The following is a 72089-nucleotide window of genomic DNA, read 5'->3' as shown; positions in this document are numbered from 1 at the left end:
ATTGGTGTGTCTTGGTGTGTACTGCACTGTCGTGTCTTTTCGTCCGTGCCGACACCTTCCGCCGCCAATTCGACATGTTGAATCGGGAGGTTGTCGGCCAAAGGCCGTCGGCCAAAGAAATCACTCTGATTGGCTGTTCAGCTTAGCGAATCAGTGCATGAGAAGCGAAACGGAAGTGAGGGACCCAAACAAACTATTAAGAAGGCAAATGTGAGATTTCATTTAACTCCAGCTCTCGACACAGGTTCGGGAAAGCACCATGAGCTTCTCGCTGTAGAGGGAAAATGGAACGCACACGCTATTTGTTGTTTGTTTATATCACGCAGTCTGTTCTTCTTCTCTCGGTGTATCACGCAGTCTGTCTTCCGGTTGTTGCCTCTTTTGAATGACGAATACACACTACTACCGCCTGCTGGTAAGGAGAGTTATTGCCGCTCACGCATTCTTGGCCGTCGGCTGAAGTCTTTGCGGTGTGTTCCAGTGCGACACATGGCCAAGACGCAGGAGACGTGAGGCGACGTTCCGTCGGGACGTGTTCTTTGGTGTCAGTTTGGTGTGTAAGGACCTTAAAGGTAGGGACACACCAAGCTGACACCAAAGAACTGACACAGACGGACCCCCGACTGTTGTGTCGCCTCACGTCTCTGCGTCTTGGCCATGTGTCGCACTGGAACTCACCGCAAAGACTTCAGCCGACGGCCAAGTAGCACGAACGAACTGCGCATGCGTGAGTGGCAACTCTCCTTACCAGCAGGCGGCGGTAGTGTGTATTCGTCATTCAAAAGAGGCAACAACCGGAAGACAGAGAAGAAGAACAGACTGCGTGATACAAACAAACAACAAATAGCGTGTGCGTTCCATTTTCCCTCTACAGTGAGAAGCTCATGGGGCTTTCCCGAACCTGTGTCGAGAGCTGGAGTTAAATGAAATCTCACATTTGCCTTCTTAATCATTTGTTTGGGTCCCTCACTTCCGCTTCGCTTCTCATGCACTGATTCGTTAGCTGAACAGCCAATCAGAGTGATTTATTTGACCGACAGCCTTTGGTCGATTGCCTACCGATTCAACATGTCGAATCGGTAGGTTTTCGGCCAAAAAGTTGTCGGCACGGCCGAAGAGACACAACGGTGCGGGACACACCGATCTGAGTAGGGCGACAGGACGCTAATCGTCGGCCTGACATCCATCGACGGCCAACATCGGCTTGGTGTGTCCGGGGCTTTAGACGCAGATCTGAGGATTGCTTACAATTTAGGATGAGTGGTCTTCTGCATGTTAAAACTGCAGTAAAAGCACATTCATGTTACAAATGTTAGAATAGACCTTTCTCTGGGCTTTCTCTTTCCACCAACAAGTGCAAACAGTGTTACACAACAGTTCTCTCTCTCAGGACAGTGATATTTTGCTCACCAATTTCCGTTTATACCATCAAATTGGCTGACTTGCTGACTTCCTCTCCTGCAGTGCTTTTATAAAGATGACAGTCTCTCCATGAACAATTGAACTAATCCCAGAAATGTTCAGCACCAATGCAAGCTGAAACAGTGAGCTCAACGCTGTCTGTGCACACTAGGTGCTGACTGTGTGCTTGTGTGGAGATGTTAGTGCAATCATATCATTTGTCATTTACATTTCCTCTGAAGCTAACAGCAGTAATGAATGAAAGCCATAGGCTAATGAGGAGTTACATTAAAAGTGACAAGGAATCTGAACGTGAAACCAGCTCCCTGGCCTTGTTTCCTGTATTGTGTCTTAATCTCCATATTCCCTTATGTGCTGGACTGCAAGCCATAAATGAAATATGAGTCCCGCTTGTTTTAATGACGCACCCAAAAATCCTGCCAAAATCACTTCCAAAAATACTGCATGTGCTTTTTTAAGGGAAGTAGGTAATCCATCACTCTTTCCTTTTTGTTGTTGACTTGGAGTGCAGACAGGAGTGCATGGTAACAGGTTCTGTCCTGGTTTTTCTGCAGCAGGGATACATATGGAGGAACAAGCAGAGTGGTTTACAATGGAGGAGCTCTGGAGTTCCAGGCTTGCCTCAGTGTTGTTAATGGATTACTTTAGGGTTAAGTATGAAACCGCATAAGGTTTTGGTGCGGAAAAACACAGTATCCAAAAGTGTCAAATCCTGAAAGATGGCACTGAATCTTTTGCGCATTCATTGATCAGATATTTTTGAGTTATTGACCTTTTATTCCAGTTTGTGTGCGGCTGCTTGTGTTTAAACAACATTTAAAGAGCCCTGGAAAAGTTAAAGATACTACCCTGTCGTGATGGTCAGTTGGGACCAGAAGGATCTAAGTCATCATACAGAACCATAAGTATTCTCTTTTTTACTCTATGCGTTCTTCTTCCTTGCTGAAACCTACATTACCCACAATGCTACACGATACTGACATTTCATACAGACATTTGTCTCTTATGCTAGTTGCAGATCTGTAGCTATAGGAAGCCTACAAAAGGTAGATTGTGGCCGTTTCTCAATGTCGAGTAAACCTGCTGCAGAGCCACTATTTCAAGTATACTACGTCATCGAGTGGCGCCGAAGGACTGTTTAAATGCATGTTAAATGCCCAGCATTCGGCGCCACTCGATGACGTAGTATACTTGAAATAGTGGCTCTGCAGCAGGTATACTCGACATCATGTTAAATTAATTAATTAAGTATGATGGAAATATACCAAAATAGTGGGTGGGTAATAGTGGTATTAAGGCCAATTCCACATTTCATAATTATTTAACCATCCCTTTTTGATGCATTTATCCCGAAGGTTTCACCTCTGCACTTTAACATAACTGTTAGAGCCAGTATTTTTTATTTATAAGAAAGGCCACCTAATTGTGACATCTGTAGTCAACACATTATAAAGGACTACAATTCCCACGGCGTCTGCGGTAAAGCCACAGTGATGGGCAACCTGTTTGAGAGACGCCGCAGAGGAACAGTTTTTTACCGTACACGTAGACCTACAACTCGTACAATTACCCATTATGAAGTTATATAAGCATTATTAAGAAAGAAAGAATACCTAAGTTGTTTATTATTTTATTTGAGTTATGCTTATTTCTTTTGAAAATTGTAAAGGCCTCTTTTCTTTGTTGAATGTGCAAAAGTTTGTTATTTTATTTTGAGCAAACACATCGCAACATCATCTAACCATCGGAGGCCAAGCAACTCTTCAAACTGTAAGAAAGAAAAGGAGTTATAAGTGTCTGTTTAAGGCGTCTATGGCTTGATAGAAAGACAAGGAAGGAAGCCACAACAATAACTGTTTAATAACTTAACATCACCTCACACCCATTTGAAAAAGACCAACCATCCAATAAAAACTACAGAACAGTTTGGTAATCTCTTGTGATTATTTATTTACACTAAAACTGATCCATTTACAGCACAGTTGAATGTGTAGTTGTTGTATAAGCACTTTATGGTGGGGTATTTTCTAATGATATTGACATAATCATTGAAAATAAATTGCATGAACATGATGTAGCACCTTTGCAATAATGCCATGTGTCAAACAGCGGTGATATTAGAGGTAATAGCGACTCAAACATGCGTGTTTTAAAAGTGTGGATAGTTTTGGTGGTTTTAACTCTTCCTAATCCAATTTCATATACTATGTACAGTACAGAGCTTCAGTCTGTATGGTGTCTGCCTCCACCCTGACGGGCAGATCTACTCCGGCTGCTTCACGTCTAGCTCGAAGCGTACCACTCCGCTGCTCCTGCGGTGCTCGGGTCTCTCCAGCGGAGGGGGTGGTTCTCCTCCAGCAGCACCCTGGGAATGATGATGACTGGGTCCGAGTACCTCGTCCTTAGCATCTCTAGGAGGCAGCACATGGTTTAGACACCAGAGAAGAAGGAGACAGAAAGAGACACGGGATGAAGCATTTCTCTCAGGCGGAATAACACAAGTCAGTGTGCTGAGCACCCTGTGACCGCTCATTCCAGAGGAGATCAGCTTCAGCATCACTCTGGGTTTACTTATCACTAACATTACATACAGAGTGACTTTCAAGTTATATAACTTGGAAAACTTGACTATAAAAGTGGAAAGTTCACATGGAAATGATGTTTGTTCTATTTCAAATGATGCATCTTTAGATCAATACAAGCCATTGGTTTTAATCTATATTTATGAACTACAGGATGCCATTAGAGCAATGAGGGTCTCGGGTGTTCTGTGAAATAGTAGCTACAAGAGATAGCACTATGCAAAGTAACAAACCACATTTCAATAGTATATAGATTATCGGTACAAGTCAGAGTGAAAATCTTTAACATGCACTTACAAGTTCCTTTGTTTCCAAAGCAGAGCCGCTTCCCTCATTCCATGCATACTTACCCCGCATCTAACATTCAAGCTAACACCTCAAATTATTAAAGACAACATTAGATTGCAGGTCCAACAGAAAACAGTGGCAGCATGCTTCAGATTAAAGAAATTAAAGTCATTATACTACAAAACATAGTATGAAACTTTGACCCAGTGACAACAAGCAGAATGCAAAGTGCTACATCTCAGTGCATGTAACTGCAGGAGACCTGCCTCATAAACAGGGCTGTACAAATGTTGTTTTTTTTTACATTTGAAGCTTCTAATAAGGTCTATGAAATAAGCTTCACATTTCTGTCTACATATTTCATAATATCAGCTGAACATTTTGAATTGTGCAAATGGTATTATGCTACAATATCAAGGAAGCCAAATCTTTTTCTGCAACTGTGCAGAAATATAAATGAATTGCACTAGAAAAAGAAGCTATAGTCATACATTTGAAAGTCAATTTTGGAGTTGAAATGTCCAAGCTGGTCACTACAGTACAGCCCTACTTATAAGTGAATGGAATATTGACCTCCTTCACTACAAAAACTGAAGAGTTGACTTTAATTAAATGTCTTATGACAACAGATTTCACATAACTGTATTAGGTTAGTTGAAAGCAAGAATATACCATTTGAATCAAATTATTAGGTTCAACTTATATTATTGCTTTCAACTAACCCAATACCGGTATGTGAAACTTGTTGAAATAATACATGTAATTAAAGTCAGCGGTTCAGTTGCCTGCAGTGTTCCTGAGTGCAACAGCCATGCATTTAGTTGAACTGTGAAGAGTGAATGCATTACAGCAGCTGACAGGTTTAAACATGGTTGGAGATGTCTGGACTAAACCTGGGGCCTCTTTAAGAATAGGCACCTTACATGTAGGATGTGACGGCAGACAGCCCCCCCGCCCCTATTCTGGGGTCCATATGGAAGAGAAATATACAGTGCTATTCAGACCAGAGATGAAAAAAAACTGTGCCACTGCAATAGAAAACAAAAGTCAATCACAACTCCATGAGCATGTATGAATGGGAATGAGTGCATTTGTGGCTCAGGGTCTATTTCCTTTGGCTGTTGTCTCGATTGATTACCTTGGGTCGGGGAGGGCACAGCCCCACAGGTGTTGCTTTAGGGTCTGCACCCAGCCAATGTCTCGGATTGGCTGGCAGAGTTGTACGTAGTGGTACTGTTTTAGCACAACCCTTCAAATGAATCAGAATGTCACTCATTAGCACACCACAAACAGCATAAGTATGAGAAAGAACAAAATGATCTCAGTAATGTAATAACACACATTTGTGGGGGGGTTTTGCATCATTGAAGATATGACATTTGATTCTGGAATACGGTTCTGAACATCCTTTGACATGCATGTTGCTCTATAAATAGGATGAGAATATATCAGAGACGTGATGCAGGAATAATATATTCGTTAGTTCTCACATGAGGCACCATGCAGGGCAGGGAAGGATGTCAGAGCTCATGCCAGAATGTGACGCAACTTTTGGATAAGCATAGAAAGAAGTTGTGAGAGCAAACATTTTCTTCCATGTGGATTTATTCAATGTTGTCTGTCACAAAGACAAAGACAGGAGGAAGACAGAAACCTGCAGCCACTAACCTTCACCATTAACACAAAAAAGAAGCGAGAAGACACTGCTTTTTCTGCTTTTTGCATTTATTTGTAATGTTTCATTAAATACGAGCAAGCAGATAGAAACACAAGCACGTCACAGTCCATTTTTTTTTTGCTCAAGACATAACTTTCTTCACCATACTTTCTATCCTTATTTTCCTAATAATCACAAAGCTAGCACAGGGTGTGTGTTGTGCTAACAACTCTTTACATGTACTGCCCCTACGAGCCCCCTCCCTTGTGTTACATGACAAACGTCCCCCAACCAAAGGCTGCAAAATGCTAATGAGTCCGGCCCTGCTGCCTGATGGGGCCCAGGCTCTGATGGAGGTGGTGGTCTCCAACACCACAGGAGATGAGATGGTGCATTCGTCCGCTCAGAATGAAGGGAAGGATGCTGAGAAGCAGAGCTAATGAGAACAGTGAGGTGTGATGGGGGTTATAGTGATAGGACTAACAGTGCTCTTCTAATCTAAGACTTAGTGAAAGCAAACAATGCTTTGTGTAGACTCCAACACCTAGCCTATATCGTCTGTATATAAACATATTTAAACACAAGAGAGGTTATAGTTAGTTTCAACTCATTTTAGTGATGGTACAAGTTACTTCCTGTTCCCATTGTCTTTAACGCATCCTAAAAAGGTCATTAGGAATAAACCAGAATTTATAAATGGAGGCTTTACAGTTTATTTTGGTATGTTCGACTAAATACGTCTTCGCACAAAGACAGCACCATAATGTTACCCGAAAAAGCAAAAGTAAATCCAGATTCAATATTCCCTTTAACCCTCCTATTGTCTTCGTTTCCCCCCCCTTACTTTGGTGTTCACGGTCAAATTTGACCGGTCCTGTTTTAACTGCTATTACATTAACACAAAAACCATTAATCATCACCACATTTAATTTAACACCTTTTCAAACTGTAAATATTGTATCAGACTACTGGTACACATGAAACACTGCAGTCAATATACAAATAATAGACACTGAACATGTATTGCGTGTGCCAGGTGTGATCCATGTGGGGGGAGGGGCACATAAGAGCGGGAAATGTGTCAAATTGATCTGTGTGTGTGTGTTTCTGTGCATGCGTGTGTGTGTGTGTGTGTGTGCCAGGTGTGATTCACATGGGGGGATTGGGCACATAAGGGGACACACACATCTAGAGTAAGTGTGTGTGTTGTATCTGATCCGGATGGTTACTAATTCCTTTTCTTTATGGCGGTCATTTTTGAGCGGGAACACCATGGTGTTACAAAGTTGACTAAATCATCCAAAATTCAATGAAAGGGGTGATCAGCAATTGTATATGTTCAAATGTCTACTGTGAAGGATATCATGAAGCCTTAATGCAATCGAATGTAAAACAAAAAAGTTATGATCGATGAAAGTAGTAAATCTGTCAGATTTGACCCGAAGACAACAGGAGGGTTAAATAAACTAAACCAGCATACACTCATTCTTTGGACAAAACAAGTGGATTCACATTGATTCAGAAACAAAGAGTGATGCACATTGGAGTCAAAAAATAAATCAGTTACACTTATCATCATCACTTCGCCCTTATTTTAACAAACTACTATAAAAGAAATGCGATAAAACGTCTTATACTTGTAAAAAGATTGTAACAAATGGCAGTGATTTGTTCATGATTTATTAAAAACGTCAATCTGTGCTTCATCCATACATCTCCCTCTTTAAAGGTTATGGAAATGAAGCATTCATATAATCTGTCTGCTGTCGTCCCATGAAGAAGCCAAAAGCAGGTGTGTTTGTTAGCATGCTACATGCTACTGCTCTGCAGAGGGATCAGTCTTGTTAATAAAGCTTTTGACTGACAGCTCTATGTGCTAGGCTGATCGGATACAACCTGAAACCCTTGAACTCATCCCTCTCTAAGCTGCTGAGACATGTTGTCACACTTTAACGAATGCTAAATGTCACGATGACTGCTGCACCACAGTATTTAGTTGAATAAGATCCAGGCAAATTACTGGTGTTTAATGCATAATCAGTATAGCATGACCCAGATGGTTGTTGGCAGCACAATGGTTATTACAAAATAGCCTTGAGTGAAATATAACTGTGTTGATGGACTGCACATGAAAGAGCAAAAGCTGAATAGGATAGCACAGCATTTTGAGATAAACTAAAAACAATGTAGTGTTCATACAACAGGTGGAAATGAGACATTGATCACATTGAACAGAGCGTTGTGATATTAGAGCTGTGCCATGAACAGAGAACAGAAGCAGAGAGACAGAGCAGGTACACACCGAGCCTGAATCACACACTCATGACTAACCAAGCGGGACATTTATCAAAGATCTTTCAGATGTGTTGTTCATTTAGCAGACTGAATCCAAAGTGACAATTATCTTTTCTCAAAGATCCTTGATAAACTCGACAGAGCATCTGCTGAGCCGATCAAAGGCAGCCCATGCAACTACAGCCATCCATTGCCTTGCCTAGGCAGCCAGTAGCCATGGCAACCTGGAGATGGAGGCGAGCAGAGTGGGGGTGGCATCAAATGGAGGAGGAAGAGGATGCTCCCGCCCACTCGTTACTATAGCGGTGTGACATAGCATGAGGTGGGAGGAGAGATGGCATGTCATGTGTGAACCCCGACATCTTATTATTCTTATAGAAATTAGCCAAGAGGTATAGTGAGAGAGGACAGAGGAGAAGGATGAGTGACAGATCGATCAAAGAAGAGAGGAAAGAAAGGGAGGGAAAGTGGAGAATAAATGAAATGTGTTGCAGCCTCTGTGTTTGTTTCCCCAACAAATAAGAGATCAAAGTAGAAGTATGCTAAAGGATTTTACTCTTTTGCCTCAGCCAGTTTGTTGTTCATCTCTTTACTTTTCTCCTTGTCCCCCGCGGCGGGCCGGCTCTCGGGCAGGCTCTCCGAGGTGGTCTTCTTGGAGCCCCTCAGTGCGGCGCTCTGCTTATCTTTGGCTTTCTTCCCTGGCTTGCCCAGGGCGCCTCCAGGCCTTTTGGGTTTAGTGCGGAGAGCACTGTACCTGTCAACCTGAGGATGGGCCAAATGAGATTCCTGAGCTGTAAGTTATGACTGGTCACTTCTGAGAATGTGGTGCAATGAGATGAGAGTGGTGAACATTTTAAATACATTTGTTATGGTTTTGTTCAACTAATCAATGATAACATGGACAATTTATACTGACGAGGTACCAGGACACACGGTTAGTTGAAGCGGGAGCCCTCCTTTGAGTTATCAAATCACATTGCGCCTGGTCAAAGAGCTGAAATATCACGCTGACAGAACTACTTTTCATGATAACAGGCTCCAAAACATACAAAAACAATAACAAGTCTTTAGGAATCCTACGGTCACACACAGGGGCCAAAACAACGCAGTGCTACATTTTAAAGAAAGAAAACAATTACACTAATAGCCAACATTACATTACATGTGACTTGTTAGACGCTTTTATCCAAAGCGACTTACATACTCAATACTGTGGACAATCCCCACAGGAGCAATTTGGGGTGAAGTGTCTCAGGGACACAACAACATGCTGACTGCAGTGGGGTTTGAACCTGTGACCCACTGATCCCAACACCAACGCATTAGGCCACTGCGCCACAGCATCATTGGAGCCACTAACCACTAACATCATTTAAAATCCTTTTTAAAGATAAAACCAAAGCTTTAAAAGCCTATACTTTTTATTTTATATATATATTGTTAACTTACATTAACATAACTGTGGGTAATCTGTTCGTAAAATATTCCCTAAACTTTCATTTGAGTTGTTGATGAGAAGTAATACTTGAGTTATGAAGGTTTATCTACGTTTTATCACCAACAGTTATTGATCAACTGTGAGACTTAACACTTTCCCTGTAAGGCATCTACACAAAGTACTTGTTTCCTCGTTGGGTCCTCGCTGACTTGTCTGAGTGTTTTAGGAGGACAGGGTTTGTGCATCACCAGCGCTGTCTTCAGCTCAACTATGTCAACACATTTGAGTATATGAAGTTTCATAAATAGAGGAGTTGCATGGTCTTATTTACCAATCCACAGAATGTTTATACTGTAGATTTAGTAAGCACTTGTTTGCCCATCTTTCAGAGAAGTGGTTAAGATAAGGGGTTCCATACAGAATACCTGTTGTTTTTGAGAGTTTAGTGTGCATGTGACTTAGATGATGCCTGAAGTTCAGTTGTTCTTCCATATAGTCCACTTAGCAGCATGTAAAGATGTCCTCTCCTGAATTACTTTGATTAAAGTTGTGTTTAAATTAAATCTGTGTCCTCACCTGTGTGATGGGGTCCATGTAGGGCTCGCTGTACAGGCTGCGTATCCTCCTCCGGTCCAGGGCCTTGTGGTCCTTGTTGTCCAGCCGCAGCGGGGCCTGGCCCTTGTAGGTGGCACTGTAGCTCGTCTCCAGGCTGGACTTCTCGTCGGGGGGGAGGTACTGGGACCGGGCCCGGATCATCTTTGTCGGCTTCACATCTCTGTAAGCCTTGTACTCAGACCTGTGTGCAGAAGGAAGTCAGGTGTCATTCAGAATTGTAAAGAAGGCTCAGATTAGACTGACTGCTTCAAGCATTTCTGTAAATGCTCCAGAAAACATGTTGAAGACCGTTCATTTAAATAGTTTCAGACCAACATTTCTCAAGTGTCTAATTATTTTAAAACCAATATTTACAATATATATAACATTATTATTATTTGCTGGCTCATCATATATTTTAAACATATTGCATGTTGTACTCGTTTTGTGACAGATATCCCTGGTACAATTATCCCTATGCAAATGAGTGATTATGTTGGGTCTCGTCACTGCCTCTGGTGTGTATGTTGCTCTATTTTTGTTGGTGACCATCTAAAGAAATGTTCTAATAATAGATTTTATTGCAGACAGAAAGACACCCATTTTGTAATCCCTGACTGTAGGGCAGATGTGAACTGGTGCATTCCCACTGTAGCAGTAGGTGTGGGGGGGGGGGGGGGGGGGGGGAGTGCACCACCGTCTGATGCGGTGATATTCTGTAAACCTCACACAGCACTTCTGAGGAAGGTCAGCAGAATGCCAACACAGAGCGCTGCCTGCAGTATGTCTTCTATAAATAGACTGAACATATAAAGCTCTGTATCAGTGTGGAGACAAGCAGGGACAACTGAAGCACAGAGGACACCAGCAGCTTAGTGCCAGGTGTATTAAAGCTATTTACATTTGCATCATTCTCTCTTCCTTACCTACATTTTTATTTATTACATTTTCTCTGCAGTGTACGGTATTCCTACATCTTCCATTCAGGCCAAATGTTTGAACAGCTGCAGAAACGTTGCTAAATGTTACTGCTTGTAGGGCTTGTTGAACTTTATAAAAAGGTAATCAGGTGATGCTTCTGAAAACAAAAATCTACACACCCTAATATTAAGGAGAGAAGATCTGATCTAACTGTAACACTTCTATGAACCTAAAATATCAAACACATATGCTCTCATGGTGGATTTGTTTTGACATGAAAGAAATGGAACATGTGTATTACCAATAACTTTGCTTAGTGTAATGGTAATTGGTTGAATTTGAATTAATGTTAAAGCATAGCAAATGTTCACAATCACTTTGGCTCGAGTGCCCTAAATCAAACATCGTCTCCTGCAGTGTGATGAGTGGTGCTGTTATACAGGGAAACAGAGCGCTCTGTGTCTCAGCTGGGTCAGGTGACACCTCTCAGGGCGCAACACACACACACATCAATTCCCCTAACGTTGCACAATCCAACGCCAAGCCGCCGTAGCCAAGGTTCAACGAGAAGTGTCCCTGCAGCAACATCAGCAGAGCACAGGCTGCTGTACGAGAGCCTCACAACAACAACAACAACAACAACAACAATGAAGGGATGGCATCAATAACAGCCTTGGAGAACATGTGTGTTCCTGTGTAATGCATGTTCAGGGACAGGTGTATCGATTTAACATCTGTTCATGTGTGAGAAGAGGGGCTAGCATCTGATGTATGCCTCACAGTGTGAACGCTGGGCTCTCACCTAATGTGGGAGTGAAATGATAAACAACAGGAGTCATGCACATTTATGCTTTAGGATTTAGGGTTGTCCTTTTTATTTGTTTGTTTGTTGGACAAGAGGTTTGTTGTGTGGTTCTGGTCCTTAGTCATACCTTTTCATTCACTGTTGAGCCACTGGTAATATAACTTTTAAAATACTAACTATCTATAGTATCCAAACTGATTGAGTCTGTAGCATGCTCACGTCTCTGAAAGGCGTATTCTGCCTTTCAGACAACCTGTTAGCTAGCATGCTAACATGATGCTGATTAGCACAGAACTACAGCGTTGATGCAAATGACATTACTTTGGCAGGTGTTTGGTCATGGACTGAAGTCCATTTAATGCTGTGCTGGGCCAAGAGGCACAATGTGAAGACAGGTTGCACAACAATGTCCAAGGCCAAGTCTACAGAACTTACATGACACAACGGGGGGGGGGGGGGGGGGGGTGTGTGAGAGAGAGAGAGTGAGAGTGAGAGTGAGAGAGAGAGAGAGAGGAGAGAGAGAGAGAGAGAGAGAGAGCGAGAGAGAGAGGCAGATTGTGAGGCACAGTGTGACACACCGGCCTGTACTGTAACATTGCTGTTATTCATGGACATACAGTACGACTGTAACAATAACGCCTGTGTCTCAGAGGCAGTGTGTACTTGGTACTTACAGCATTTAAAAGTGAGTCTTCTGAATGGATATCATGTCACAGCTACTGTAACACGCATGCAGTCACATTACTGTGCAACAGTGAAAGTTCACTTAAGCACACACACACAGAGAGGTAAAGAGCGTTCCTTTCCATTGGCCGGGATTTTGCGATCTCTCTGTATGCAAACATTTAAAAAAAAACGTTTGTCTCGCATTGTAAAACAATGTTGTAGATAGGTTCTCTTAGTTATTATAAAACCTCATCGGGGTGCCTGCAGGTTTCCTTACAGTACTGTCCATTAATCATTCATCACCATGGATAGATTGGTAGATAGATTTTCTGACTACTAGTGCACTTCCTGTGTCCGTCTATAGCACAGGGCTGTTCACCCCGCCCCGCTGCTGCACAGAGGGAGATGGTTTGCTTTTCTATTTCCTATAAGTTTACTGATAATAATTGCGTCACATGTTGCACCTCTAGGGTCCCACATACCAAGTGTGAACGGATGAACTGTTCAGAGATTGTTTATTTTCTCTTGTTCCTTTGCAAATAATTCTCAGTGTTCTTATTTATTGAATTTCTTTGTGCACACAGTTTTTCGGAACATTTTTAACAAATTCTACCAGGGACAACATTGGCTATTGGTGATTTGTCCTCAGTGTCCTCAGCATAAATGGTGTCTATGCTGGTCAGAGTTTAGCAAGAACTGCCGTTTTAACTGGGTTATCTTATATAATTCATTAATATCCAGAATCAAATCTGAAGACATTTCCTGTAAATTAACTGTAATCAGATATAATAAATCAGATTACATTGGTTACATAAGAGGAATAGCTTGACCTGGCAGAGCTCTCAATTGATGCAACACATGAATACTGGACCCTTCACTCTTACAGCATTTCATGTCACACAACTAAAATGAACTGGTTTATTTTCGGGGAGCAGAAAATCCCAGCAGTTTCTCTGCCAGAGAGTTGGTTTGGAACATGTCAGATAGCAACCCGCTGTGTTTTTCAGAATGGGTTTCTGCATTCTCTGCTTGTCAGTGGAAACACGAGGCTTTGCTGGCTCTATAAGAGGATAATTTTTTTAATCCATCAAAATCCATTGGCCTCTTTACAGTGGACTGTCTGCTACCAAGAGTTCTATGTAGGGTCTTTAAATTAGCGAAACAGACAAACTAATTTGAGTTGAAGACGCAGCCTTTTCTGGAAGATTCCTTGTGCCAAGCGTATAGAACATGAGAGAATAAACTCAAAATAAGAAGCTCCTGAGAATCCGCTGCTGTGGATAATGTCGAGCTGTGGAAAAAAAGATATTCCTCAATGTCTCTTACTACCTTCCTGAACCCAATGCACCTGTATAACTTCACTGTTATTCATTATCCTCTGTAATTCTCTTGATAATTCTTTACGTAATCTGTTCTTTGTCTGTCTTTTATTAAAGGCGTCACATAATGGTAAAGAAATACTGCTGACAAGATGAAGAATAGCCTTTGTCTTTACAGCAAGGAAAGGAAACAGAAACAAAGACCTCAGCTGCTGTCTGAAGCTTGTGACTTTCTCTAATGCAAAAAGTGGCCTTTAAGCATACTGCAGTGAGTTGGTGGCAAGATGAAGGCCAGGACTTGTGATTAGAATGCTGCACCAATTCAGGCTAGAAAAGAAACAGTTAACAGCGGTTGGCAGAAAAGAACTATAGTTGCCTTTAGCGTTTCCTTCAGTGAGAGAAAGAGTCTTTGTGCTCTCTGTGGATAAAGCAAAGGGAAAGGGCTGAGGGAACGGGACTCAGTAATTGGCCCGCTGCAAACCAGTACAATGAAGCTGGCTTTGAATAGACAGAGAACATGGCTCCCTGATGAAAGTCACTTCCTGCTAGAGTCTGTATACAGTATACACTGGCTAAATAAAACCTACACATAACTACCAAGATATGGCACGTATTTAGTACATATATATATATATATATATATATATGTACTAAATACGTGCCATATCTTGTCTGATTTGGGCTGTTTGTATATATATATATATATATATATATAAGAAATGTATTAAATAGCTACCTATAATTAGAATGCACATTTTTTGATTCTCAGAGTTTTTTGTCATATTTATATGACTTGCTTTTTGGTAAAATTAGATTTATTTTATGTTACTTCATTATTTAAAGGTTTTTCTTCAAATGTATTAAGAACTTTTATTAAAACATGTTTTAAATATTTCCATTTTTAAACTAAATTCAACGTGTTGTGTTTATGCATGAACCATTATATACTGAGAACAAATTAAACCAATCGTAATTGTTCTCATCTATATTGTGTTGAGAGATTTAAAGCAAATTGTAGTTAAAAACTAACAACAATAAACAATTTTGTCAGATGTTTTGTGTGACAGTGGAACACAGTACACTTAAAATATGCATCAACTCCCTAAATATTGTATTCATATAATTAGATATTATATATAATTATTGATTCCAACAAAATCGACCAGATCAAAAGAAGGTCTCTGCCTTTGTGTTTTTAAACTGCAGTGAAGGTCTTGTGTGATAATGCGTAATAATGACTAAATAATGATACAAATCATATCAAAAAGGTGTGTGTGTCGTGTGTGTGTGCACTGAAAAAAGGGGAAAGTGGGGTTGTTCAATTTGCAAATATGCATTTAATATATGAAACATAATTTATTCATGTTTCTCGTCGAAACATGAATCAATCATGTAGAACTATGTTAATCTTGAGGGGTGTACGTTCTATAAGTCTCAATCATGTTAAGAAATAAGAAAAAAGTTATGTTTGTCGCTGTAACTCCGCCCACTGAGCACATACGTCAGCAGCTTGCTCCGCAGCCGATTACTCAGCTTCTAATTATTATTTACAAATATTTTATTCACAAATTAATATGGTCGGACTCAAACCCGTACTTTAATAGTTTCGTAATTGAACCTGAACAATATGGCACTTTAATGGACAAGATGTAAAGCAGAAATAAATTGCAAAATATATTTATTTTTAAAAATGTGAAGCTTTTTTAAACAAAGGAGGGGGGGAAGGGGTTCTACCATTTTTTTCTTCCCGCATCGGAGGAGTAAGCTGGTTCTGTCCCGAGAACATCTCTACAAGGTAAAAGTTATTTAATGTCATCAAATGTTCGTCATAGTTACAGGTTATCACAAGACGCATTGTTTGCAAAAAGCAGAGTTCACATAAATTTGCCTTTACAACGAGCAACGTAAATACAGCTGTCAATTTGTAAACATTGTCATTCACCGGTGTTAGCTAGGATAAAGCCATGAACATCATAAGGTGAGTTTATATTGATTGACTTGTGTTTAGCGTGTTTTTTTTATACTGTGAGTATTTGTAGAGCGTAAGTCCGACAGTTGCTTGATTTACAATATTTAAAACTATGAACCTTGCCCAAAGTTATGCACATTAAACCAGGCTCAGTGGGGAGGGGGGAGTCATAGATGATGGATGATCTTGCGGCATGTTTGCATGTCTATACGTCTTGTTTTAAATGATTGTTTCATGTCTGCTGTCAGGCGGTGTAGAACTTTACTGCGTCAGTCCGGCTCTGCATGTCTAGGCTACTCTTGTGCCGACTTTTAGGGGCGCTGATGCAGGTTGTAGGCCTACCTTACGTTAAGCGACCATCTTTACCCATTTAAGGTGTTGACTGTTAAAGATACAATATTGTCTGTGGGACCGCAGTGTTTTCCCTAAAAAACTGTGTTTATGTCTCTGCTTTGATCCGCTCTATGTTCATGTAAATACCGTAAATACACACAGATCAAAACAGAGACACAATATTGTGTGTGGGGGTGTGTCCTGGAAAGCGACACTTGATACCGGAAAGAGGAGGATATTAATGATTGTGTTACATGTTAGCAGCGGTGCACATACCATGAATATGGGGACATGCCGGACAGATCAAGTAAGGGTTGTCGAAGTTGTCAATACGTGTGTATGTACAAGGAATACATAATGCATAGGCAAGTGGTGGCTTTATTTATGACCACAGCATGTACAGTGAACATGTACGTTGCATGTCGACGATTCCGTCTGTATGAAGTCCCGTTGGCTTGGATTATGTAAGTGCGTGGTTTCTCACTCACTTCCTTCCTTGACAACGCCAAGCCGATCGTATCCTTTTGGGGTCTGCATCCTGATCACTTGTCCCTCTGCCAGGGGTTTCAGAGGAGAACTTGAGTCATAGTGTCATAGTGGCGCTTTAAGATGAGCCGCTTGTTGAAGAGTTGTGTTCTGATTAGTTGTGCATCTTTTGGGTTAGGCTGTAACAGTTTGGTCTCACAGGGATGGCTGCACGTGTTTGTCGCGACATCAGGCGTTCAGCAGGAGAGCCTAACGTCAGATCACGGGGAATGTTTGCGATTTACCAGGTTGAGGAAGACATCTGTGCCATCTCTGTGTGAACGTTCCATCAACTGTTTTGCACTGCGGACTGCTCTCTCTGCTAGTCCGTTTGACTGTGGGTATTCAGGACTGCTGGTGATGTGAACAAAGTCCCACTGTTTTGCAAAGTCCTTGAAATGCTGACTTACTTACTGTCCAGCATTATCAGAGATGAGTGTGTGTGGGTGTGCCGAAAACAGAGAAATGTCTCTTCAATTTAGTTATCACAGTTGATGAGGTCACATCCCGGAGAAGGTCGATCTCAAACCAGCCAGAGTATGAGTCAACCAGCACCTGATACCGTTTTCCATGCCACTCGAAGGCGTCTGTTGCCACTGCGGACCATGGGAGATCTGGCACAGGATGAAGCTGGAGGGGCTCCTTTTGCTGATGGGATCTGGTGCTGTTGCACACTGCACATGAAAGCAACTCCTCAGTGATGTCTCTAGACATTTCTGGACAAAAGATGATGCTTCTTGCTCTGCGTTTGGTTGCTTCAATGCCGGGGTGTCCTCTGTGCACTATTTTGATGTACTCTCTGTGCAGGGACTGAGGAATGACAGTTTTGTGGCCTTTCATGACAATTCCCTCTTCTACTGTCATTTCATCTCTGTAGGGAAAGAAGAGACGGACAGCAGGTTGGAGCTGATTCTGTCGGATGGGCCATCCTCTATTAATGACTGCACTGAGGGCTTGCAGATCTTCGTCCTCTGCTGTGTGCTTTCTGAGTTCTTCCAGGCGGGCTGTGGAGATGTAGCTCACAGACATGACTTCATAAGCATCATTTTCAGCAGGGCTTTGAGATGTTTGTGCGGTTGGGGCACGTGAAAGAGTGTCTGCTACATACATATACTTGCCCTTTTTGTACACCAAACTGATGTCGTAGCTCTGCAGCTGGAGCAACATTCTCTGCAGATGGGCAGGGGCTGTGTGGATGGGCTTCTTTAAGATAGTCACTAAAGGTTGGTGGTCAGTCTCCACCACTACAGGCTTTCCATACACATAGTCTTTGAATTTTGTACAGGCAAACACGACAGCTAGCAGTTCTTTTTCAATGTGTGCATACCTCGTCTCTGTGTCAGTGAGGGTGTGTGATGCAAACGCTACTGGCCTGCCATCTTGCATGCACGCTGCTCCAAGTCCGTAGCATGACGCATCACAGGTGAGCGTGACTGGTCTTTTGACATCATAGTATGACAGAACAGGTGGACTTGATAAGCATGATCTAAGAAGGTCAAATGCATCCTGATGCTGCTGGAACCAACACCATGCAGTGTCCTTGTGGATGAGTTTTCTCAGTGGTGCTGCGATGTCGCTGAAGTTCGGGATGAACTTGCCGAGGTAGTTAACCATACCGAGGAAACGCTGTAGTGAGACAACGTCTGTGGGGACTGGCATGTTAGTGATTGCATCTGTCTTAGAAGGGTCTGCCTTTAGGCCTTCACTTGTGAAAATGTGACCTACATATCCTACATGATCCAGGCGAAACTTGCACTTGGCTGGATTCAGCTTCAGGTTGACTTCTCTCACTCGTTCCAGCACCTTCTTGAGGTTGGCATCATGCTCAGCAACTCCGCGGCCACCAATGATGATGTCGTCAACGATGACAGAACATGGGTAACCTGCAAACAGCTGTTCCATCGAGCGTTGGAATACCTCACTAGCAGAGGAATCTGTACCGCCCAAATGGAGTACTGAAGGTTGTCAACATGGAGGATTTCTTGTCGAGACGTATCTGCCAGAAAGAGCTTTTAGCATCTAGCACAGAAAACACTTTTGCTCCTGACATCTGTGCTGCAACTTCTTCTACTGTTCTCATAGGGTGATGTGGTCTTTTCAGCGCTGTGTTGAGGTCTTGTCGATTGATACTAGGGCTGTGTAATTTAATCGATTCTGTGATATATATCGATATTTTGTTTCCCGAGAAAGTATCGATATTTCAGCCGCGGGTATCGATACATTAAGTCCCATTCAAATCCCCCGTCTTCCGCCTGGCACTCTGCTCGCTGCCCATTCCCCCCTGTTCGCTTTGCATGAAGAGCGATTACGTCAGCCAGCCGAGCCGCTAGTGTCGCTGTAGAGCATTTCTAGATACACAGACGCTGGTGTCTTCTTCTCGCAGTGAGTGCGAAGCGGTTCAGGAGAATGGCGGCAACCATTAACCCAGCACCTTCGTGCTTAAAAGCAGATGTGTGGGAGCACTTCGGCTTTAAAAAGAAGGAAAACGACAATTTAGATCAAACTATGGCGGTTTGCAAGCTGTGTCACACAAACGTGAAATACTCTGGAAATACCACTAACCTACGAACCCATCTACAACGTCACCACCCGGACAAGGTAATGCTAACTCAAGAAGCTGCGGCCACGGCGTGACCCAAAACAAACCGTGCTGGTAAGCTAAAAATGCTGTAAAAGAATCTGTTCAGAACAGGCCACCTGCTGCACCTTTTAATTCTCCATTGTGATACTGCACTTTATGTACTTGCGTTTCAAAGGCGTGTAAGCTACAGTTTGCACTGTTTCAATAAATGAAACTAATTTTCTCACCACATCTTTTGATTCATTTTGTCCAGCATGTGCAAGCTGTAGACTCTCTGTCAGAGCCATATATTGTATAATTGATGCTTTCAGTTTTCAGTTGAATTAATTCAATCCAAGTCAATGGAACACTCAAGATGTCACCAAAATCACACTGTCCCTTTAAAATCTTTCAGAAAATGATGTAAGTGTATCGAATTATATCGAATCGTATCTTTGGCTGAATATCGTGATATATATATATATCGTATTGTGAGCTGAATATCGTGTATCGTATCATGAGATTAGTGTATCGCTACAGCCCTAATTGATACAGTCTTATTTCCTGCTTGTCTTTTTTGTGTGCTGCCACCATAGATGAGACCCAGTCTGTGGGCTCAGTAACTGGTATAATGACACCTATGTTTTGCATGCGGTTAAGTTCAGCTTTAACTCTGTCTTGCATTGCAATAGGAATGCGGTGGGCAGGTCTCACCACAGGTTGTACACTAGGATCAACTGTCATGGAGTAAGTGATTGGTAGTTCTCCAAGTTCATCATCAAACAGGTCTTTGTACTGCATGAGTGTCTGTGTGGTGAAATCCGTGTTGCTTTCCGTAGTGATCTGGTGGACATCTTTGCTCAATGTGACAATTCCCATGTCCACGCATGCCCGAAATCCCAGTAGTGGCTGCACATCTTTGTTCACTATGAAGAAAGGCAACGAATGGTGCTGCTCCTTTAAGCAACAAGGCAGTGTGACCAGGCCTTTGGTCTCAATCCTGCTTCCTCCATAAGCAACAAGGTTTATAGCAGTCTCTTGCTTCACAAGTTGCTCGCCATTGGTCACTTGTGTGAACGTTTCTTGAGACAACACATTGCATTTAGCTCCTGTGTCAACTTTCATTTCAGTTGGTGTGCCATTAATGTGAATTGTAACAAATCCTTCTTCTTTGTCTTTAGCTTTAGGATTAACACTATCAACATGTCTTTCGATATCTACGCCATCCACATAAAACGTGTCTTCTCTGTGTGTTGTGGGCTCTTCCACTGTTACTTCATGTACAGACTGGTTACAATTATTTCTATTTGAATGACTGTAGCTGCGTGGTTTAGACTTGCAGCATTTTTTGTAGTGATTCACTTTTTCACAGTTATGGCACTTTTGCCCGAAAGCTGGACACTTTTCTCGCATTGCTGCCTCCGTAATTATTACAGTTAGAGATGCTCTGGGAGTGAGCGAGTGACTGTGGCTTTGGCTGATACCTTCTGCTAGAAACAGGTCTCACTGCATCAACACTGGTAGCTTGAACGGCTAACGTCCTGCTGCTTTCCTCTGTCATTTCGTGTATACGGCAGACTGAAACAGCTTTAGCAAGTGTCAGTTCACTGTCTCTCAACAGAGTTTTTCTTAAAGAATCATTGATTATGCCACATACTATTCTGTCACAGATTAGTTCCTCAGCTAAATCTCCAAAATGGCAACTTTTAGCTTTTATCTTCAGATCGCTGATGAATGACTCAATGCTCTCACCTTGCTTCTGATTTCTTGAATGAAACTTGTGCCTTTCCATTATTTTGTTATGTTGAGGGTTGCATATTTTACTGAATTTCCGTATCAAACAGTCCGGGTCCTCCCTTGATTCAGCTGGGGAGATCACCGCACCGTCGGGGCCTGGCGCGCGCACTTCAGCTGCATACATAAAGGATCGTTCACGTTCAATGGCTTCAGGTCCAGCGAGATTGAGGAGGATGTAAGCCCTAGTCCTGGCAGCCTTGTCTGGGTGCGCTGCGGCGATGAATATTTCATATTCCCTCTCGAAGATCCGCCAGCTCTCCGCGACGTTTCCTTCAAACGTAACAGGGTCCGGACGGCGAAATCCATCCGCCATTGTAGCTGGGGCTAGCTTCAGCCAGCTAGTTAGCGTTAGCACGGTCCGTGGAAAAACAATTCTCCAGACGAGAGGAGAGGCTCGTGCCGTCTTCTGACACCATGTAGAAGTTGTCAATACTTCTTAATACATGCATGTGTGTATGTACAAGGAATACACAATGCATAGGCAAGTGGTGGCTTTATTTATGACCACAGCATGTACAGTGAACATGTACGTTGCATGCCGACTAACAACTGAATGCCATTGCCTATTACCTTAACACGTCACCGTGTGGCGCACCAGCTACGGTGGCCTGCAAAGGACAAACTTAATCATATGAGAATGATCTACAAGGGTGACGATCCACCCGCTGTGAAATGAACTTATCTTCCATATTTGCCGTACACTTGTGTTTAAGTTGAGATGTTTCTCGGTTGTGATTGGTTGTTCCTCGTCACATGACGAGGGTTGCGCGCTGCTGCAGTGCACGTCTCCATTGAAACCAATGGGAATGAGCTCGCAACGATGATGTGTATGGCTCCGTACAAAGTTGTACTCATTGCATTAGTATAGGCTACTGTAGCTTTTTACACTGGAGGCGCCCATCTCGGCCGAAGTCGGTTCATATAAACCTAAAGGTACATAATTAAATGGTAAATGTCGCCTTTAAGGAGCAGAACATTTTTGTTTTATTTGTGTGTGAATAATGAAATAATTTCAAATGTGTTTTTCTGTGGTAGGTAATTGGTGTGGAGAAGATTGACCTCAGCCTTGCTTTGAACATTGTTCCAAAGGCTCTGTAGTACATGGTGAGTATTCAAATATTTTGTGTGATTTACTTGACTAACTTAAACTTGATCTTTAACTAATTGAAAACTGGTATTAGTCTGACAATTTCTGAATATTTATTCATAACATTTACATACTGCAAACATTGCAGGGATATACACATTTTCTGATTTATTAGGCAAAAGTGTTGAAATGGCTATAAGGGTGTTTCTTATATGTAGTCTTACATTACAGTAATACTTATTTTAAGTCGCTTTGGACAAAAACGTAAACTAAATGAAATGTAATGTAGTCTAACCTGGTTGTTCCTACTTGATATAAAAAGTTATTCTCACTATGGAGCCAAAACAGGAGTAATGTGGTCGCTTTTCCGTGCTCTGGTCAATACATTTTGAATCAGCTGAAGCAACTTCACTGACCCTTTGGTACACCCTGATAATAAAGAGTTACAATAAGCTAGCCTTGAAGTAACAAATGCATGGACTAGTTTCTCTGCATCGTTTTGAGGCAAGCACACAACTACAATCATAACATCATTAGAAAATGAAATGATTTCATGATATTTATGACTGTGATATTTTGTTTTCTTTGATAAATGCAGAGTTTAAGCGCATAACAACCCTGCCCCTCCAATCAAGAGTTCTCTCTCAGCTGGATGTGCTATCTGACACACTTCTGAAGGTTTTTGAGAAGAGAGGAGGACAGATAGGCCAGCGTCTGAACTGTATTATGTCAAACATGACTCAAGTAAGAATTCATTTTAAGGAAATTATACATCGAGTCAATAGTGTACACATTTCATTGAGCAAAATAGATTCTTTATTTTCTTATTCCCCTTCACTTAGGTTGATGATGTCGATTCAGGGTGGGATTGTCTTCTCAAGGGGCTGTATGTGTACCTCTGTGTGTGTACCTCTGTGTGTGCACCTCTGTGTGTGTACCTCTGTGTGTGCACCTCTGTGTGTGTACCTCTGTGTGTGCACCTCTGTGTGTATACCTCTGTGTGTGCACCTCTGTGTGTGCACCTCTGTGTGTGTACCTCTGTGTGTGCACCTCTGTGTGTACCTGTGTGTGTACCTCTGTGTGTGCACCTCTGTGTGTGTACCTCTGTGTGTGCACCTCTGTGTGTGTACCTCTGTGTGTGTACCTCTGTGTGTGTACCTCTGTGTGTGTACCTCTGTGTGTGCACCTCTGTGTGTGCACCTCTGTGTGTGTACCTCTGTGTGTACATCTGTGTGTGTGTGTACCTCTGTGTGTGTACCTCTCTGTGTGTACCTCTGTGTGTGTACCTCTGTGTGTGCACCTCTGTGTGTGCACCTCTGTGTGTGTACCTCTGTGTGTGTGTACCTCTGTGTGTGCGCACCTCTGTGTGTGCAACTCTGTGTGTGCACCTCTGTGTGTGCACCTCTGTGTGTGTACCTCTGTGTGTGCACCTCTGTGTGTGTACCTCTGTGTGTGCACCTCTGTGTGTGTACCTCTGTGTGTGCACCTCTGTGTGTGTACCTCTGTGTGTGTACCTCAATGAGAGAGTTTGTGGTCAGTAGAAGTAATATTTGACCTTTTGATTTTTTTGTTGGGCGTTAAAATATGTATTTATTGAAACACCACATAGTATATAGCCAAAAGTATGTGAACATTCCTGTTTTTTGTTTAATAGCCAAACTACACTGAAAAGCTTGAGGGCTTTTCATTTAAAACGGATACAGGAAATGAAACGTTTTTTATTAGGTCAGACAGGAGTATATCAGATAATAAGGAGGCTTAAAAGTACTGAAATCTGACCAAATGTACTTGTTAAACACAGGGACTTAGTAATGGGTATATATATGTATTGATTTGTTAGATCTCACTCTGTTCCTTTTGTGACTGTGCACTCTGCAGGCAGAAGATGAAGACGTCATGCTGCGGTCCATTCAGGGGATTACAGTGGGCCTTTATGTTGTCAAACACAATTCCACCATGAGACCAGAGGACAGATGAGACCAGAGGACAGATGAGACCAGAGGACAGATGAGACCAGAGGACAGATGAGACCAGATGAGACCAGAGGACAGATGAGACCAGATGAGACCAGAGGACAGATTGTCCTGGAAGGCCAACAGGTACTAACTGATGTGGACAACATTGCATTAGCTGCTACCATGCTGTTTGGACTAATGTATGCAATGAACCTGAACGACCCCCCTAGACTGAAGTGCACGTTCGAAGTGCTCCAGCAAATGTTAATGGAGCTAGACGGCAACATGCTCTCCAAGAAAGCCCAAGCGTTTAAAAACAAACTATTTGAGTGAGCTGTTGCCATGGACCATTGTGCACTTTTACAGCATTCATACTGGACTTTCATCGATACAACTGTCTTGCACTTCCTTTGCTCATGCTTTTTGCTTAATTTGCATGTTTCAGAAATGTGTTTTTTTCCTGGGGTCATGTGTTTTCAGAATGTACCAATTGCACTAATTGTACTAATGTACTAACTTCAAAATGTCAGTTCTTGTTTTTATTTGTAATACTTTCTTTAGTGCATATGTGGTGAGAAACCAGGCCATTATTATACTTCCATGTATTTTTCCAAAGCAATGCCATTGCTTTTTTGTATGAATGTGCCCTTTCATATTAGCAGGTTACTATTTAAATAATGGATTTGCAAGAACATTTCCTTTTTTCGGCTAGGCGTTGACATTTTCTGTTAATTGTTTACTATGAATGAGTTACACAAATAAGCCTTTCTTTGCCATTTGGCACAATAAACCTTTATTTTGGTCGGGAGAATAGTTTCCTTTAAGCTTCTTTGCTGTGTTCTAACACAATAATGTATATGTACATGCATCACAAACATTTTCTATTTCTTTATTTTCAATGTATTTGTTAATTCTCCTGGCATAGTTTAGGCTGCATGATGGAGGAACCAAAAGCTCATCTGGATGTGTGGTGGTTGTTAATATTGTTTTATTTTTTGAGAAAAATACATGAATGTTGTTCAAAGAAATGTGTTTGTCTTTATTGACTATTTGTTTTAAAATGTTATGATAAATGCTGTAGACATAAGAGATTAGGATGGATCCTGTAGAAGAATGTACGACATGCCTCTATTCACATGAAATAAATAATCTTATGTACCCCTTGAGCACTATGTAGTTTAAACAAAACATTAATGTGGCTTTAACAGGTACAAATGAAATATACTGAGTATATTAAAGGCCTAAAATGAACATTAAAAGTCATGTTGGTTAAACATAGGGTAAATGAATATACCTATATTAAAGGAAATATTCACATTAACATAACAATTTCATGTTTCTTTGACATAACATAGTTGTGTGTCTCTAACATAATGGAATAGTTTTGAGTACACATGTTAAAAACATGTGTACTCAAAACTATTCCATTATGTGTGCAACCGGTTTCCATATTAAAATCATGTTAATCCAACAGCCTTTTTTTTCAGTGTGTGTGTGTGTGTATACTATATATATATACACAATATTAACCCACAGCTGACCGGTTTTCAGTGTCGGCTGGCAGTAAGCCGGCGAGCTGACTGGCTTCTGCTTGTCATGGTGCAGCTATTTCATGCCATGTCTGTGTGTGTGTGTGTGGTGTGTGTGTGTGTGTGTGGGGGGGGTAGCCTTTGGCTATACCCTGCTGCCTGCTCAACAATACAGGCACGACAGCATCAGCACCAAACAGCTCGCTAAGGTTTCTGTCTCAACCTAAATTGTCTCTCTGTGACACAATAGTAGTATTGTGTGTTTATGTATGTAGAGAGAAATGTAAATAGTGAGATTAGGACTCAGTTGTGGAAAGACAAATAAACATGCAGTGCTCTGAAACCCCTTGCAATGCACTGAATCTAGATCACAGCAAAAAATATTAAAAAACAAACCAGTGTTAAGTGTGACATGGATCACAGACAGTATCATCATCTCACACAAACCAACAGGCTTCCCTGAACAATAATGCAACCAATCACAGCCTCAGGAAACATGCGTTCAGTGACAGTGACATGCATGACTGGATCTTCATCCATCCACCAGCCGCCATCATCCTCTGAACATTGCATGACAGCACAGAGATGAACCTCGAGGACCTGAACATGAATCCACCCTGACCTCTCCATTTCATTGAATTACCTTCTGATCATACAGTCTATGCCGGTAATGATCTGTCACTTCCTGTGTGCAGGTTTCAAGAGGAAGCTTTCAATGTGTTTGTAACAACTGTTTTCCTAAGATTAAGTGATAAATGAGTACACCCAAATTAAGGGACAGTCTGAAAATGATTCAGGTAAATTGGGTCATGCACTAAAATCATAGATCTTTGGGGAATGTTTGCTTTGTTTCAGGCAAACAATCTGCACTTTGAGGGACTTACTGTATAACCATAGTGCATTATATCTGCCAATTTCCAAGGAATTGTATAACTTCAGTTACTTATAATCAGAATATATTATAATGTAACTATGGGAATTATAGTATGATTCATGCATTACCTTAAGTAATGATATACTTTACGATTAATAATTATTGCTAAATAATTTTTTCTGAGACGTGTAACCATAATTAAAGAGTGCTTTACTTTTTTAATGCACTGCAAGTGTGTTTCAAATGCGTCATATATAAGGGCGTCATGGAAAGGTGTTGCAGCAGTTCATTAACATTATCAATTATACATTTCAAAGTGTTAATGAATTTAAAAATTGTGGAGGGTGTTGCAGTGTTTGTCTTACTGCAGTGGGTCCACATAAAATATTACTAGTACTAAAGTGGGTTTCTCTTCTATTTTTGTAATAATGTTTTGTGAACATTCTCACTTGACAGCAGAAGGATTGAGAGAGGCATTTATATCATGCAAAATGATAACGACCTGTTTGGATGATTAGAGAACAAGTGAAAAGTATGTATACACCAGTGGAGAGTAATGGCATTCGAGTGTGATACTTAAGTATTATTTTAAGTACTTGTAATTATTTACAGTATTTCTATTTTTCCCTACTTTATACTTCTCCACATGTTGGAAGCCAATATTGTAGCCTACTTTTTACTCCACTACATTATCTGACTGACAGCTTTAGTCACTTTACAGATTATTAGCTATTACAAAATATGAATACAATATGAATTATAGGCTATATTATAATATAAGGCATCAAGCAGCAACATACTAAGCCATTTAAATTATTACCACACCTTTACAGGTTGTGTTAGACACAACAATGCATCAATAATCATAATCCAGTTATTATATATAATATATGATTCCGAAATGGTGTCATTCGTATAGTACTTTTACTTTTAGGTACTTATATTTAGATGCCAATACTTTTGTACTTTCACCTAATGCTGCGCTCACATCGGACGCGATGCGATGTTTGGGGGCGGCTCGATTACATGTAAAGTCAATGCAGAGATGCGGACAGACGCGAATTCGCTCCGGTGTGAACGCAGCATAAGTAAGATTTTGATTACAGGACTTTTACTTGGAGTTTTTTTATATTTAGTTTTGCTAAGTATCTCTTCCACCTCTGGATGTATACAGTATAACACATATTGACCCTGTGACCCTGGACAGACTGACAGGGTGACTCACGTGTAGGAGCTGTCCCCGGTGATCTCCTCTCGGATCTGCCTGTTCACAGCATCCGCCGGCCTCCCCCGGCCCTCCCCATCCCCCTTCAGGACCACAGTCTTCTGCCCCTCGGGTTTCTTCTGCCCCTCGGGTTTCTTCTGCCCCTCCGGTTTCTTCTGCCCCTCCGGTTTCTTCTGCACCTCCGGTTTGCTGACCTTCTTCTTGGTCTCCAGCAGAGACCAAGAGTCCTTCTCCTGCACCTGGTCGGCGATAGCGCTCTTCTCCACCCCGCTGTCCGCCTCCACCTGGTGTTTGGAGTGCCGGGGCCTGTCCGGAGCGCGCTCCCCGGCGGCGGGCTTAGGTATCCAGGGGTGGTCGGACTTTTTGGGGATAGGCCAGGGTTTGTAGTCCTTCTGGTACTGGGTCACGCTGTTGAACGGTGTTTCCGGCTCGTGGTACTCGTTCTTGGGTTTACAGCTCGGTTCGGGTCGCACGTTCCAGTGCTTAAAGTCCTCGCGCATTACCGAGCTGCACACGCGCTCCTCGGACACGCACCTCCGCGGGGGGCGCGCGGCTGGCTTGGTGCGAGGAGTTGTGCGAGATGGCTGCGTATCTATGGTGACCCGGGCCTGGTGCGCGTGCAGTGGCGGCTGCAGCTGGATGTGCTGCAGCTCCGATGCGTCCGTGTACTTGGTGAACACCAGAGGCACCGCAATATCAGCCTTATCCAGCTGGTTCCAGAAGCGGGCCATGCAGCACGCCCTGCTGATACAGGGCCACGCCATGGTGGGCTGTACGGAGCTCCACTACAATGCACTGTGCGGGGGCCAAACAGAAGAAAAATATGTCTCCTGAGCTGAGAGAAACGAGATGTCCCTGCGTCAGGCTGCAAGGAGGCCACCGACACCTTTTGACGTCAGATGAGGTTAATCAGTAAATCCATTTTGCATCTAAAATAGACAGATTTATTTTGCTACAAAAACAACCGTTGCCTACTGCCGTGTTCTCCGCTGCTGTCGGTCCCTCTCTGTCTGCTACATCACTCCCTGCAGGACTGCAACGGAAAACAGCCCCGCCCTCCTCCTCAGCATCCACAGACACAGGAGGATCCGCCGAGGAAAATGAGTCCATCAGCGAGAATAACAAAGAACTTCCGGTTTAACCCCCATTGTAAATGCTTTAATAACGCTCTTTTTAAATGATCTTATTATAAATAGCACACAACAAGATAGCATTATAATATATATTGGCTATATATGTCATTATATTCTATGCACATTCTCTTCACGTCGCATATCTGAAGGCATTGACGCGTGCTTTTATTTTGAAATTGGACCATTAATTTCTGCTATAACGCTGCTAAACATGGTGAGCTTGACGTAAATTAGGTGTTTTTTTCTTCGCTCACTGCGTATCGTTTCGCCATCACTTTTCTACTGTTTCTCTGAACGTGTGGATATGTATAACATTAGATAAAACTAGAATTGGAAAATCAGTGGTCAAGAGGAGAATATATCTGCCTGATAAATAAATATCATGAAAATAAATAAATGTATAGCTCAGGAGGAAATATAAAATAACACCAAGAACAAATACACATTAGATGAATCTGTAGTAATAAGGAAAACTTTGCCATTTATTTTTTAAGTATACATGGAAGTATAAAGTATAGTACTCATATTTCCATCATGTGTATAAAGACAATAAAAGCCATAAAAAGGGCCACATGTTAAATGTTATCTACTGACTCATGCAAAATTGCCTTTGTGACAAAGACATTGCTTGCAGGCAGCAAGACTGCATTTCTACGACATCTGACAGACAAGCACATGGGTCAGTGGCGTAACAAGGTTGTGATTGGCCCCGGTGCAAATATTTGTTTGCCCCCCCCCCCCCCCCCCCCCCCCCCCCCCAACTCAGCGGTGCTTGCTTTTTTTCCCTCTCTCTCTCTCTCTCTCTCTCTCTCTCTCTCTCTCTCTCTCTCTCTCTCTCTCTCTCTCTCTCTCTCTCTCTCTCTTTGATCTTGGCGTCGGGGGTCTCAATAGGGCCATAGAGTCCCCTATCGGTTGGGGGCGGGGCCCTTGCGGGAACTGTAGTACCACCGCCGGGCACAGCCAAATCCATCCTCTCCTCCTGGCTCATGGCTGGAGAAGAAAGTCGCACAGCCACGGATACAGCTTCACTTGTGGAGCTAGATGATGGTGAGGCAGGTGAGCTATCGTTAGCCTCCGGCTCCGGCTGCCGCTGCACGTTCGATTTCGAGGACGATGTATGACAAAAAAAACTGTCTAATTTTGTCTGTTTCACCTTTACATCTCCTTGTTCTCTCTTGTCCTTTCTCTTTTGAGCGCCGCTCTTGTGTTTTGGTTTGCTGTACATTATAAATGCTAGCTATTCAATTTGTTATAATTCTGCCGATCTTGCTGCTGCTATAGCTGTGTAGTACATATAACTTTTGATGTTGATTAAACGGTTTGCTCGTCACGCAAGGTATCACATGACATGAAAGGGAGCAAGGTCATTGGACAGACAAATTAAAAAATAATTGAGGTTGCTAGGTTACTTTGAAGACTGCGTGAACCAGTCATTGGGGCCCCAAAATAAAATATATATTAAAAAAAAAAATTTAAAAAAAAGATTATATATATACATTTTGTTTGTTTTTTGTATGGGCCCCTGGACGGCTGTGGGCCCCGGTGCAATGCACCGGCTGCACCGTCGATAGTTACGCCACTGACATGGGCTTCATAATGAAGTCTGACAGCTGATTATTTTGAAACAATAATAATCTTACACATGTTTTCTTAAAGTTTAATGCATTTGTTCCATTGGTGCGGGTGAAACATTAACTCACTGACTGATAAGGTTACAAGGTTCATTTATTATCATTCTGCAGCTGTGCACAAAATATGTGAGGTGCATCCTCTTTATGCTACACAAGAAGAAAAACATGGAGGGTGATCTGAACAGACTTACAGCCTGAGAGAAGCTGCTCTGCTGTCTGGTGGGACGTACAGATGGATTACTGAACAGGCCTACTAGGACATATATGATGCACCAAACCAGGAAGAAACACAAAAATAGCACCAAAAATCACAGCGCAACTACAAAGAGATGCAAAGCAACTGCTAGAATACAGCTTGAAAAGGGGAAAAACAGCCGCAAAGAGAACAAAATGACAACAAAGAGAAAAAGTGAGCAGAAGGAGACCATAATAAACACAAAAAGACTCCAAAATGAAACTAAATTACCACAAATTAACTAAATAAGACACAAAAATACGAGAAAAACAACACAAAGAAATACAAAATTATTTACAAAAAATGAAATACAAAATGACCACGAAGAGACAAAATGAATACTAAAAGAAAAAACATGATAGTAAAGAGACATAACATCAAATGGCCAAAATGATAAATACATCGAATTAGTAAAAAGAAGTACAAAAATAAGCAAAGAAAAACAATAAGAATTCAACAAGACAGACACGCCCACAAAGACACAAAACATCAAAATAAAACAAAATGACACAAAGCAACAAAAGGGACAAATATAACACTAAGACACACAAAATAATAAATACAAATCGGGTAAAATAAATTCAGCAGAGACACATAATGGCTACAAAGAGACACAACATGACCATGATATGACTGCGCGAGAACAAAGAGCCCAAACACAAAGTAGTTCTGAGAAGATAAACAATACAAATAATTCACACAGCTCAAGTGTGTGTGTCCGGTTCTTATAGATGCTGGGGCCTTTTGCATGTCTGCTCCAAGGACCCATTGTCTCATTATCAGCCTGCGGTGCTGTGGCAGTGAACACGTCTGTGTCTCTGGTCAGAGGGCAGCAGGGGGAGCTGCTGGGTGCATGTCGTCTCAGTAGATGAGAACCAATGATGTTCTGGACTGTTTGAATCACACACTACAGAGATCAAGTGTTTGGGGGGTTATTAAGGTAGATCATCTGCGAATACATATTAGGATGCAATCAAAGGGCAAATCGTAATGGATTTACATACATCTGTTTATTGCCCCAATAAACACCTCCACATCTCCTGTGAGCTTTTTCCTGATGAATAGGAATAGTAGCACTGAACAGATTGCAACAGCTGCATCTGGGTATTTCTAAGTATGGATTCGAGTCAAAGGTCAAGCATAACCTTTCACCCACAGTGTCATGCACACACCACGTATAGACCTGGTTTAGGAGCTTTCCAAATCTACAAGAACACTAACTAAAACACATTTAAAATAATTCACAATGAGGTCATGTGAGCGGTCTTATCTTTCTGGCTATCTGTTAGCATGAGGTGCAGGGACAGTATTGCTCAACCATGCTGGGGCTGCCTTCAGATCAATACATTACACTGTCACGCTAGCAGCGACAGTTAACAAAGTTTAATTTGTTTTTAACTCTTCTCTCTTCCACTGAGCTGTGGCAGTTCTCTTCCTCTGAGTTATGCTTACGGTCATGTTTCCAGCAGGTCAAAAGTCAGATACAGATATGGATTGACAAATCAAACCCTATTTTGAGTGTGAGATAAGGCAGTCAATATGAGCTGATGGTGGAGAGGTGAGGAGGACAGACTTTGGACCCACTTCACTTCTTCGACTTCTTCTCCACCGGCTGCAGCCTCGGTTTTTATTTCTCTTCTCTCATGAACAACATGAAGGTTGATTTTGCCCCCCTGGAAATCCCCCTGCAGAGGAGACTGCAGACGGCTGCCGTGGCGCAGTGGATCTTCTCCTTCATTGGCCTGGGTGAGTGCATGTTTAAATGTGTGCCTAACATATGGCAACCCAGTCTCATGGCATTTCGTGTTCACCAACACGAATTTTAATCTATTGATATACTGATAGTAACAGACTGCTAATCAAATAAACAACTCCATTTTGTTTCTTTACAGTAAGTGTTAAAAGATGTTGTTTCTTGTAAAGTGTTAGTTAATGTGAGTGTTAGAGAACTGTTGTCACATTTGCATGAACTGCTGGATGGCCAGAAGAGGGAGCTAGTTTGAGTTTGTTCTAAAACCAGTTGCTATAGTGGTGCTGTGATGATCTGTATCTGTAGGCTGACACGGAAGTTAGCATCACAAGGCTTACCTTAACAAAAAGCATTGGGATTTTTTCATTGGATTTTAGAATATTGCCGGAAAAAATATCTGTGGCAAAGTTCATTTTACTAGCCCTAACCTACACCACCTTTTTATAGTTGAATTAAAGCCTAAATGCAAATCGCAAGAAGTAGGCTAGCTCAATCGTACTAACAAACTATCACAGTTGCATGACATCACATCACAAGGTGGATAATGTTGGGCGCGATGATTTTTAGGGGCTCCTCTAGATACTTGTTAGCAACAGCCATTTTAAAAACACCAGTGGGGTATTTGCTGACGTATTGTTTCTCGTAGAACAACTCGTAGAAAAACAAGAACCTTCTATAAGCTTGTGTTAAACACAGACCTTATTTAATGAATTTAACAAAAAACTGATTCAAATAACCATTGACTGCAAGTCAAGGGAACCCAGAATTGCTAAAATGCTAACTAATTTCCGGTTTTAGGAATCATTCCTGCAGAACTCTATTTCATGTGGATGCATCAATATCTCCACACAGATCTGAAAGATATACAGTTCTGGAAAAAGTTAAGACTCCACTGCAGTTATCAGTTTCTCTGGTTTTTAATATTTATAGGTATATGTTTGAGTAGAATGCACTTTTCTACAAACTACTGACAACATTTCTCTGTGTTGGAATTCAACAGACACTGGAATGGAATGGCTGCCATACATGTAGAGATTGAGATTTTAGAAACATTTGCAGTGGTCTCTTTTTTTCTTCTTCTTCAGAGCATTATATTGTATAGCTACCATGTTCCAGATGTTTTTATTTGGAATTGATTGTACATACAATATTTTTTCACAAGCCATGGTGATACAGCAGGTGTTTTTCTGGTGACTTGTATGGGCAAAATAAGGGGATGCACAGCTCCACCCAACACTTTTCTATTTGAATACATGCAGATAATCTCATCACTGGCATCCAGAAAATTACCTGATCATGATCATTTAAAGGTATAGATAGATACAAGGGTGTTTGGCAACTCTACATAGACTGTGTGCATCCAGATAAACCACAGGTATCAATGAAAAACTTTACATCATCGAAAAATTCTAAGAACCTAATACCACAGGACAGTAACCACAAAAACCATTGATGTCCTCTCAAGCAGAACTGAACACTATTGACACCAGCTATTCATAACATGCTTATTCCAGCTAATATGATCTCAACAATCTATACATGTGTTTTGCACTCACAGTACTGTGAGATAATGCTGCTCACGCCCCTCCTCTCTCCTCAGCTCCCCTCTGCATCTTTATCTTCTTCTACCTGCTGTTCACTCGCTTCTGGCTGATCAGTGTGCTGTACACCGTCTGGTGGTTCTATGACTATGACACCCCAGCACGTGGGGGCCAGAGGGTGCCCTTTGTGTGTGGCCTTAAAATGTGGGACTACATGCGAGATTACTTCCCCATCAAGGTGAGAGACAACCTGAAGAAATCCCTTTCACAAGGCCTACATGTCAATCACTGCTTCTGCTGTGTATGCACATACCTGCCTTTAAGCAGCCCTTTAGTTCTGTTCATTGTGAGGGCTTCATCTCTGCAGGTCAGAGAACAAGGACATCACGACCTCTCACTGCCAGTTTATTTTATCTTTGATCTCCACCTACATGTGAGCAGCGGCCCCTTATCTCTGTCCTTGGCAGCACATGTAGGAGGCTCCAGCTCTGTGCAGTCATGTGGCCTACTGTATACACACATATAGCCCCCCCAGGACAGGTAAACATTATAGTTGTCAGATTAAACACAGTGCTGTCTACGTGTATTTGACTAGTGTTTGTCAGAGACTCTGTCAATAGACTAATGGACTCTGAGATACTGTAGGCTACTGCAGGACAGGACTGTGCTGCAGACTGCACGAGATGCACAGCCAGATGATGTTCATTGGGATTATTATCACTGTATTCAACTGTTATATACTCTGCTGATCATTAGAAAGAATAGTATGAGACTTTATTCACTGTCTTGCTGTCAGTATCAGATTGACACCACTCCAATATCTGGTTTAGCATAGTTTAGCATGACGTCTGTAAGCAGGTGTTAGCAGCTATTATGTTTTGGTTATTACAGTTGTATGGGGTTGTGTGCAGGACTGGGTTTTTGCCATGCAATAATCAAGAATTGCCTTTTAACTTAAGGGTGAAAAAAATACTGTAACATATCACCGGGAAAGAAGCAGTGCAGCACATAACCCCCTAGTAAACCACAACGTGTTGTGTTTTGTCACTTCAGTTTTTTAATGGATTAAACAAAAAATAATTTGTAAGGTTGAAAGCACTTGTCTGTACTTTTGTCACCTTTGGACAGAGCCAGGTTAGCTGTTTCCACCTGTCTCTGGACTTTATGCTAAGCTATGGTAAGCATGACATTGCTCCTGCTTCATATTTGACACACAGACATAGGAGGAGTAATGTCATCAATTGTTCAGTAGAAAGCAGTGCATTTTCTAAAATGTCAAACCTTTCCTTACATCTAGTTGCAGAACAGTGTACTTCCAGCAGTTATTTTTACAGATTTACTCTGGCTGCTTTCCAGATGCTGCTGCAAAGTACAGAGGTATTAGGTAGTAGAATCAGTACTCGAGTTGAGGGGGGATGAGGGGGGATAGTATCCCCCCTGAAATAAAAACGGTCAAAATCATCCCCCTTCTAAAACTGCCATCCCCCCTTTCCATCCCTTATGTAATTGTATCAATGAACGTGGCACTGGTATTACTGCTATTTCAACATTAATTGTGCGCATTTTGAGTAAAATACTGTGAGCGAGGGAGCACGCACACACGCAATGACATTTTTACCAAGTCACTGACGCTATACTATGCGAGTGCCCTAGAGGGCACCAGAGCGCCGTGATGCGCCTGTTTGATCGATGCCAGAAGCGCAGGTAACGGTCATCACAATGGCCAAGCAACCAGGAGGACAACGCGATCTGAGGGACTTCATATTTAAAAATATTAAAAATAACATTTCAGGTAAGTCAAGAGTCAGTAATCTTAGTCATTACTCATTACTTTACTCACCAAAGGTGGAATCTATGGACATAAGCAGCAATAACAACTTAGTTAGGAGTTTAGCTACGTTTTTCTCTTGTGTTACAGTAGCTAGCTGGTAAGACTCAAAACTGTTGATGAAATGATACCACCAGCACCAGAAGAGCTGAAACCCCTCCTTCAAGCAGTGAACACTCTGGTCATCTCCACAGCTGAGTGTAAACGTGGGTTTAGTCAGATGAACATTTTAACCACAACTAGAAGCTCCCTAGAGGTAAAAAGCATGTCAGCCTTGCTTTTCATCAAGTGTATTGGCCCTCTACTGAACAAGTTCAGACCAGAGGTATGTCAAGTTCAACTTGGCTTCAAAGCCATTGCTTAGCTAACAATCCGAAAGCAAGAGCCAGAAAAATTGAGACCAAGAAGCATGATTATGAAAATCTTTGGAAACTTCTATGAGATGGGGGAGAGTGGAGTAGGCAGCCATTGACAACATTGGTCCTATTTAGTATTATCTGTATAATCTTTTAATATATTTTCATATTTCGTAAACAATTTCAATTTGCAATTAATGCCCTGTTCCTAAAAAATGTCATGAATAATTTACATAATGATTTAATTAATTACGATACAAATGTAACCCTTTAGATACCAGTTTTGATCGTATACCAGTAACTGCTCTTTTGAAAAAATACACTATAATTCAATATTCTAAAAGCTATTTTGACTTTATTATTAGTATAATCAGTTGATCCATCTGAATAATAAATGAGGGACTGTTAACCTACAAGATTTGTACCATAGACTTCCATTATAACCACATTTTTGTATTCCCTCCCCCCCTTTAAATTAAAGTGAAACAAATATTTTGCCCTAATTGTCCTCTGCATTTGACCCTAAATGTTATTCTACTCTAATTCTGAGGTGCCTTGGTCAAGAGCAATGAAAGGAGTATCTGAACATCCATAACATGCATGTTGTTTTAGGAGTATAATAATTATCTTTATGCTGGTAGGTCTCCCACCCTCGGCGGGTTATCAGCACAAATTATGTCCCCATATGATCAAATCCACCATCCCCCCTGATTTTTGTTTACAACTTGAGTACTGAGTAGAATAGTTACAATACTGAAGGCTGCAAATGGATGATCAGTTTCATACATTCGTGTCTATAAACTGCAAACTCTCTTCCGTACAAAAATAAATAAATGTTCTATACAAGGAGAGTTAAGTTGGCATGCTTTCAGAACAGTGCTTTCAATGGGACATTGCGAACACCCTCATATAGCTCTGACCAACACACCTGACTGACTGTGCCCTCTAGTGGGCATTGATGAGAAGTGCATACATATAAGATGTACTTTATTGATCCCAATTTGGGAAATGTTTGAATGATGATGATTTGAAGCACATTTCATCACAGGATTGTATCTAAAAATCGACAGTAGTGTGATGTTGGGTGTGTGCATTTTGATTGATGAATAATAACTGTAGAATCAGACAGAACTGAAGGTAAGAACATCAAGCACAGTGTGCCTCTAGCAGGACTTACACTTTGGACCGTGCTGATAAGAGTGCAACTACATTAGTTTAACACTATTTATTTTTTGGAATCAGAAAGGGACAAAGTTCATAATTTGCTTTTGAAAATAAACTTATTTAAGAATTTAAAAGGAACATTTTCACAAGATTTCCGAGTTGTTGTGTCTCTAAAATAAAGTGGGTAATTTCCTTGTTTTTGCAAATTAGTCTTTACAACCATAAATGATAACACAGTAATCCATATTGTTTGGTTGGACAAACTGAGCTAATCAGATCCTGCATACAGCTTATGTTTTAAAGACTGCTTTATCTTATACATTTCAAACATATAATAATATAGGCAATGTCTAGATCAGGAACAATTGTAAGGCAATGCAAGTTTATTTATATAGCACTTTTCAACACAAGGCAATTCAAAGTGCTTTACAAAAAATGAAAGACATTAAGAAAATGGCATTTAAAATCAGTCATTAAAAAGAAAAGCTAATAAAAGAAACATTAAAAGAAAAATACATGGATAAAAGTTACAGTGCAGTCTAAGATATGAATAGTTCAATTAAAAGCAGCGACAAAAAGAAAAGTCTTCAGCCTGGATTTAAAAGTAGTCAGAGTTGCAGCGGACCTGCAGGTTTCTGGGAGTTTGTTCCAGATATTTGGAGCATAATAACTGAACGCTGCTTCTCCATGTTTAGTTCTGACTCTGGGGACAGAAAGCTGACCAGTCCCTGAAGACCTGAGAGATCTGGATGGTTCATCATTTAGCAGGAGGTCAGAAATGTATTTTGGGCCTAAACCATTCAGTGCTTTATAAACCAGCAGCAGTATTTTGAAATCTATTCTTTGACACACAGGAAGCCAGTGTAAAGACTTCAGAACAGGAGTGATGTGATCCACTTTCTTAGTGTTAGTGAGGACTCGAGCAGCAGCGTTCTGAATCAGCTGCAGCTTCCTAATAGATTTTTTAGTGAGACCTGTGAAGACACCATTACAGTAGTCGAGTCTACTGAAGATAAAAGCATGTACAAGTTTTTCCAAATCCTGCTGTGACATTAGTCTTTTAATCCTAGATATATTCTTTAGGTGATAGTAGGCTGATTTAGTAACTGTTTTAATGTGACTGTTGAAACTCAGGTCAGAGTCCATGACTACACCTAGATTTCTGGCTTTATCTGTTGTTTTGAACATTGCAGACTGAAGCTCAGCGCTAACTTTTATACGTTCTGCCTTGGCTCCAAAAACCATTACCTCAGTTTTATCTTTGTTTAATTGGAGAAAGTTCTGACACATCCAGTCATTAATAAAATAAAAGCCTGGACGAGGTATGATAAGGCAGTCACACCGTGAGCACCATAAACACTGCTCCATATAAGAATAAAAGTCAGGAGAACACCGATACAGAAGTGATAATACTACAATCACAGGGACATACATTTAGTGAAATTAACATTGTCATTCAGTCTTAAAAGGATACAAGATAATGGGTGGAAAATAGTCATTATATAAACATATATAATGATGGAAATTCCAAAGGAAATAAGTCAAACTAAGGCAAGTAAAGAAAAAAGGCATTTTATTATGAAATGTGTAAATACATTTGGCATTAATCTCAACGATGGACGAAGCCAGGTACAACATTTTCGTTATATATAGATATATATATATATATATATATATATATATATATATATATAGAGCCAACGATTTTTACAAAGGGAATTCTGGACATCTCTTTACATCATGTGCATTCTTACCTTGTATATCATTAAGAAACTTTCCCCAAATGATCTTTTTTTTTTAGATGACATGTTTTCAAAAATGCTTTATTATGCAAATGCTGTTTTTCTTTCGGTACATTTAGAAGAAATATACAGATGTCAATAGTAAATAATCTGAAAGAAGACATGTTATAGGAGGCAAAATAGCTCAACATCTCTAAATTGACCGGTGCAACATGAAAATACAGTATTTTGAGTATTTGAAGGTGTTGTATAACAATTAAGGAGCTAATACAGAGTAGTACAGAATATGTAACAGTTCCAGAAGAGATAGAATGGGGAAGACATCATGACGTCTTTTCACATGTTTTACCACGCTGTAAATAAAGCCAATAACATGGTGAGAGGTATTAAAGATCTCTTGTGAATGTTTATCAGTTGAAATATCACTTTGACGTTGTTCTCTCTGTAAAAATAAACACAAATAAAGTTATTACCAAGAATGAGAAGTTATGACATTCCAGGGTTTGCCCTCATTCTGACAACCCAGACCTAAAGGATCATGTATCATCTGACTGTACGCAGCATTAGGGCTGAAACAAGGACTCAATGTCAGGGTGAAGGGAGGCAGTGTCCTTTCTTTCGTTTCGATGGTGTGTCTTCGCCCACCGTTTCTAATAGCAGCATCATCAGCTCAGGCAGGCAGATCACCAGCTGACGCTCACTTCTAAAGGACAAACATTCCTGCATGCAGGGAGAGCTATCAGAGTTCACATCTGACGCTCTGCAAGAGGCCAATGAGGCTTTTCTGTTTCAAGTCAAAATGTGTACAAAAATGTTATACAATCAAATATAAATATCTAAATACACATAATACATTAAGTAAAAACGTGCAATGAAATAGAATAAAAATAGAATAATATTATTTCTAAAAACAGAAAAAGTTGAAGTAAAATGGTGCAGATAAAAGGTTAAATAAAATAAAATAGAATACAAATATGTATTCAGATATAAGAAGTTAAAATAATGTACAATACAAATATTAAAATGTACACATTGTACAATATGTAACAACAATACATACATGTATATTACTAAAATCCTGTGGTGTATTAAAATCTCCTTGTTGCTGCTCTGTGATTGGTCCGGACAGTGTTCTGTTTATCAGCACTGAGGGTCCTCATCATTAGGAACTCAGCTAACAAGTGACTCTGTGATCCAGGGCCCCCCGGGAGCAGGGGCCACAATACAAACAGAGCCACAACAACAGCAGCCTATAGTCTGATTCAGATCTACAGCAACTTGTTTGAGTGATACAAGACCAAGCATAAGAAAGAAGAGAGCAAGCAAAACAAGTACACAATAGAATCAAAGTCATTCATGAAATGTATTACGTCAACAGATTGAACATAACTGTATTAGTTTAGATGAAAGCAATAATATTAAGTTGAACCACATATTTTGTATTTAAACTTAATATGAGTTAAATCTGTTTACATAAAACATTTAATGCAATTCAGCATTTCAGTTGTTTCAGTGTGAATGTTGCCATGAGAACACTGAACATTTTTGAAACGTTGACTTAAGTAAATGTTTATGTCAGCTAATTACACACGTAAGTGTAGTAGGTTAGTTGAAAGCAATCATTTCAAGTTAAAATAAAACATATTAGGTTCAACTTATTGCTTTCAACTGACCAAATACAGTTATGTGAAATCTGTTGACATAATACATTTAATGAAAGTCAATGTTTATTTTCTTCAGAGAACAGTGAGGCGTCAAATTCAGATACAAACAGTGGAGAGAGCACATTGGGTTGTTTTTGTGTGCATAATACTTGCTTCAAAACAAAGGACAGCACACGCCTCTTGACTCTGACAGTGACCCCCACTATCCCCCCCACCGCTCTCTGGACCTGTAGGCACACACACCCTCTACAGATATATCTTACACATAGATATCTTATCTTTTACAGTTGAAGATATAGAACAATATTTATGACAAACCATGGAAATATGACATCCTTTCAAGGACTGATAACGTCAGTAAAGCCTTCAAAACATCTTCTGTGTTGAGTGCAAACATTGATCTGTTGGCTGCTGCAGTTGCATTGTGGGTAAAGCAGGCACCATGTTTTGACAAGTAAGATAAATGCATACAGCAAGAAAGATGATATCTCTGATTCTAATGCCCTGATTTTGACACAAAAAACAATTGTAGATAGTGATGTCACTGATGTAAGTATTTCAGCGCTAAATCAGTACTGTAGTTTATGGTTTTTGAATGTTTGTGTAAGTAGCCTAATTGGAGTCAAGCTATGTGAATATTGTTTACTGTTGCAAATAATGTCACTGTATATCCAGTATTCACAAGCAGAGCAGGAACAACAGAACCCCCTCACAGCAGACAGTCCTCTGCTTAATGAATCTGTAGTGATGATGAGTGTTTCTGCGGGACAGGTGAATGAACCCATGGTGTATTGATCCATTGCTGCAGATTCTACTCCTAATATCTTCCTCTGTCTGGAACTAAAGTAGGTTTCAAAGAAAATACACAAGAAAATGTATGTTCCTCAAAATGATATATAAAATACATGACTTGAATGAAAGTGACTTTCCACACCTGAAGGTACAGTGTGTGTATGAGGGGGAGTGTGTCTGACAGCTGGACACTGGGGAAATGGTCTTCCTCAAAGGGCTGACAGTGTAGTCAACTCTTTAAGGATATAAATAAATAAATAACATATTCTACATGGCTAACCTGCAAAGCATTTTCTCTGTTCCTCGCCAAGTTGGTGAAGACAGCTGATCTGGATCCGAGGCACAACTACGTCCTGGGCTTCCACCCCCACGGCGTGCTGGTGGCGGGGGCCTTCGCCAACTTCTGCACCTACGCCACGGGCTTCAGAGAGCTGTTTCCAGGCCTCACCAGCTACCTGCTCATGTTGCCCCTTTGGTTCAGGTCCCCGTTCTTCAGGAACTACATCATGTGTGCAGGTGAGGGCCAGAGACGTTTGTATTCAATCAAACCGAAGGGGTGTTCCCTTCCCTGTAGTGCTCTAGAGGTTTCAGTGCATGTAAATGGTCTGCAAAGACTATAATCCCTCTGCCCCCCCCCTGTGTGCCTGAAGCACCTCCATTGGACTCCTTTGTTTACTTCTGTAACATAATGACATCACTATGTAACACTTGCACTTCTATTGGCTAGTGTTCCGACACATCGTCGTGATAGGCTAAGGGGCGGGACATCTCTAAGCGGTTGACCAATCACAACAAAGCCAGCCAGCTAACCAATCAGAGCAGACTGGGCTCTGGTTTCAGACAGAGGGTGAAAAGAGGTGCTGCAGCACAGGCAGTATGAGAACAAGAAAGAGCTTTTTGAACATTAAAGCATGGAGACATGTCCCAGTAGACTCTACATACATGTGTATCTGACTTTATATTCAAATGAGCATAATATGTAATTGATTACTGTATTCAAACAGTGTTAGTACTGTACTTGACATACTAACAGTTTTTTTATGACATTCTTGGTTTGATCTGATTTATTTGGATCACTTCTCGTTGTCTCTTACTTCACTGCAGGTCTGATTCCTTCTGACAAAGAGAGTGCCAGCTATCCGCTCCGCAAACGAGGAGGAGGCAATGCTGTGGTAATAGCAGTGGGTGGGGCCCCAGAGGCCCTCAATGCCCACCCTGGGACCTACAATGTACTCTTGACTCAAAAGAAAGGCTTCATCAAAATGGCGATGGTACACGGGTAAGAGCAGAGAGCCCTGGGCCAAGAGGAACGTTTTCTGTTAATAGAGCTGATTCTGCGAAAGCTTTTAGGGCCTGTGAGAGGATTTGTCCATCTACTCCTTTGAGGTTTGTTGCATAACGGGCGTGGCCTCTTGAAACAGAGGCTTATTCAAGCTCCTCACATGGAATTTCCTGGGAAAGCACATAGACTGTTATGAAATCAATTCAGTTATTGAACGATAAACAGAAGTAAAAAGTAATACAATTAGTGAAATTATTTTACCAGTATATCATTCTTTTTTTTCAGTGCTCATCTGGTGCCAGTCTTCTCTTTTGGAGAAAATGAACTGTTTGATCAAGTGGAAAACAAAAGAGGAACCTGGCTTCGATGGACACAGGAGCGGCTGCAAAGCATCATGGGTATCTCCCTGCCTCTCTTCCATGCACGTGGCATATTCCAGTACTCCTTTGGTCTCATGCCCTACAGGAGACCCATCCATACAGTGGGTGAGTATACTTTGCAGATTAGTGCAGTACACACAGCAGGATCAAGGACCCAGTTAGCTTCCCTTTGCACTACAGTAGTCTATGGAGTCTGTGTCATATGTTTTTTCCAACATCGACTTTGTTTTGCCACATTTTGAGTATAAATGCTGAAGGTGAGAGACCCAAAACAGGCAATAGCACGCTGTCAAACTCCAACCACTTTATTTCCCACTGACAGACTTTGCCACTTTCTCTTGATAAGGTCACATTTGTCACAAATCAAAAATAACAAAAATTAAACAATTGTAGTGGACGTACGTTGACAGTGCAGAATTGCCTCAATACTTACCAAATCTGTACAAAACATGGTCCCAATAAGTCACTTAAACACAAAACCATTGGAAAAGAGGGTCAATATGAACCTGTAATTAAAGCATGTATTGCATTTGGCTTTACCTGGCAGGAACAAATCCAACTGCTAGTTGATGTTGGCAGAATCATCATGTTGCTGGGTTGGGAAATACATTTGGAGCGAACGTGGTTAATACTAAGTCAACAAAGTGTAATCGAAGAAATCAAACTGGTTCACCTGCAGCATTAATGCATTTAGACCGTCCTCCAGTAGCACCAAACTGACCAGACTGCTTTTTTGTAAAGTACACTGACTCTGTTTTGTCTCCTTCCTGCAGTTGGAAGGCCCATTCAGGTTCAAAGGAACGAGAAGCCAGCTACCGAGGAACTGGATGCCCTCCACCAGCTCTACATGGACGAACTCAGCAAGCTGTTTGACGAGCACAAAGAAAACTACGGCGTGGACAAGGACACACAACTGAATTTTGTCTGAACTGGACTGATATTGGAGTCAATTTAAATGTATATTTATTTGTAAAATTAAGGTAGACATGACTTTACTCTCAATTGGCCTGTAAATTAAAGATAAATCAGCTTTTGTTGGTTCTACAAGAAGACATACTGCTGTATTCGTTAATATGAGGGACCCTCATATATACCCTCAACAACCCTATACAAATGGAAAAGTGAAATAGAAATGCTTGTGTCTTCATAACTGAGACCTGGCTGTTCATTCAGATGATTTCAGGGCAGTGTGGGAAAGGGTTGGGTGACACAAGTCTTCCTCACCACCCACAGTGGGGGTTTCTGTCTGGGTTCTGGATTTAATACAGGGTCATAATGTGAATTTGGGTTGCAACATTTTTTAAAGAAACAGTCATTAATCATTTGGGGATTTTGTATCTATCCAAGTGCTATAAACAGGGAAACACCACTAAACTGAATTTCGTTATGTTTTACATATTATGCCCTTGAAACATTTAAGAAATAATTTAACATCAGAGTGTTGTAAAGTAATTTAGTGTAATTTTTGTACTTGAGCATTTTTATTTCTGTGTCCTTATGTTTGGCCAAATATTGTACTTTCTAATGCACTACATTTATGTTTGAGCTAAAGTTACTAGTTACGTTTCAGATTTTGATTTTAAATTAGAAAGGTTTTTGAAAATAAACCTGAGATTCCCAATATCTTTGGACCGAAAACAGCTGAGGTCCTTTGAAACATGAAACATGTCTTTGGGTTGTACATGTAAGCAGTTCCATCAAGAGACATTTCACTGATTGTTTTATTCAATAACCGTTTGTGGCCACATACAAATTAAACCTATCATCATGCCTTTAATGACAGATGTCTCAGTGTGTGTGTGTGTGTGTGTGTGTGTGCGTGTGTGTGTGTGAGTGTGAGTGTGTGTGTGTGTGCGCATGTATATGTGTGAGTGTGTGTGTGTGTGTGCGTGTATATGTGTGAGTGTGTGTATGTGTGTGCGTGTGTGTGTGTGTGCGCATGTATATGTGTGAGTGTGTGTGTGTGTGTGCGTGTATATGTGTGAGTGTGTGTATGTGTGTGCGTGTGTGCGTGTATATGTGTGAGTATACATTTCAATAATCTCTTCAAACCTTGGACTTCACGCTTGCCGTGTGTGTTTCTGAAGATGTGAGGGAGCTGCGCCTCAAGCTCAGTGTGTGTCTGAACTCTATTCCAAAGCCTTCATCACACCGTGGACATATATGAAATGGGAGTTTGGCTTTCATAAGGCCATCAAATGTTATTGGTATTTTTTGCATAGCCTGTACCGTTGCTACTGTAGATGCGTACATTGTCTTACTTTGAAAAACAAGAAGCAATAACAACACAACAGCATGAACTACTGTACTGCATTAGTTTGGATAGAAAACACAAAGGTTAGAGACAATTCAAAGATAAACAGAAATGTGTGTAGCAGAACTAGCCTGGCAGGGATTCTGGGAAAAAGTTAGGAAAAGGCAAGAAAAACTCTAAATAACCCATCGTAAAAGCACCATTTGTTGTTTTATATTTTGTGGTTTGTATAGATCAAAATAGGATTTTATTTTATTTTAGAGCTTCAGAGTAGCTGGTAAAAAAAGGTAAAGGTAAGCTAGGCTACCCATCTTCTGCCTCAACCTTCTGCATGCATATTTTCCAAAATGTTGAGCCATTCCTTTTCCTATTTTAGTACCTAATTTATTTCCTGTTTTTAAATTAAAATATGGTTATGACCGGCTAAGATGTGCATTCCCATCAAACATGATGCAAATTGAGCTGTGCACAAACTACTGTAGACTGATGTTATCCAACATGCTCAAAGATCATGAATACGTGCCTCATTTATTGTTTTATTAGTTCTAAATTCCACATTCAAAGTTGAGTGCCCAGTTTTGGATCATGACCAAATGATAAGACTGTCTGTGACATTTGGTCGACACTTTTTATCTCAGAGGGCAGGGTTCTGATATTTCCAAATGAAAGGACATATTGGACAATGCCCTGATGCTTTCAACTCAGTCTGGACAAGGTTAGTGTGTGTGTGTGTGTGTGTGTGTGTGTGTGTGTGTGTGTGTGTGTGTGTGTGTGTGTGTGTGTGTGTGTGTGTGTGTGTGTTGAGCTGATTAAAATGCTGACTAAAAGAAAAATACTTACTGTGATGCAAGAGAGATGAATAATTGGAAACTTCGGGACATTTTTAGGAAGGGAAAACACCAGTAAAAGGATGATGCAGTAAGTATGTGGTGGTGTGTTAGGACAAGACTGGCCAACCTGTAATGGAACAAAAAAACATTTAATGGAGTAAACACACTTTCTGATTCAAGACAGGTGTCGGCCTGCAGTGCTGTGATTGGATCAGGCCCTCCCTACATCCATGACCTGGTTAAACCATACAACCCATCAGTTCCTACTAGACATTGGTCAATAAAATACAAATAAAAACCTTCTCACTTCGGTAGCATTTTCAGTAGCACTCTCAATGGTCTGGCTAATTAAAAGCTAATGTAACTGCAGATTGCTGTTTTGACTTTGTACCTTCATAGTTGACTGCACTTATTGTAAGTAGCTTCGGATAAATCATCAGCTAAATGAAATGTAATTTATTGTAATATTCCTGTCTTTGATACCAACTGTATCAAAAGCTGATCCTCTATTGACAATCGTTATCAGAGGAGACCTATTTGTTTCATATATCCCCAACAGCTCATATCCTGCAGAGCTGTAATCATAACGTCACAACAAACAATGTTAAACACAGTGACATACAAATCATAGTAGTGGACATAATGACAAGAAAACATAGACAACACAATGATTAATGCTGCATGCTCTGTGTAATAGTAATGACACTAAAGTATTCATGTGTCACACTGGGGTCTTCTCAGACAAAACGGCTTCACAGTTGAACATTGTTTGGTCCCAGATTCCTCTAGGAGTGGAGTGTGTTACTGTAGGTTACATTCACAACATGATCGACCTTCTTTGAAGACAGTGTTCAAGGTACAAAACAATATAGGTTCCTGTGGGTCACATCTTATCTTGGCTTTTTCTTCAAGGAAAACAAAACACTGACTGCCTGAGAATATCCATATGTACCATATGTACAACTGTGGCGTGATATGAGGAAGGAATCTTGCATGGTAATAAAGTCGTATAGATAATTTGGTATATTTTCTTCAGATACAGAATACAATACACAGCAGGAATTATATAACAACATGGAACACTGAAAAACATGGTAAACAGGTGAAATTATTGAGGTATTGCATAATACAAAAATAATGTTTGTGCCTAGACTAAACTAAAATAGACTTGAATGGAACACTTTGATTCATGACATCTGGACCATAATGGACTTTATAAGAACAATCAATGTCAATATAGCAATTAGAACCAGACCGAACTGAAAATAAAGCATAAGGGATATTCGAGGACTGTAAATGCATGATTATGTAACTGAAGTTTAAATGGATGGTTCATTTCTCAACTGTTATCTCATGTCAAGGACTGTATGAATCATTTCAGCCAAAATCAGTTCTGATTCTTGGGCCTGATCCCACTGAACATGTGCTATCAGTTCAACTTTTTGGGATGAACTTTTTATTTGATATAAAGTGCAAATATTTCCTCAGTAAACACTGGGTTTAATATTGAATTTGATAAGGTTATAGAGGTCAGCGACCTGGGAATGTATTGTGGTGTTAAATTGATACCCCAGTTTGAGTCAGAACTGTCGAATTTCAGTATGAGTTGATCCAGCAAATACACACTGATTCATTAAATCACTGACAATTGTCATGAGCAGTTTCATGAAGGAACTATTTTCTTTCTCACTGTGCAGAAAGTTAGCTAAATACTGGTTGGGTATTTTATGTCGCGGAACATTTTGAGTTAACCAGAAGTGCTGAAATGCTAACTCAGTTGTGTTTTTTAGGACTCATTCCCGCACCACTATATAACTCTTGACCTACTCTTTAGCTGTTTGCCAGCAGCTGTACATCATTGTTCTGTCCACCTTCAGCAGGTCCTGCATGGTGTGGTGAGTTTCTGTGCCATGCCAGCTGGCAGCCTGTCAGAAGACTTACCTGGTAGTTTGAACTTTTCACAACTGAACCCACAGCTGCCCACACTGAAGTCACGTTCAGAGCAACAAGTGCAACATCTCTGCAACAATATTTAGGGCAGTGCAACATGTGTTGTAAGGCATTCAATAGGAACACAATAAGAAACTTCTAGCAGTATAGCATTTCTCAAAAAGACGCAACACAACAAAAATAATGATAATGAGAACATTACCAATCTGAAGTCGGTGTTTTGATCCCATCCCCTGCTGTCAACATATCGATTTGTTCTAAGGCAAAATACTTGACCCCAAACTGCTCCCGATGGCCAACGGTGTGGAAATGTTTGTGAATGTCAGTCTCCCTGAGGTGGCCCCTTGTTTGGCCTCTGTATGAATGTATGTTAACGCAGGGCCGGCCCTGACCAATTTGCAAGATTTTAGCTGGCGCACCCCGGTAGTGGCATGACCACCAAAACAGAAAGATGCCCCCGGGAAGACTTTTTTTTTTAAATATTGAAGTTAAAAGCATCAATCTGGTGCACTTTGAGAGCAACATGAAGAGATCTATGGATACATCTCTCAACACCCAGATGAAACAGAACTGTAAACAGATTTTCTTTTTCTTTATGGATATTTTACAAATCACTCCCCTTTCAAACTGTATTCTTGTTTATTAATAACAACTTTTTTGTACTGTCAGTATTTTATACCTGTTTTTCACCTATTCTCTTATTTTTTTATAACTATAATGATCATATAGAGGTGTGCCTTTACCTCACTGAGCTGAGGTTATCAGAGCCTCTCAGTCTTTCAGGAGAGAGCTCTCTAAAGCTCTCACCCCCGCGGCCGCTTACAATGTAAATTCCAATGTTAATAAAAGCACACAGAAGCTGTGTATGTTTTTTGGGAGTTTGATTTATTTTAAATGAATACAAATACAAATACAAAATAAATTAAAACCTATAATTGCACACTAAAACCATTATTTAAAAAAAAGAACAATTTCACATAAACCTTTTTACTGGGACTGGCAGTTCAACTTGATTTTGGGGGGGGGGGGGGGGTGTGCCATAGTTTATGGGCGCTGTACGCGTAGTTCTGTTAGTATAAGATAATAAGATGTACTTTGTTGATCCAAAATCGGGAAATTGTGTATTATGAAAAAAAAAATAATAATTATTTGTAATTTCTAACTTTTTTTTTTTTTTTTTTTCCGGCGCCCCCTATGGGTTGATGCGCCCTTAGCATTCGCCTATACTGCCTATGCCGAGGGCCGGCCCTGTGTTAACGGGTGAATGCTGACTAAAATGTAAATGTAAAAGTAAAAGGGCTTTGAAAGGTTGCAAAGAATGGAAACATGCTATTTAATTGCAGTACATTTACCACTAACATTAGTAGCATTATAAATAACCATGTCCTCATGAGTATAGTGTATGTTGTAAAATAACAAGGAAAGGAAAATGTTTAGGAAAAAACAAACATGTTTGAAACCCCCACTCCTCCCATCTCCACCTGTGAGGAGGTGAGGCAGGGTCAATGGTCAAATGGTCAAATCCTGCTCCATGTTGCTCCCAGCTGACCCACGTGACTGCCCCAATAAATACAGACACCCCCCCCCCCGCATCCCGTCCAGACGTCTTGTCATTATTATTAATCCACCCAGACCCGGCTCCAGGCTCCTCCCCCGCTCGTTAAAGGCCGGCTCTACGCGTCGGGGAGCCGCAGTCGCAGGCAGCCGTGTCCGAGGAGCTGTAGGCTGGACTTATGATCCTGACAGCCCGCAAACCAACATCTGAGCGTTCCTCTCTCAGTCCCCCCTCTCCATCCTGAAGCTCAGCTATGAAGACCATCCTCGCTGCGTACTCTGGCGCCCTCAAAGGTAAGAGCTCTGGAGAAGTGAACTGATTTACGGAGAGCAGATACACAGTCCTGTGAGGGTGACAGACACACATGTCCAAAATGCACTACCATAACACTGCATGTGATTTTAAAGGGGATTAGTCCTGAATATCACACTACCTAATGTATGTTGGTAAATGTTTGTGGTTGTGAATGCTGCTTCCAATAAAGTTAAAGAAACAGTGTTATGTGCATCCCAAGTTAGCATTTTCTCTGCAGTTAAAATAAAGTCTTGAATTCTTTCTTCGATAAAAGTTTAACCTGAAAGAGTTTCTTGTAAAGACTGGATTGTGTCCCCTTTTACTAACCTTGAAGTCGATTTTTCTTAATTGCATCGACATATAATATGCTGATTTTGCACTTTGTCACTGAACATACTGCTTTCAAGTCCAGAGTTGTATATGAACCCTATTTTGCATGTCTTTGCAGTACAATATTAGATATATATGACGGTTCAAATCATAGTTATTTGTGAATGTCCAACATATGAGTAAGGGATTCATGGGAGAAGTTTGAACTTTATAGACTTTTCCTGACTGTGGATTTTGTGCCTGGTTACTCAAATTAAATGGCTTTTCCTCATTGCATGCATGTATAATATGTTGGATTTGTGCTATGTGGTTGTTATTGCTTATTCTAACAAAGTCCAACAAACACAGTTTGATGTGCATCGCATTTTTTAATTTCTCTGCAGTGAAATATTGAAAATGTAAGTTAAATTGAGAAGCTTAAATGTTCGTGATTGTCCAACATATGACTAGGGGATCAAGTTTGAACTGAGAGCCTTTTCTGGTAAAGTACTACTGAAGATTTGCTCCTTCATCACTTACATTTAAATGGTTTTCTCTTTATGGCCAGTATGAACAATTTAACATGTATAGCTAAACATATCTCTCAGTGTTTTTGTTGGTGTTTCAGTATTATTTCATGCCAGACTTTAAAACATATGAACTTCTAAGCAGACTCTGCTGCTGTAGATGAGTCTATCAAGGCTGTTATCTTTAGCGAGTGGAACCATCTCTAAAGAAAGAGAAAGAAGCTGTTTTTGACTGAAGAGCCCATGCTCCACCTGTTGCTTCATCTACAGGACATGTCAGTGTGTGTTCCTCTCCGTCTGGTTAGCACATTGATCTGGCACCCAGTGGGACTGCTGTAAGCAGGCCGATTCAGCTGTGACCAGCATCCCGGCCAATTCTCCGGTCTCTCCCCATCAGCCACTGGCACACACCCACGCTTGTATAGCCTTTAAGCCATCATAGCATCATAGTTCACAGGTATTACCAGCAGCAGTCCAGTGTGGGTTATTTGCAGTGTTCACAGATGGGATTAGATGACCGTGTTTTACAGGAGGGAAGCTCTTCTTCTTATTGTCTGTCTGTGTGCGCACTTCACTAGCCTCAGCTGTTCTTAATGTGTCTTGTACTGTTCGCTCCATCTTCGCACACATATTCTGTAGCTTCATGGCTTTACTAGCATGGGCTGGTGACTGAAAACAGCTGGTGAGTAGAGGGCTGAAATGAGTATGGATGTAGGGCTGCTGTGTTGTGTGGAGGTCAATATTTAGTTTGATGTCCAGCTCTGGACAAATAGCATTACTAGGACTGTTACGACTGCATCGCTTATCCTTCTCATCTGCTTCTGTAACTGTGTCTTTAATAACCCGCCCAATTGGATATTAGTTTAGTTTATTTGTTTATAGTATCGTAGACAGTCCCCATTGATCAACTGTCACACAAAACAGTAAATGGGGCAGCTTTAGCAATCATTTATAATTCCAGCTGTTGTCCCTGGCCAGATGATAATATACACTCTTAAAATCACAATACATCAACAGCATTAGTTATAAAAAAGGACGAAAGACAAGTATTATTACATTTGATCATTTTGATACAACTCTTATTGCTACTGTCTCTTGTTTGGTCTCCAGGCACTGGCTCCAGCATCCTCTCTGCCCTGCAGGACCTGTCCGTGGCTTTTTGGCCCTGCAGATCCAAGATGGAAAAACATCTGCAGGTCATCTCTGTGCTGCAGTGGGTCCTCAGCTTCTTAGCCTTGGGTGAGCCAGTGTGTTTGTGTGTAGGCTCATTTTACTTAAGCCTTAGGAAAGTAAAGGAACATGGGAGACTTATCTTGTAGTCTCATTAGACTCATGTCAAGAAGGTCATATATCTGAGCTGCACACGGAGGATTCTGTGTCTGACTCCTGTACCTCTCAGCCTTCCACAGAATATCTAAGCCTTCAGTTAAACCTTTCATTTGTAGGTCATCTGCAAGAATGACATCTGTATTTAAACACTTGATGTCATCCTCTCTCCCAGGTGCTGCCTGCACTGTGCTGCTTATCTACATGTTCTGCACTGACTGCTGGCTGATTGCTGCCATGTACACCGCCTGGCTCATCATGGACTGGAACACCCCAAAACAAGGCAAGACATTTAAGATGACCATGACAAAAAAGATGATGCACAGTAGTCACATTCTACCCCTATACGAGGAAAGATGATGATGACATTTTAAAATATGTTTAGGCATGATCAGAATTGCACTGTTCTTTGTGTTAGATGCCAATAAGCAAATGCTAACAAGCCAGATTTAGCTTGTGAACATTGAACACATGCCGGTTAACCATTCCTATATTAGCATACTGACGTTAGCATTTTGCTAAATGTTGTTATGTTGTCAATGAATGGAAACTATTTTTGTAGACTGAAAAAGCATTATTCTAAACAGGTTACCCTGTGTGTTCATTTTATATATATTTTTTACATTTTTATAAACTAAATTATTTATGAATCAATTATTGCAGATGAATGCTAATGAAACACTTTAGCTGTAGTTTTGATGTAGTGAAGTGATTTCTAATCTGTAATGTCTTCTTTAGGTGGCAGGAGGTCCTCTTGGGTGAGGAACTGGACCGTGTGGACATATTTCCGGGACTACTTCCCAGTCAGGGTAGGCGACTCAGTTTCTTGGTGTACCATAGACTGCTAATTTATCATCTTAAAAACTCAAGATAACAGTAGCTGTATGAAGATGTTAGAAATCCAACCAGTAATGAAATTAACCATCAAAACATTTGTGCTCCCACGCAAAAAAGTGATCATGCTTAGGGTAGTCAGTACAGTATGATTTAGCCAGTTCATCGATTCCCAGCCATGCAAAGCTTTATCATTATAGATAAGCTTATCAGGGAGGATCGGTATCAGCTGCCGGCTACATGCTGTACCTCGTCCCGGTTGATTATGATGACTGCTTGACGTTGGTTGAGAGTTTTAGACTTTGTCCCACCTGATAGGCGAAGGAGCAGCGCTGAGCTTGTTTTGCCCTCAGGTGTTGCCCACTGCATATTCAGCCCCTCGCACGTCAACATCGACAGTGTGGGGGGGGGGGGGGGGGGGGGTGCATAACTCAGCAGTTGCTAAAGATCCAAAAGTCATGAGTAGAGCGAGTTTATAGGGGCGCCACATGATTCAGTCAGTTGTCATGGGATTTCTGCTTGAATCATCACTTTTGTTCAGACCAGAGCTGATTGAATTGATAAGTGGATTAACACACTTTGGTTATTCATTTAATATTTTGAATCAAGACAAAGTACCAATTATCCTCTGGTTCTAGCTTCTACACTGAAATGTTGTAAACTTTATGATATTGTCTCCTGGGAGATGGGGATAATTTGATTGGATTTTTGACGACATATTGTGGCATTTCATTGACGACACAATTGATCAATCATTGTGAGTTGCCCAATTACTGACAGATACTAAGTATATCTCACAACTGTGAATGCTATCACTGAAGGTTTGAGCCTCATAATGCTAATGAAACACAACCTGTGTGATTCCATCATGTTCTAACTTAATGTGTTGGGAATGAAGAGTTACTGACAATGTTTCAGAGAATAAAATCCCTTCCCAGCTGTTGATGAGTTTATCTACTGCACAGAGTTTTAAAAAAACAAAGAGAGTTACCGCAGGAGGAGGAATTTGAAGCCAGACTGTTTACATGTGACCTTTGTTCATGGCTTTGATTTGCACAGTATGTTCTTTATAGTCACTCTCTGTGGGTTGATGTGACCACTCTTTTTTTCACCCAGCCAGTTACAATGTGCGTTAAGTGATGAGAGCACAACAATGATCAGAATCAGAAGACTTTATTTATCAGGCGAGAAATTGGGTTTTGTGACAGTTGCTCCATTTTAGAATAAAATAATTGAAAAAATAATTGACAAAAGATAATTGAAATATAGCTACCAAGAAAAGAAGTTAAAGTGAGGATGTGCAATAAAAAGCAAAACAAATATATTGACATATACATAAGAAGTAAAATGTCCAATAAAATAAAGAAAAATATGTATATATATTTAAAAGTAAAAGCAAAATGTGCTCATTGTACCGTAATAAATTAACAACAAAAATAAATTAGTTTGACTTATGATCACCTTAACCTTACTTCAACCATGTTTGTCATCATAATGTTATAAATATAATAATAATACAAGAGACTTATATAGCGCTTTTATAAAAACTCAAAGACGCTTTGACAGAGAAGTAAGTAAGATACAAAGTCATTCATAATAATGATACTAATATGTCTTACTGTATGTAACCTTCATGTAACCTAAGACCTATCCAAAAGTGAAAAAGAGAAGTGAATTGAAGAGAACACACATGAATGAACCCGCCCTGCGACTGACAGACAGCAGGATATATCTGTGGGGCATCAATTGATTGCAGGGCAAGTGATCTCATCTATCATAACCATTTGGCTAGTGAGCTGGAAGCTATTTGGTCAAAGTCCAAAGCAGCCTTAAAAACAGAGTGAGGACTGTCTGCACCAACACTGGAAACAGAGTCTGTAATGTGTTGGTGCTCTGATGCAGTAACCTGCATATCTTTCTTTCACTATATGAAGTGTTACATGTTACCTTCACATCTGAGCATCAGGTGGAGTCCTGTGGCACTATGGAGATCTTTAATGTGATCTCTCTGCTAATGTGGTTATGCAACCTTCCTGTTTGACTAGCTACCAAGGCAGCTGTGTGTACACATTGTGACGAATCCAAGTCTACCGTGCACATCAGTTGGTTTCTTATGAATTCTGCAGTTTGACAAGTTCACCATGACAACAAGAGGTCAAAATATAGCTTAATGTTTAAAGTTGTATTTTATTGCTACCAATACAACATGTACACCATGTATAGTGGGTCAGGGTTTTACGAGTGTTCCTGAGCAGGCAGAGGAGAGCATGCTGGGGTCAGGCTGATAACACTGTCCTTGATCTACTATAACATTAGCTGTGCACCAAACTCATCCTACAAGTGGTTGTGACAATTTATTGATTAGGTGGAATGATAGATGGCAGTTACCGTGTTGTGTATTGTTGTGCTATTTCATATGTATATTGCATATTTCCTACCATATTTAAAAAAACGGACATATTGTGTGTAGGAGGGTTACAGACAGGAGCACACGGCTGATTTTATTATTTATCACATTTTTAATTGAACATACTATAGTGCAGTGCTGCTTATATGTAAACTAGCATGCTTTAATCATTTAATATGTTATAGTTATTTTCAATCAGGTTTATATTTCTGTATATTATTCTTATCGTCTTTTTTAAAGGGTCATTCTTACTTAATAATAATATAACAAACAAACAAAAATAAATAAACAATAATAATAATAACATGTTCTTCCATTTTAGAGCCCAAGCGATGATGGTAGAAAAACATGGACAGATTAATCAATAACGATAATAATAATCCTTGGTTGTAGCATAATTACCTTTTTAGCAAATAATGGTAAGGTGTGTTGATTTATCGTAAAATAAATCAACTTTAAGGATTATAATGAAATAAGAATAAAACATGTGGCACAAAACAATGATACAAAGAGATCTACACGGACAAAAAGATCCAGGAACAAAATCAACCGGGCAAAAACCTCTAAAGATGATGTGAGAACATGGTGTAGTTTATAGTGTAAATAATAATAAGTATTAGTAGAGAAAGGCCCACAGCTTCTGTCCCTTTCAGCCATATTGGCCAGGAACATGACATCTCTCTGGTCAGATGGTCCCGGTCTAGCAGGGATAGAAGGAGCCTCACACTGCTCCTCTTTGTGCTTTTCTCCTCCAGCTCATTAAAACCCACAACCTGCTGCCCAACCGGAACTACATCTTTGGCTACCATCCCCACGGGATTTTCTGCTTTGGTGCTTTCTGCAATTTTGGGACCGAGGCTACAGGCTTCTCTAAGAAATTCCCGGGCATCAAGCCCTCCCTGGCCACCCTGGCAGGAAACTTCTGCATGCCCGTGCTGCGAGACTACCTGATGTCTGGAGGTGAGAGGAAGTGGAGAGTGCTGGAGTGTGTTCTTCTTAAAGTCTGATACTGATAAGTGTATCTGGGAGAGAGCGGACCTTTGTCCTGTTGCGCAGCTGGAATGGTTCTGTTTACCTGGATTTGCTGATTTGACTGATTGATAGAGAGTTAACTGTTCTGTTCTTCAGGGCTGTTTGCGCTTCAGCTTTACTCATAGATACTGTACATACACTCAGAGGTTACTGAAGGTCATTGCACATTGGACATTGTTGTTTCCAAAAGCTTCTATGCCTTCGTATAATTGTTTTGTGTTATGTTGTATTTAAGGAATGTTATTTGAGCTGCAATACAGTAGGTCAGATTTTGAACATCGCTTTGTTTTCAACATGCTTAGCTTAATTAGTTTCATTTTATTTTGGTGGTACTGCCGTCACAATATTTATTTTTCACCAAACTATTATCAAGACAAAAATAATTCACAAAAACTATATTGCAATGTTTATGAACATGTAAAAACGCATTCTAATACTTTCTTTATTGTGCGTTATTTGTCCAGGAAATTAATTGCTCTCAAAATTCTTTAGGACAAAGAGAGAACATAACAAATCAGCAGGAATCATTTAAGCAGTGCTGGGATATCAAAATTACATTTTTTAATTCTCACACTTATTAGCAATACTGGCATATCCTTACACCCTTAGTGCTAGACGTGTGGGCTTTGCTGCATATGAATGCATTAAGTAGTGATGGTGAGATGAAGCCTTATGAAGCTTTGAAGCTTTCCAGCCAATTGGTTGGCAAAAGGGTTCATCTCATGAGGCTTCATCATGGGCTTCATTTGAACACAACCCTGTTGGTCAAAGTGTGTAAAACAGGCAGACTGGACATCTCAACAGTGTGCTCTATCTCATACCGAGTTCCCATTGAGTAAAGCCTTAGAATAACTCTAAACAACGAACATTAAATCATATTTTCATGTTAACAATATTGTATTTATTCCAGTTGAATGATTGTGATTGAAAATCCTAAGGAGGCTGGTAAACATTGCAAAGAGGGATTTGTATTTCTTAATAATATTCATAAACTTAACCATGTTGTAGCCTGAGAAAGGCTAAACCATATCAAAGAATACATTATTAACTACATTATCTCATTTAGCTGTAGCTTTTATAAACAACAAAAAATACGTATTGTTCAGTCGTTGAACCAGGGACCCTGCGGTCACGAGTCAACTGCTTTCCAGCTGAGCCACAGCACACACACTGAATCTCCTTGAAAACACTGCAACATATTTATTCATGTTTTTATTCCTACATTTATTTATGCTTGTATCTATTTATACTTATGACATGTTCCAACCTCTATATGAGTGAGGGTCTGAGCTCTCTTGATTCCATCGTGTCACCGGGCCCGGGTACAGGAGGGGTAATATGGTTCTTATTATACATCCATAAGTATTATGAGCGTTGTGGTTCAACCGATCTGAATGGCTTCGTGAAGCAGTCACGTGGTATCGACAGGCAGCGAGGCGATCATTTGTTATCGATGACGTCACTGGCACAAAACGATACAAGCCTCGATACAAGGTTCACAAAAAGCTTCTGGGATTACTCGACACACGCTCCGAAGCCTCGGCGCAATACGTAACATCACTAGCATTAAGAACAATTCAAGTCCAAAAAAGACTGAGAATGATAATATCTTTATACATTTTTTAAAGGGGTCCAATAGGAATACATAGACAAGTCAGTGTATTTTCCCCTGCAATACTTCTTTACCACTTTTAATCATCTTTCCACATGTTGTTGTCCCTCTCAGGTATCTGTCCAGTGAACAAGAACTCCATTGACTATCTGCTGTCTCGTAACGGGACGGGGAACGCTGTGGTCATCGTTGTTGGAGGAGCAGCGGAGTCTCTGCAGTGTGCACCGGGCGTTAACGCCGTCACCCTGAAGAACCGCAAAGGCTTTGTGAGGCTGGCCCTGCAGAAAGGGTGAGACAAACAAGCACACGCTCAGTTAACCAACCACAGCCGGGACCAAATCGGAACTGAACGTGAAAATGTCAGCATTCTCTGGGCTGTAGTGACTCAGTGGAATGAACATTTTAAAAGAGTATTACTCCCAGAAGGGTTAAATGAGCCTCAGCAAATCTTTTATGAATGTGCAGTGTTGTGCTACGTAAAGCTTAGAGCTGCTGGTGGCCTTCAGAAGGGTCAGACTGGTGAGATAGCCTTAACCTCCATCATGCATTCATATCTATAACAAACTGTTCTATAAAAGGACATGTTGTTGTCCTATTAGCCCCAAAAAGCCTTGTTATTTGGCTTTTCACCAAATAAGCTTAGAACATACTAAGAGAGTTGTGCAATAATGCACAACTTTATTCATAACAGCTACTGTAAGTTAGCATTCCAGCTGAAATAAGCCTCGGAAGTGAATTGAGTTACCTTTGGGTTAACTTTCTGGGTCTTTAGCTTGGCTTTGATGCTTATAGAACAGAGATTTAAACTGCTGATTAAGTTCACTTAAGTTGCATTGCACTGTAAATGTTGTAAATAGTTGTAATGATGTATTATCACAAATGTATCTAAAGGCACTTTATCAGAAGTAGATGGAATGAGATATTTTCTGGTTGCTAAACATCTATTTTCTGCTCAACAACATTTTGTTTTTTTTGGGACATTTCGATTTTTGGTTTGTAAACTTCTGATTAGTTTCATCTTTAAACAACTTTAATGCAACAGTGTGAGTGTGCATACAGCTCCCAGGATAAGTAACATTTGATGAAGAGTTGTGAGTTCACTTTGAATGTCTTTAAAAAGTCATACAACAAAAAGGTTGGGACCTACTAAATTAAGTAATCAAGCTTCATGAAAAACGTCCACAAATATTTACATTGAGCAGTAATTAAGTTAGGAGTTCCAAAAGTTTAACGGTGCAAAAGCTTCTTTTGAAATGTTTGAGCAACTGATCACATTTTACATCTGAAGCTTGGCTACAGATCAAGGTACATTTATTTTCAAGGCAACAGCAAGTGATTACATGAACCTTATCGTACCTGCTTACCCAACAAGACCTTGGCTGTTCACCAACAATAACTCTGAATTTACAGTGGATGCACGCAAACATGAGAAATGTCTGTGATTTTGCAAACTGGAAACTACAGAAGACTCAGAGTACATGACTGAATCATGATCACCACAACAAATACTTTTTTGGATGATTTTGTTCTTCTCTGTGCCTGTCAGTGATGTAGAGACGTGCATATTAAAAATACAACATCCAGTTCTGATGGTTATCACAGATGAACATTGATTTAAAGGAAGACTTCAAGTGCCAAAATAGTTTTCAAAGCCAATAGATTTACATATTATATACAGTATATATATACAGACTGTTCAAGATTTAAGATTCAAAGGCTTTATGGTCATATGCACAGCAGCAGCTACAGTGTAGGAGATCTTAAGTCCCAGGCTCCTCCAACAATGCAACATAATATAAATATATATATATATATAAGACATAAAACAATAAAACACATTTAAAAACAATACAATAGTGCAAGAAGAAACAGAGTTGAATAAAATAGTGCAGATTATGTTGCAAGACCAATGTGCAACTAATGCAGGAGAAGTAAACTATATACATGTCAAATAAATGACAATAAGCTGAATATTGCAGAGAATGTTGTAAGTGACCAAGTAAATGCAGGGAATATGATATATACAAATAAAAAATGTAGGTCAAATAAATAATGGCATAACACGTTTAAAAAAGTCCTTTTAGGGTAATAGTCGTTTAATAGCTTTTTTGTCTTTATTTTTTATATTTATAAAGTCTCTACCACTAAACCCTTTTTTAATGTTTATTCAATATTACATTTTTTGTTGATTTTAGATGTTTAAAATCTACAACCCCACTTTCTTTTTTTTGAGAGTACATGTAGGGACAATGGTTAAGTCCTCCTCTGTGTCTCCTCAGGTCCGACCTGGTTCCCGTGTATTCCTTCGGAGAGAACGATGTCTACAAGCAGGTGATCTTCGAGGAGGGGACCTACTGGAGATATCTTCAAAAGAAATTGCAGAAGATCTTAGGCTTTGCCCCGTGCCTCTTCCATGGATGTGGCCTGTTCTTTGGTGACTCCTGTGGCATCGTGCCTTATGGCAAGCCTATCACCACCATAGGTAGGTTTGTCTACTAATGTTTGGTTAAAGGGAATCACAACTTGTTGCAAAGTGTCCACAAACTCTGCGATTTTTGTACATTACAGTTGACAGTTTAACAGACGGGACAAAGTCGATATTTGCTATGTGTGACTTCGAGGCTGTATTTATGGTTCTGAGAATTTCAACTGTACTTTGTCTGATGAACGCATTGTTTTAATCCTCTCCTCTTCTGTTATAGTTGGGGAGCCAATCACAGTGCCAAAAATTGAGGATCCAACTGACGAGATGGTGGATCTGTACCATACAATGTACATCAAGTCTCTCCAGTGCCTTTTTGACAAGTACAAGACCCGCTCTGGCCTGAAAGAGAGCGACGTCCTGTACATCCAGTGAAAAGGGTGGGGTCTATGTTGAACGTCTGAACTGTGACCGCACCTTTCAAGCCCCTCCTGCACATTTCCCCAACCCATCCCCATCATATCTTGGTGCCTCTTTTTTTATATCTCTGGACTGCAAATTACATGTTTGCTATAGAAACCTTTGCTCTCTGCGTGGATTCACACAAATAGGAATGCTTGCTTCTCAGGAAATGGCAGGTTAGAAGGACAGTCACCTCTCTTTGCTGCTGTTATCAGGTTAAGCATCTTGGTTGGACATCAAATCCCACATCAAAAAGCGTGCCAATGTTTCTATTATCATGCTCAATAAAGGCATCATGTGTGGGCTGTCTTATCACTGCAGAGGGGGCGGAGTTCCACTAGATGGAGCTAGAGTCACACGCAGGACTTGAGAGAAGTGCCAACGCTTTTGCTGAGTTGCACTCATGCAGCCATATCATTCTCCCTCTGCTCTTTCAGATCATGTTATATACGAAATGCACAACCAATGCAAATGGAAGATACCACTTTATTATTGGGATCATAAACCCACATTTTAATTGAGCCAAAGACGTCTGCTGTCCCCACACAGGAATGTACTTCACATGTATGAAAGCCACCGGTGAAGGAGTTCTGCAGGGTGGATTTATATTGTGAGTGCACAGTACGATTGTATAATGCCATGAAGTATTAATTGTATTCTGTAGAGTGGAAGAAACTTTAGAGTTTGTCCCTCAATGGATATTTCTGATGCACTTTTTGTATTGCTGATTACCTTCTGAGGTTTTTGTGCCTTTTGATATGATATTCTTCCAAGACAGTCAACATGCTGGCTTGATTTCCCTTTTTTGTCCCACTGTTGTCCAGGTCTGGATGGCTTTGTGTTGTGTATGCAACAAAAAACTCATGTTGCATATCCAACGGAAGCGATTGTTGGTTAAAATCCTGCATGTTGGATGATTCCACTGTACAGTGAATCACTTTGTAACCGTGCCATGGGTGATAATTGAAAAGAAAGGGATTAAAAGAGTGTTAATACAAGCATTATGATATGTTAGAGGGTGTCACTAATACTTTTTTTTTAAATAAGAGTGTATATAAGAAAATAATATATATCCTGGAAATTATCTAAGTAAGCTTGTGTCATGTTGTACACAAAGATGAGCAGTACATGCTAAGATTGTGATTTGAAGAGAAGCTTATTCTGGTTTCACCATTGTGCCTTCTTATAAAGAGCAGTGTAATCAATGTGCAGGAAAATTGCAAAAAATAAATAGGCCTGTCAATTTGATGAATGGCATCATTTGTCTGCTGATATTTAAATTAAACTTTTGTATGTTTTGAGAAGAAGATGTGTGTGTTTGTCTGTCTTGTTTTTGGAAACATTGACCCAATTCTCATATATTTACATATTTTATCAAATTTACCTCGAGACAATCCATTATTTGATTATGACCACTGTGGAAACTCAAAATAAGCCCTAACCATACAAATGCTGCCAAAAGCTGTCAGGCTAAGACATGTATATCAGATCATCTGACAGAATCATATATACAGTATTTGACTGCACAGCAATTTTATTGACTGGCTCAAGGGTTTGACAATTCAAGAATAACAGGCATTGTTGGAAGACGCTTTAGTATAAATAAACTTGCCTTGCCTTGCCTTAGTGCCTTATTTCCCCTTATTATAAGAAATCTGAGCAATGAGCTGCCAACAAATAAATGAAACCCTATGGAAATCTGTGATGTAGGCTGTTAAAGCATATTTAATTATCAAACATAATTTACCTACATTTGATTGATTTTGCTAACACAACTTATGAGGCATTATACCTCACCTCTAGTGAGGGGCCAGCCCTTTGTATGTTATTCTGTATGTGGCCCTCAGTGAAAACATATAGAAAATGTTGTGTCAATATGATTGGAATATTGATGTTTTTTAATATGTTTATATTGTACACCAACAAGCCAATTTAGCTTGCAGGGTCTATTTCATATACACAGAACAGAGCATTCTTAATTTCAGAAATGATCACCTTTTGTGAATCCATGACCTTGTGGAGAAAGACCTCCATGTGTCTCATGCTTCCCCCTGATGGTTGATCAATAATTTGCAACCAGGATGATCAAGGCTTACACAAACCCTTCACATGGCCTATAGAGAGGCGAAGTCCTTCCCTTTCCGGTGGACCTCCATGGGACCTTATTTCGGAAAAATTATGTATTGAAGTCAATTAGCCGCTTTCACACTTTGAGTACTTTGCCGTAGTTAGTTCCCAGCACTTAGTTCCAACTTCCCAGCACTTAGTACCCCCATGGAACTAAGAGCCGATCGCGTTCACACCGGAATAAGTCCCTGAGGGAAGATTACGCAAATGAGCCGCTGACGTCACTTCTTCTTCTTCTGCTTTGGGTTTACTGGCAGGCTGCAAACAACTTCACGGCGTATACTGCCACCCGAAGTCCCGGCCGGAAGTCCCCGGAGCGATTTACTTCCGAGTAAATCGCCAGAACACCGACACCTCCTCATCACTCCGCCGTTTTTTTTGCCATAAATTAGTCTCTCTCCGTTGGTACGCGGGGCTAATGCTAATAATGCTAATGCCAGCAACACAACGGCGGCTTCACAAAACTTTTCAGAGTTTTACGGGGCGTGGTTTGCAATTCACCCAGCCAATCAGAAATTGGAACTTTTTTCTCCTCAGGAAAGTACCACCTCTGTAGCAGGCACTAAAAAGGGGGGAAAAGTTCTCATGAACTAAGTTCTTTTTTTGGTGGGAACGCAAAATCCCAGCAACTATTGGAACTAAGCTGGAAAAGTACGGGGTAAAGTGTGAAAGCGCCTAATGGCGAGAGAAAAGTTATCTTTCGATCCCGTTTGAATTGTGCCATGAATTACACATATGATGTTTGTCAATTTAAAAGATAATTTTGCAAGTAAAAAAAAAAATGTTTTGCCGTAAAACTGTGAAGTAAGACTTTTTTTGTGTGAAACCGCTCAATTAACTACATCTCTGGTCTCGCACAACAACACACGTCACCAAGATGGCCGTCACTACTCTCTTGCCAAAAAGGGATTGACTACCCTCACTATCACCACATTGAAACACGTCCAGAAGAATGCCATGCAAAGCTGCCTGCCTTCGATTCTCCCTGAACTTTTTAATGTTCAATGTTAAATATTTGTGCAGATAGCATGAAGTAGAAAAGATCGCCGATGCTAATGTAGCGTTAGCATGTCTCCCCCGGGGGCATCCAGGCTCAAAGATGTATTATAGAATGATCACACCGGTGTGACAGTACTTTTCAAAGGGTTCACAAAATATGACTACTACTCTTACTGTTTCATATTTTGGGTTACTTAATGTTACTTCATGTTTAGGCTAATAAAAATGACAAGGCTAAGGCTGTAATGCTAACTAAAGTGCTTGCTACTGGCTAGGTAGCTAACTTGATCCAGCCACTCCTGGTGCTTCCATCAGACGGGAAGCGAAAGAACGAACAAGACCCATTGCTGGTTGATTATAACCTGGTACTAAGCACACAGGCATCTTGTTAAAGTTATCTTATCTTAGCTATCTCTTATATTTAGTGGAGGAAAAATAATTATGACATCAGTTATTATGACATCACTTACGCGACTCTGGGATTTGTAGTCTTTCTAGTTGCGTATTTTTTATATCGTCTTATATTTCAGTTTTACGACAAACTTTTTTTACATGGAAATTATTTTTTAAGATTGACAAACATCATATGTGTAATTCATGGCACAATTCAAACGGGATCGAAAGATAAGTTTTCTCTCCCCATTGACTTCAATACATAATTTTTCAGAAATAAGGTCCCATGGGTCGGAAGTAGATGGGCGGGACTTCGCCTCATATGGAGGAGAAGAAGTTAGGGATCCAGGAGTAGTGGAACGTGTTACTATTCAAAACCCCCACTCTACTACATTTCAAAAATATTATTATTTTACGATACTACTACATTTATCTTATATATATATACCCGCACTGCGAGGGGGACCCAAGTTCCCATCAGCAAAACACGTGGGTTTGCTATCCTGGCTCCAAAATGGTGGAATGAGCTCACCATTGAAATCAGGACAGCAGATAGCTTGCACATCTTCCGGCGCAGACTGAAAACTCATCTCTTTTGACTCCACTTCGAGCGATAGAATGACTAACAAAGCAGTTATATACTAATAAAGGACTGGCTTATCTAAAGCCAGTTGAGTAGCACTTGAAATGTTTTAGCTCTATGAAACCTGATGTACTCATGATTCTGTTTTCTTCAAGTTTGTATCTTGTTGGTCGAACACACTTATTGTAAGTCGCTTTGGATAAAAGCGTCAGCTAAATGCAATGTAATGTAATATATATATAGTTAAGTGTTATCTTACCATTTTACATACAAAATATATGACATTTTTACAGATTTAACTTTCCAACAATTTGATCTATTGCATTTTTAGCCTGTAATTAAGTTTCAGTACTTTCTCTATCTCTGGGCCTAACCCTCCTGTTGTGTTCGTTTCCCCCCCCTTACTTTGGTGTTCGGGGTCAAAGTTGACCGGTCCTGTTTTAACTGCTATTACATTAACACAAAAAACATTAATCATCACCAAATTTAATTTAACACCCGTTCAAACTGTAAATATTGTATCAGACTACTGGTATACATGAAACACTGCAGTAAATATACAAAGAAGAATAGACACTGAACATGTATTGCGTGTGCCAGGTGTGATCCATGTGGGGGGATGGGCACATACGAGCGGGAAATGTATCAAATTGTTCTGTGTGTTTGTGTGTGTGTTTGTGTGTGCCAGCAGGGGGGTATACTACGAAGCAGGATTTTCGCTTAGCCGGCTAAATTCAGGGAAAACTCCGGCTTTCCGGTCCTACGAAGCTGGTTCTCTTTTTAGCAGGCTAGATCTCCATGGTAACTTATGCTTAGCGGGCCAGCGGCTAACCTGGTCGGGACCAGGGGGGTATACTACGAAGCAGGATTTTCGTTTAGCAAGATCACTTCTGGGATTTCCGGTACTACGAAGCTGGTTTACTTTTTAGCGGGCTAGATCTCCATGGTGACCCCCTAATCCCACCAGGAGCGTCTGCGCTGCGTTGCGCTGTGGCGTTTTTAGTGATCGCGGCCACTCTAGTCAATGGGTGCTATTCCACCAGACCCGCTGCGCCGCGGCTCGAAGCGTCCCAGAAGCTCCTCGCCGCAAGGAATTTCTAAAATATAGGATGAATCCTATTTTTGACATGGCGCAGGCAGGAAGTGGAACGTTCATCCAATAACTGCGAGGCTGCACACACGACGCTCCCGCAATGTTTTTGAAACGCGCCTGATGGGTTATGACGCAGGCAACCCGGTATCACGGCAAGACGTGAACATGTGACGATTTACCATGCTGGGAGACGTGAAGATGTCACGATTGCGTCCCCTTCAAACGTGACAGCTACACGGTATTGTTAACCCATGTTAACCAGTGGAGAAATAACCGGAAATACCAAGCAAATGCTACCCCGACGTAATGATTTATTTTTTAATAGTCACACTCGATTACGGCGATTTTCTTGTTGCCCCAGCTGGTCGACACCTCTTTTAGCAGAAACAAAGGCTACATTAATGTATTAAATCGATGTTAATCCGTGCGTGTGGATGTGGAATTAACGGACGTGACGTTGTGCGATTGAGTTGCCAAGCACCAGCTTCGGTTCATGTTCATTTACAAACTATGCAACTACAACCGTAGTTATATTTAAAAACATGTTAGAAGGCCTCACAAAATACTTTAATGCACATTAAAATGTAAATGTGAAGGAATGTGTGTATAACAAAATACATCGGTCATTAAACGAAACCGGAAATAGACTAGGCAAGATCCTCAGCTCGATGATTGGATGGTTATCCGCAATGCATGCTGGGATTTGGTGTTTATGTGATGTGAAATCTGAAAACGTTTTTTAAAAATACAATAACACTTTATTCCGAGTGTGCTTGCTTTTCTCTTTGAAAGTCATCACATAACGGCATTGTAATACACGGTTTCGGCTGCATTAAGTATGACATATCTGCCGTAATTCTCTATTTATAGAGCCGTGCTGAGAAGACTTCTGGACAAACAGGAGAACTGCCGCCAAAACTGAAGATGTGACGTGGATCATAAATATATAAGCAATTAAACAACATCTTACATTTCTTTTCACACAATACGTCTCCTTGCAGTATCAACACTAATTCGGCTGACTTTTATATTTGATCCAATTGGTAGATAGGCTGTATTTAAACCATAACCGTGCACAGCTGATAGAGAGGGACACCTGGTGGTCAAAGCACGTTATTGAATTGTATTATTTTATTATTAGATATTAATAGGAGGATGTGCAAAACAGACAAACTAATAAGGCTTAATTTAAACATTAAAGAGTACTTTAGGTTAAGGTCTTATTTTGAATAAGAAAAAAGCTTTAAGAAGAATATGGAGGGATGAAACCCTCTTGAAACCGCAGGTCCTTCCTTCCTGCAGCGGTCAGACTTTACAACCAGCACTGCCCCTAGTAGACCCTCCTGCACACACCACAACACAGACTAAAACACCCCTTGCTGATAAATACAAACCAACTTTGTGCAATATGTGCAATATATATATGCCATTAATAACTGTGTAATTTATACCTGGCCACTAAATCAATATATATGCCGTTTTGTTTTTGATCTGTATTTTTGAAAATTATGTAACTTTTAATCTTTTTTTTAGCATATTGTTTATTATATTATAACTTAGTACTTTTTTAGCATATTGTTTATTTTATTCTAACTTAGTACTTTTTTAACGCATGTAAGATATGCAACACTAAGCTGTCTGTGGCTCTTTCCTGCTGTAACGCTGCACATTTCCCCTCTGTGGAACTAATAAAGGTATTCTGATTCTGATTCTTTAATGGTCACACATGCAGAGCACACAGCACACTGTCACGGTGTGTGAAGCAGGTAGGACCCAAATGCAGATTAAAGTGAAAGTTCCTTTATTTCAAGGCTAGGTGATAACAGACAGAACAGAACACTCACCAACGAACTAGTCATGACAAAAGACAACCCGACAAAGAGAGACAGAAAACCCAGAACTTAAATACACCCAGGACTAATCACATAAACACGAGACAGGTGAACACAATCGGGTAATCGGGGAGGGAAACAGACAGACAGCAGACAGGCAGGAAACCGGGGTGAACACCTTACAAAATAAAACAGGAAACCCAAAGATAGAAAAAGACAAGAAAAACACCAACACAGACAGATCCTAACAGTACCCCCCCCCCTCAAGGGACGGATTCCAGACGTCCCAAAACAAAACAAAAGTCCAAAACCTTAAGCAGGGTGGGTGGAGGGGGTCCGGAGGAGGGACGCATCACTAAGCCACCAGGGTGGGTGGAGGGGGGTCTGGAGGACGGGACTGAGCTGACCGCCCAGGAGCACAGCAGAGGACCAGGAAGGGATCTCGGGCGGACGGCCCGTGGGCAAGGCAGAGTTCAAGGAGGGGTTCTCGGGCGGACGGCCCGGGGCAAGGCAGAGTTCAAAAAGGGGTATTCGGGCGGACGGCCCGGGGGCAAGGCAGAGTTCATGGTGGGGGTTATGGAGGGGCGAAGGCCATCGCGGGCGAACTCAGGGGGCCGAGCATGAGGGCGAGGACCACGGCCGGGAAAGTCAGGGGGCCGGGCTCGAGGGCAAAGGCCGCGGCAGGAAGAGTCAGGGGGCCGGGCTCGAGGACGAGGGCAGCAGCAGGAAGAGTCAGGGGGCCGGGATCGCGGGCGAAGACCACGGCTCACAGAGGGCCGGGATCGCGGGCGAAGACCACGGCTCACAGAGGGCCGGGATCGAGGGCGAAGACCACGGCTCTCAGGGGGCCGGGCTCGAGGGCGAAGACCAGAGAGCTCCGGAGGCCGGGCAGGAAGGCGCTGACGGGCCAGCGCCGGAGGCCGGGCAGGACCCGGTGTCGGCCGGACAGGAACCGGAGCTGGTGGGACAGGCCTCGGCAGGATCCCCCACGGAAGAGGACCAGGACACGGGATTGGCAGGACCCCCGGCGAGACAGAGGATGGCGGGGCCTCCAACGGAACAGGACAAGGAGTTGGTAGGACCCCCGGCAGGAGAGTAGTCGGCGGGGCCTCCAATGGCACAGGACAAAGGGTTGGCAGGACCCCCGGCAGGAGAGTAGTCGGCGGGGCCTCCAACGGCACAGGACAAAGGGTTGGCAGGACCCCCGGCAGGAGAGTAGACGGCGGGACCTCCAACGGGACAGGACAAAGGGTTGGCAGGACCCCCGGCAGGAGAGTAGACGGCGGGACCTCCAACGGGACAGGACAAAGGGTTGGCAGGACCCCCGGCAGGAGAGTAGTCGGCGGGGCCTCCAACGGCACAGGACAAAGGATTGGCAGGACCCCCGGCAGGAGAGTAGTCGGCGGGACCTCCAACGAGACAGGACAAGGAGCTGGCAGGACCCCCGGCAGGAGAGTAGTCGGCGGGGCCTCCAACAGCACAGGACAAAGGGTTGGCAGGACCCCCGGCAGGAGAGTAGTCGGCGGGGCCTCCAACGGCACAGGACAAAGGGTTGGCAGGACCCCCGGCAGGAGAGTAGACGGCGGGACCTCCAACGAGACAGGACAAAGGGTTGGCAGGACCCCCGGCAGGAGAGTAGTCGGCGGAACCTCCAACGTGACAGGACAAGGAGCTGGCAGGACCCCCGGCAGGAGAGTAGACGGCGGGACCTCCAACGGGACAGACATACGATTGGTAGGACCCCCGGCAGAGGAGTAGTCGACGGGGCCTCCAACGGGACAGGACAAGGAGCTGGCAGGACCCCCGGCAGGAGAGTAGTCGGCGGGGCCTCCAACAGCACAGGACAAAGGGTTGGCAGGACCCACGGCAGGAGAGTAGTCGGCGGGGCCTCCAACGGCACAGGACAAAGGGTTGGCAGGACCCCCGGCAGGAGAGTAGACGGCGGGACCTCCAACGAGACAGGACAAAGGGTTGGCAGGACCCCCGGCAGGAGAGTAGTCGGCGGGACCTCCAACGTGACAGGACAAGGAGCTGGCAGGACCCCCGGCAGGAGAGTAGACGGCGGGACCTCCAACGGGACAGACATACGATTGGTAGGACACCCGGCAGAGGAGTAGTCGACGGGACCTCCAACGGGACAGGACATGGAGTTGGCAGGACCCCCAGCGGAACCTCCAACGGACCAGGACATTGGGTAGGGACTTGAGACGTGACTCGAGAGGGGACTCGAGAGGATACTCGAGAGGGGAACTAGAGAGGGGACTAGAGGAGAGACTAGAGAGAGGACTAGAGGAGGGACTAGAGGAGGGACTAGAGGAGGGAACTGGAGAGGGGACTGGAGAGGGGACTCGAGAGGGAACTGGAGAGGGAACTGGAGAGAGGACTGGAGAGGGGACTCGAGAGGGAACTGGATAGGGGACTCGAGAGGGACTAGAGAGAGGACTAGAGGAGGGACTAGAGGAGGGACTAGAGGAGGGAACTGGAGAGGGGACTGGAGAGGGGACTCGAGAGGGAACTGGAGAGGGAACTGGAGAGAGGACTGGAGAGGGGACTCGAGAGGGAACTGGATAGGGGACTCGAGAGGGAACTCGAGAGGGGACTCGAGAGGGAACTCGAGAGGGAACTGGAGAGGGAACTCGAGAGGGAACTGGAGAGAGAACTGGAGAGGGAACTGGAGAGGGAACTGGAGAGGGGACTAGAGGAGGGACTAGGGAAAGGACTAGAGAAGGGAACTCGAGAGGGGACTCGAGAGGGGAACTAGAGAGGGGACTCGAAGAGGGACTAGAGGAGGGACTAAAGGAGGGACTAGAGAATTGACTAGAGGAGGGACTTGAGTAGGGACTAGAGGAGGGACTCGGGAAGGGACCAGAGAGGGGACTAGAGAAGTGACTAGAGGAGGGATTTGAGAAGGGACTAGAGATGGAACTCGAGAGGTGACTCGAGAAGAGACTAGAGATGGAACTCGAGAGGTGACTCGAGAGGGGACTTGAGAGGTGACTCGAGAGGGGACTCGAGAAGGAACTTGAGAGGAAACTGGAGAGGGGACTTGAGAAGGAACTTGAGAGGAAACTGGTGAGGGGACTCGGGAGGGAACTGGAGAGGGGACTTGAGAAGAAACTGGAGAGGGGACTTGAGAAGGAACTTGAGAGGAAACTGGTGAGGGGACTCGGGAGGGAACTGGAGAGGGGACTTGAGAAGAAACTGGAGAGGGGGACTCGAGAGGTGACTCGAGAGGTGACTTGAGATGGGACTCGAGAGGAAACTTGAGAGTTGACTTGAGAGGAATCTCGAGAGGGAACTCGAGAGGAGACTCGAGAGGTGACTTGAGAGGAATCTCGAGAGGTGACTTGAGAGGAATCTCGAGAGGGAACTCGAGAAGGGACTCGAGAGGGGACTCGAGAGGGGTCTCGAGAGGGGACTCGAGAGGGGACTCGAGAGGGGACCCGAGAGGGAACTCGGGTAGGAACTGGAGAGGGGACTCGGGTAGGAACTGGAGAGGGGACTCGGGTAGGAACTTGAGAGGGGACTTGAGAGGGAACTTGTGTCGGTCGGTACGCCGACAGGACACGGGGAGCTGGCGTCGTCTGGGGAGCCAGCAGGAGACGAGGTGCTGGAGTCGGCCGGTACGCCGACAAGACTCGGGGAGCTGGCGCCGGCTGAGGAGCCAGCAGGAGACGAGGTGCTGGAGTCGGCCGGTACGCCGACAAGACTCGGGAAGCTGGTGTTGGCTGGAGAGCCAACAGGAGACGAGGTGCTGGAGTCGGCCGGTACGCCGACAAGACTCGGGGAGCTGGCGTCGGCTGGGGAGCCAGCAGGAGAGGAGGTGCTGGAGTCGGGACCATGACTGCTGGAGCCGGTACTTGAGCCGGAACCATGGCTGGAACTGGGGCCGGAACCATGGCTGTATGG

The 72089-nt window shown here is 41.7% G+C and overlaps 3 protein-coding genes and 1 long non-coding RNA gene across 8 annotated transcripts; 3 read left to right on the top strand and 1 right to left on the bottom strand.

Annotated features, from left to right (window-relative positions):
- Positions 1 to 3344: 3344 nt before the first annotated feature.
- Positions 3345 to 28918, bottom strand: map6a (microtubule-associated protein 6a). 4 transcript variants are annotated; one of them, XM_034226831.1, is made up of 5 exons: positions 27842 to 28918; positions 10259 to 10478; positions 8801 to 9006; positions 5431 to 5541; positions 3345 to 3833 (listed from the first exon to the last, which is right to left on the bottom strand). In XM_034226831.1, exons 1-5 carry the CDS (start codon positions 28603 to 28605, stop codon positions 3686 to 3688), a joined length of 1449 nt encoding a protein of 482 aa, XP_034082722.1. In that variant the 5' UTR covers positions 28606 to 28918; the 3' UTR covers positions 3345 to 3685. The 4 variants fall into 4 exon arrangements, with proteins under 4 accessions (XP_034082722.1, XP_034082723.1, XP_034082724.1 ...); XM_034226832.1 differs by lacking the exon at positions 5431 to 5541; XM_034226833.1 differs by lacking the exon at positions 5431 to 5541 and having other exon boundaries at positions 8838 to 9006.
- Positions 21248 to 25285, top strand: LOC117553065. Of its 2 annotated transcripts, none has more exons than XR_004570071.1 (4): positions 21248 to 22104; positions 22207 to 22275; positions 22857 to 23002; positions 24137 to 25285. It is a non-coding gene; the product is annotated as an uncharacterized LOC117553065 (long non-coding RNA). The 2 variants fall into 2 exon arrangements; XR_004570070.1 differs by having other exon boundaries at positions 21248 to 22119.
- Positions 28919 to 32216: 3298 nt separating the features above from the next.
- On the top strand, positions 32217 to 45121 carry mogat2 (monoacylglycerol O-acyltransferase 2). The gene is made up of 6 exons (XM_034226766.1): positions 32217 to 32586; positions 34191 to 34369; positions 41989 to 42193; positions 42782 to 42956; positions 43245 to 43444; positions 44113 to 45121. The coding sequence occupies exons 1-6, from the start codon at positions 32484 to 32486 to the stop codon at positions 44265 to 44267; spliced, it is 1017 nt and encodes a 338-aa protein (XP_034082657.1). The 5' UTR covers positions 32217 to 32483; the 3' UTR covers positions 44268 to 45121.
- A 4844-nt stretch (positions 45122 to 49965) lies between these two features.
- dgat2 (diacylglycerol O-acyltransferase 2) lies at positions 49966 to 62460 on the top strand. The gene is made up of 8 exons (XM_034226847.1): positions 49966 to 50221; positions 52169 to 52297; positions 52560 to 52667; positions 53123 to 53193; positions 56381 to 56585; positions 58384 to 58558; positions 60549 to 60751; positions 60972 to 62460. The coding sequence occupies exons 1-8, from the start codon at positions 50182 to 50184 to the stop codon at positions 61124 to 61126; spliced, it is 1086 nt and encodes a 361-aa protein (XP_034082738.1). The 5' UTR covers positions 49966 to 50181; the 3' UTR covers positions 61127 to 62460.
- The last annotated feature ends 9629 nt before the right edge of the window (positions 62461 to 72089 follow it).

The sequence above is a fragment of the Gymnodraco acuticeps genome, unplaced genomic scaffold (assembly GCF_902827175.1).
Source record: "Gymnodraco acuticeps unplaced genomic scaffold, fGymAcu1.1, whole genome shotgun sequence".
In the NCBI taxonomy this organism is placed as follows: Eukaryota; Metazoa; Chordata; class Actinopteri; order Perciformes; family Bathydraconidae; genus Gymnodraco; species Gymnodraco acuticeps.
The sequence above is the reverse complement of the archived record's forward strand: the minus strand, read 5'-3'. Positions and strand labels throughout refer to the sequence as shown.

What these genes read in the sequence shown, in the direction of transcription:
- map6a (XM_034226831.1), bottom strand. Translation starts at nt 28,605, where the DNA reads ATGGCGTGGCCCTGTATCAGCAGGGCGTGCTGCATGGCCCGCTTCTGG. An exon ending in ACCGGGGACAGCTCCTACAC is followed by an intron (nt 10,479 to 27,841) that starts GTGAGTCACCCT and finishes TTCTGCACACAG; the next exon opens with GTCTGAGTACAAGGCTTACA. An exon ending in AAACTGGCTGAGGCAAAAGA is followed by an intron (nt 5,542 to 8,800) that starts GTAAAATCCTTT and finishes ATTCATTTGAAG; the next exon opens with GGTTGTGCTAAAACAGTACC.
- mogat2 (XM_034226766.1), top strand. Translation starts at nt 32,484, where the DNA reads ATGAACAACATGAAGGTTGATTTTGCCCCCCTGGAAATCCCCCTGCAG. An exon ending in GAACTACATCATGTGTGCAG is followed by an intron (nt 42,194 to 42,781) that starts GTGAGGGCCAGA and finishes ACTTCACTGCAG; the next exon opens with GTCTGATTCCTTCTGACAAA. An exon ending in GAGACCCATCCATACAGTGG is followed by an intron (nt 43,445 to 44,112) that starts GTGAGTATACTT and finishes TCCTTCCTGCAG; the next exon opens with TTGGAAGGCCCATTCAGGTT.
- dgat2 (XM_034226847.1), top strand. Translation starts at nt 50,182, where the DNA reads ATGAAGACCATCCTCGCTGCGTACTCTGGCGCCCTCAAAG. An exon ending in AGACTACCTGATGTCTGGAG is followed by an intron (nt 56,586 to 58,383) that starts GTGAGAGGAAGT and finishes TGTCCCTCTCAG; the next exon opens with GTATCTGTCCAGTGAACAAG. An exon ending in AGGCTGGCCCTGCAGAAAGG is followed by an intron (nt 58,559 to 60,548) that starts GTGAGACAAACA and finishes GTGTCTCCTCAG; the next exon opens with GTCCGACCTGGTTCCCGTGT.